Source organism: Octopus sinensis, linkage group LG1, assembly GCF_006345805.1.
Source record: "Octopus sinensis linkage group LG1, ASM634580v1, whole genome shotgun sequence".
NCBI lineage: Eukaryota > Metazoa > Mollusca > Cephalopoda > Octopoda > Octopodidae > Octopus > Octopus sinensis.
Genome location: NC_042997.1, coordinates 82254543 through 82319542, shown reverse-complemented (window position 1 = coordinate 82319542; position 65000 = coordinate 82254543). Strand labels below are relative to the sequence as shown.

General features: G+C 38.5%; 1 protein-coding gene and 1 long non-coding RNA gene across 2 annotated transcripts; one reads left to right on the top strand and one right to left on the bottom strand.

The window, feature by feature from the left end:
* Positions 1-21011: 21011 nt before the first annotated feature.
* Positions 21012-40937, bottom strand: LOC118763092. Its single transcript, XM_036502404.1, has 3 exons — positions 40554-40937; positions 24011-24290; positions 21012-21448 (listed from the first exon to the last, which is right to left on the bottom strand). The coding sequence occupies exons 1-3, from the start codon at positions 40782-40784 to the stop codon at positions 21090-21092; spliced, it is 870 nt and encodes a 289-aa protein (XP_036358297.1). The 5' UTR covers positions 40785-40937; the 3' UTR covers positions 21012-21089.
* Positions 37539-50018, top strand: LOC118763094. The gene is made up of 4 exons (XR_004998849.1): positions 37539-37552; positions 45927-45933; positions 46359-46365; positions 49801-50018. It is a non-coding gene; the product is annotated as an uncharacterized LOC118763094 (long non-coding RNA).
* The last annotated feature ends 14982 nt before the right edge of the window (positions 50019-65000 follow it).

The following is a 65000-nucleotide window of genomic DNA, read 5'->3' as shown; positions in this document are numbered from 1 at the left end:
AAGGGCATCCAGCCATAGAAACACTGCCAGATCTGACTGGGCCTGATGAAGCCTTCCAGCTTCACAGACCCCAGTTGACCCGTCCAACCCATGCTAGCATGGAGAACGGACGCTAAATGATGATGATGATGATGATATATATATATATATATATTGTATGTCAGGTGTGAGGTACAGAATTGAATATTAAGGAAAAAAAGTCAGAATTTTAGGAAAAAATCCTTTTAGTTCTTCATTGTTATTACTGCTTTCATTCCTTTCTAGAACTTATCAAATGCAATTTTCTGAATGTACAAACAGCTTGTTTATTTATATAAAACAGATGTTTTTTTTGGGTTTTGCTTAGAAGAGAACATTGTTTTTGTTTTTTTTTGGTGAGGTTCCAAGACAATGGAGATCAATAGATAGAAATATAGGTAGGTAGATAGGCTGATAGATTGATGGATGGATGGATAGACAGACAGACAGACAAACAGATAGATAGACAGATGGGTAGAGGGAAAGAGAGAGAGGAAGGGGTATCCACCTTCTATTCACCATTCATTCATTTTTTTCTTTACCATTGTATTGGAATGGGTTTAAGAATGGTGACCACTTAAAAAGAAAAAAACAGGTGTGGTTTGGTCATCACTGACAGTCTTTCTGTCTCTCTTCTTTTTTTCTTTTTCCCTTCTTTCTTTTCCCTTCTTTTCATTCTTTTTCTCCTCTTTGAGTTATATTTAGAATATACCCCTTCCAAACATTCATTTTAGGAGGGAATTTTTTGATAAAGTGTAGTTCTGCATGAAAATACATTAGACACACACACATACATATATGTATGTAAAGCTAGAACATCCCAGTGCTACACACATATATATCTGAACATTTGTAGAGATGAGCCACATTTGGAATAGAGAATTTAAATTCTCCACTTTACATTCAAACATTCAATTTTAGGGAGGATTCCTTGATGAAGTGTGTGTGTGTGGTTGGGAATATGTTCATGTTTATACTGTGTAATTTCAATCAATTCCATGATTTTGCATTAGAGAACATTAGTATAACACTTACAAAACGTACTCTCTCTGCTTTTCTTTCTAACATTCAACTTCGGAGAGAATTTTTTGATGAAGTGTAGTTTCATTGCTTTTCGGTATTGTTAATCGTCCCGTGCACATTTGTAAAAGAGAAAAATCTTGAATTTTCTGTCGCCGCATATTTCCAGATGCTTACTTAATGGAATCTTGCATAATTCTTCTTGTCGGATATGTTGACTGTGGATTCTTGCACATTGGCAGGGGGAATTATTTGTTTTCGCCAATGTATCAGATAATGTACCTTGATTTTGTTTTAGTTTACTGCTGGTATTCATTATACCAAGGGCTCTAATTATTGTGTAGCTGACACTCTACCCCAACTATATGTGGAAAAAATTGCTGTGGACCAAGAAATGGATGAAAAATTGCTGCAGCTAAAGAACTCTTGAGTCATCTTCAGAATCCGATCTTGTTCCTCTGTTTGCTCGATACTTCAACTGTTCATGCAGTATATCTGCCAAATAGATATACATTATGATTCTGAAAATTTTTTCTCCAAAATCTCAATTTTCTCTTTATTTTTGCTCTTTTTGTTTACCACAAAGTGGTGATAGCAATTCCAGAAGTTCACTAACTGAAGTACTCTGAAAGAGTATGCTTTGGTCAATGACACAACTCACTGTCCAGTAAAAGAATCGATGTTATTGTGAGCTAAAAACTCTAACCACTAGGTCATGCATCTCCACTAACACCGTGCAGCATTTCCACTAACACTGGTGATGAATCTTCATCATTCAACGATTGAGATTTTGTTGTTTGAACAACTGAATTATCTGTTCCTGATAGTGGCAGAGTAATTTACAGATATGAGCAGTAGCCTGGGAGTGAAATTTGCTCAAGGGGTGCAAATTCAGATTCAAACTTTTTTGAAGATGCTCTCGTCTAATTTTGCTATCTCGTGGTATGCCCGCCCCCTCCACCTGTACCAGAAGTCCCTATCCTCTGTCATCCTTTGGTTGTCTCCCATGAACACTTCTAAAGGCTTAACACCATCCTCACACCTACTTAAGGCTTATTTCCTATGTAATGTAGTCATCATATAGTGCATAAAAATGATGGTGTAGTGTATGCAGGTTGAAGGCTATTGATTATTTATTGTTTGTTTATGAATTCTGCTAAATGCGAGCTTTCTTTTCATGTACATGACACTGCTGTCCCACATCCCAGGGTCTCACAGGCCCACACCTCCCACACCCTCAGAGTTGGCACACTCAATGTGGGCACACTGAATGGTAGGTCTGGTGAGATTGTTGAGATGCTTGAATGGAGACGTGTAGATTTGTGCTGCCTCCAAGAAGTAAGGTAGAGAGGAGGTTTCACTAAGTTCCTCACAGGCAAAGAACACAGATACAAGATTTTCTGGGCAGGGAACACTGATGGGGTTGGGGGCGTGGGTATACTTCTTGCGGAGAAATGGGTTGATAAAGTAATCAAGGTAGTCAGAGTATGCGATAGAATACTTAAGATTAGATTAGTGCTACATCATGGGTTAGCAACCATTATCTTGGCCTATGCCCCTCAGCTGGGGCTACCTGATGGACCGAAAGATTGATTTTATGACATCCTCTTGCAGACTACCTCATTGACGAATGACAGTGACCTCCTTTGTGGCTGGTGACTTCAATGGACATGTTGAACAACATGCAGGGGTCTTCCATGGTGTACATGGAGGCTATGGTTTAGGCAGCGAGCTGGCAGAAGCATTAGCATGCTGAGGGAAATGCTTAGTGGTATTTCATTTGCCGCTACATTCTGAGTTCAAATTCCGCCGAGGTCAACTTTGCCTTTCATCCTTTCGGGGTCGATTAAATAAGTACCAGTTACACACTGGGGTCGATATAATCGACTTAATCCGTTTGTCTGTCCTTGTTTGTCCCCTCTGTGTGTAGCCCCTTGTGGACAGTAAAGAAATAGGTTCCCACAATGAGGAGGGAACCAGGTTGCTGTTTTACCAAGATCCCTTAACTTATGACAGATGATTCCATGAACAATCTTGTCACACGCTTTAGCAAAATCAAAGTATATACAGTCAGTGTCCTTTCCTCTCAAGAGATTATTAAGAATAGTGTCATGGTGCTGTAATAGTTGTGAAAGACAACTTCATCCAGTTTAAAAACCATGCTGTATGTCATCTACAAGAAGACATACAGCATGTAGATTCTATTTCAGACAATGTGTTTGATAATTTTATATGTGTGAAATATGAGAGACACAAGACTGTAATTTTTAGCTTCAGCCCTGCTACTCTTCTTTGTGTATAGGTGTTACTATTGTGGGAATTTTCCAGTATCTAGTGACTTTTGAAATAGTATCTTTAATGGTTTCATGAGACTGCATTTGCACATTTTTAGCGGTATGGCTGGGAGACCCTCTGGTCCAGATGCTGAGTTTCAATCTAGGTCATTAGCCGTAAGTATATCATCTTCCATCATATCATTAATTTTTAGATGTGTCTCCGCAGGTGAGTTCTGGGGGTCAAAGAATTCATTTAGTCTATATATTATTTTGTTAACTATAGGTTGGGAAAATGCACTGTCATAATGTCAACTCAAGAATGCATATTTGTGATGAATCATTTGTAATATGATCCATTTTTATCCAGTAGAGAGCAATCTCGTTACGCGTAGCTGATTTTTGTTTAGCGAAGTGGAAAAAAAACTTGAAAATAGATTTTATATTTTACATTGCTCCATGTTTCTTTAGTGAAGTTTCTTTTTCATGCGGTAGTTTTAGGTCCAGTTCAATGTTCTTTTTTGTTCTCTCAATCTCATCTGTTGAGAGTTTGGTTTTTTAGTTGTTTTGTTGGCTTGGTTCTGTTACAAATTAGTATTTTTCTATCTCATGGAATCAAATACTTGCAATGGCCAGTCCATTCAATTCTATTGGACCACTGTCTAATCACATCCTTTAAGGTACACACACATACATAGAAAATGTGAGGTCATGGTAGAAAATGTTTACGATAGTTGATTTATGCAAAAGATTATGTGAAATTTTTGAAATGCAAATCTGTGAATGAAAATGAAGTTCAGATGTCTTACATGGTAGGTAGACCTGGTAGAAATAGAAGCCAAATCTCCCTCAAAACACCCTACTGTATTAATCCGACAATACTGTGTATTATGTAGCTTGAATGGGAAACTGTAACTAAAGATGAAGATAATTAGCCCCACAAAGAGGTGAAAGAAGAGAGACAGCATAGGGGAAGTTTTGGCTGACTGTCATCCTGTAGTCCCCTTGTTGCTAGCGGAATGGTATATGGCGGCTGTGTGAGCAACTGGTTGTTTTAATGGAGGAACAAAGAAGGGAAGAAGCTTTAATTGATTTTCTTGGTAAGTATGGGTGCTAGGAAAAAATAGAAAAGGCATTAAGAAGTTGACATTTAGAATTGCTTTAACAGTTAGAAAATGTTTGACATTTCAGTCATCACCAAAAAATGAAACTGTAAGAATTTACGGGGAAATTGTATGTAAGAAGTAAAGCAGAAATGATTTTTAACTGTACTGCCAAAGTTCTGCAACTTAATAGCAGACGTATCCAATTTAAGAAAAGTGAAGATAAAAGGTAAGTTGAGAAGTATGGATGAAGTTATTATTATACGCTTATCGAAAAAATTGATACATACCTTTTTAGAGGACAAAATGTAACTGAGAGCTATTGTATTGGTTGCCTGTGTAATCATAGAGTAGAAATTGAAAGAAGATATATGAAATGGACGTATGTATGTGTGTGTATTTTTCTGGCTAATTTGGCGGGATTTTTGCAGTCAGCATGAGGTGGTTTGTGTTTATCCCTAGAGGGGTGGAAAGGGGATCTTTTAAAGTCATCGTGAAAGCAAAAGAGACTGATAGAGTGTGATTGTACGAGTGAAGTTCCATTGAAGTTGGCATGAAGCGGAATTGATGTGCATGCGTGTGTGTGTGTGTGTGTGTGTGTGTGTGAGAGAGTGTGTGTGTGTGTGTGTGAGAGAGAGAGAGCGAGCATGTGTGTGAGAGAGAGCGTGTGTGTGTGTGTGAGAGAGAGAGAGCGCATGTGTGTATGTGTGTATATGTTTGATGGGGTGTGCGATATGGGTGAGAGAGTTAACTGAAATTTTGTTATTCACTTGTAGTGAGAGAATGTGTGAGCGAGTGACAGAGAAAAGGAGAGAGAGGTTATGTATGTTGGCGGGGAAATTCCATTAGAAAAGTTTTAATCGATTTTCTCGGTAAGTATGAGGGCTAGGAAAAAATACAAACTGCATTTCAATCTATGCACCTGTCTCCACATGTGTGCCAGTTTTCACATGAATCCACCCAGCCATTTGGCTGTGAATCTCAAGACAAGAAAGAATACAATGCTTGCCCATGTCCAATTTATATTATAGATAATAATAATATATATATATGTGTGTGTGTGTGTGTGTGTACGTACATATGTGTATACATATATATATATATACACACACATATATAATATAAATATAATTTTAATTCTAATGTTGAGTATGTTCACTAATATATCTTTCTAAGGATTTGGGGCGGATTTTCTTTTTATTTATTTTAGTTCTTTGTTCATATTTTGTGAAGAAACCTAACTTCAGCTAACTTTTTACAGCTCAATCTTTAAACACTGTTTTCTAAGCCTGCAATATTAAAGTTTTCACCCCACAAAGTTTTAGAGGGTGCAAGTGAACCCCTTGCCAGGCCCTTGCATATGAGTACCCTTAACAATTTCTCAAGCAGATACAGTATGGGATAAGCCTATCTCTTTAAGGTACAGTTCATCCGATGGGCTTCTCTACAGTTTCTATGACCCATTTTTACTCACAATCTTTGGAAAAAACTTTAGGAAATAAGATTATTTGTCAACACAATGTGGCAGTCCTGTTTTTGGACGAATGTTACTGTTATCTAACCCCAGGAAACATCATCTCCAGCTGGCTATACGACACAATATATGTATCCTTATATTTTTGAACAAGGGAGTTTAGCATCCCCACTCAGCCAGCTGGAGCCGATGTTTCCTGGGGCTAAATAACAGCAACATTCGTCCTAAACCAAGACTGCCACGTTATGTTGGCAAATAATCTTTACTCTAGAGTACTGTTATAGAATATCTCTCGTTGAGAGATTTGCAAATAGAAATTTTCTATTTTATAGGAAATGACTTTTGATCAAAATGGATAAAACCAGGGAATTTAACCATTCGGCCGTACTGCGCCTATTAATTTTAGATTAGCCAAATCCTAATTATTTTCACAGATCTCGTTACCTTAGTATTGTTTACATATCATCATGCATTACAATGTTAAGCCTACTGCATTAAAATGTTAAGCACAAACAAACAATGTCACTCACCCCAAGTGAAATATCTTAGTAACGAAATAATTCGTTGCACAAGCAACTACTATGTGATGTGTGTCGTATCTAAGCAACGTGTCGTGAATTGCCACTGACGACATTGTTAATAAATCAGATATATCTGAAAGATCTGTGTAACTCAAAATCAGAATTGATTACGCAATCTTTGTCATCGTACTTAATAACTGGTATTAAGTACGGTGACACAAATGACTTATGGGATAGGAAGAGATTAATTTTCTATGAGCGGATACCAAACTATCTCACCCTCACTCTTTCTTAAATGTAGTACAGGCTCTGTATTCGAGATTAAACAATGGTACTGCCATGGTTATAAATCCCTGAACGTTTCTTCGTTTGTAGGGCTTCTTGAAAGTGTTAGAAGTAGTTTTCCAGGCTAAAAAACGACCGTGTTTTCATAGGGTAAAAGAGGAGGTTTTATGATTAAAAAAGGAAAAAATACAAATGATAGACTGACCTAACACCTTTAAATAATTGTCAAAACGCACTCTAATTAATTTTAGTGGACATGCTGACGTGAAATGAATTTTAAATAAAAGGTTCTGTTCATGTATCACAGTAGTTGTTCCTCCAGTTGACACAGCAGTTGTTCCTCCAGTTTTGGCATAACTACAGATGTATACTCCCACCGACTTTGTTGCCCATAACTTCAAGAAAAACGGATACTTTTTAACGAAACTTTCAACAAATAATCGTTTAGATCCGGTAGATTTAGTGTATATAAAGATTTAGTGGAAAAAAAAAATTCCGAAGGGTTGGGGAGAAGAGTTTTGGAAAATTCCCACGACTCGACATTTCCCTTTCGTAACTTTCAGGGAAATGGGTATTATTTAATGAAATTTTATACAAATGCCTTTCAAACGGTGTAGATTACGAAATTTGTAGGCAAAATGTTTTGGAAGGGGGCGAGGAAAAAGTGTGTGTGAGGTAAGGGAGATTTGGCTGTTGTTTCTAGCATTTCTTACTAAAATATGTATTGATGTTTTCAGTATTCCCTCCCCCATAAAAAAAATGCGCACTAACGAAAGTGGGTGGTGGGGAGAGGACTCGGAAAATTCACATGATCTGGTAGCACAACTTTGACACCCGGCCACCAAATAAAAAACAAAACAAGTGTAATGGGTATAAAATTATGTGTAGCAATCGAATAAAAAAAATTGCGCCGACGAACGAGGTGGGTGAAGAGAGGACTCGGAAAATTCCTCTTCCTACTCCCCAGTTCGTCTGCGCGGTTTTTCATATTCGTTTACTACACATTATTTTACACCTGTTACACTAGTTTTTTCTTTTTTGCAACCGGGTCCTAAATTAGAGATGGACCAAGTTTTTGAGGTAGCCAAAGTGTTACAAGGGAAACAACTGCTACGAGACTTAGTGATAAGAACGAATATAGAGTGCGTGTCTTTATTTGGCAAGAAAAACAAAAAAAAAAAAAAAAAAATCACGCAATATAACAATACCTGTTTCAACACACGATTTTACAAAGGAATCTTGTAAAACAAATGCATAAACGTAATAACGTGAGCCTCGACCAGGCTAGTATGACGTTGAATTTTGCTTTCTAAAAAAACATCACGAAATGGTGTCATCAAAAATGATGGAAAATCGTGCATAACAACTAGAGAAACTATTGATAAATGTTGTTATATAATCATCACAACAAACATGAACAATCAACGTCGCCCATTGTCTCCCTTGATAAAAGGACTTTCACTTTGTTTCCCGCCAAAACAATTAACTTGTACAACAACGGCAGTTGAATAAAGTATCTTGTATCGTTAACACGTTGTTTCAGTCTCTCTCATTTTCTTAATCTTTCATACTAAGTACTCACTACTTCTTTTAATACTCAATACATTATATATATATATAACAACAACATGGTGTCAGAATACTAAAAGAACCCAAAATACAGAAACCAAAGGAAAAAAGAAGTTGAAATCATACTTCAAAGACGAAATGGAAAATTTACCGCATCCAAAAGACCTAGACTTTAATCAGGAAAATCTAGCCGCAGCATGGAAAAAGTGGAAAAAAGAATTCAATCTCTTTTTGATAGCAACAGAAAGTGACATGAAGCCAGACAAAGTAAAAACTTCAATGTTTTTAACTTGCATCGGTTCTAAAGGCCGAGATATCCATTCCACACTGGATTTCGATTCACCCGACGAAGAAATGAACCTTCAGACAGTAATCGAAAAATTCGATGCATATTGTGAACCCAGGAAAAACAACTTTCCTAAGACACAAATTCTTCACATGTGGACAAGCGGAACATCAAAAATTCGATGAGTACGTAGTAGAGTTGCGCCAAAAGGCACAACAGTGCGAATTCGGTAACCTCACAGACAGTCTCACCAAAGATATTCTGATATGTGGAATCAGAGACATGAGATTAAGAGAAAGATTATTGAGAGAACCAAATTTAGACCTACAAAAAACAATTCAAGCAGGTCAGAGTGCAGAGCAAACACGACTCCAATCATGGATGCTAAATGCCACATCCGAAACAAGAGATAACGAAATCTCGAGGGTATATAGTCAACACAACAGAAAAGGCGCCAAAACTCAAATAACCCGCCATATGCAATCCAGACATCAAAACGAACAAGGCGGAAGTGACAGAAAGCCCGCGAAGTTTCAAGCGCCAAGTCAACACTACGTCACTAACTGTCACTATTGTGGTTATAATCACAAAAGAAATAAATGCCCAGCATTTCACAAGACATGTGAAAAATGCAAGAAACAAGGACACTATGCAAAAATGTGCAAATCAAGAAAATTTGTACATAAAGTAGAGATACATACCGACGATGAATCAGATGACGATACACATGCACTCAAAATGATCACTGCAAATAATTCCCGCGTGCACAAAATCGAAAAGTTCAAGACTCCAAAAGACATTTGGACGGTCGAACTAAAAGTGAACAACTCGAATGTAACATTCAAAATAGATACAGGAGCAGACGTAACCGTACTGCCATTCAGAGAATATAGAAATATAATTCCAAAACCACAACTGCAAAAAACTTCAACTCGATTATCAGCTTATAATAACACAGCTATAAAAGTGCTAGGAAAATGCACAGCAGTCATTAAATACAAAGAATTATCAAAGCAAATAAAATTCAATGTTGCAAAAACAAACTCGCACGCAGTTATAGATGCAAAGACAGCTAAAGATCTGAACCTGATTCAGAGAATTTCAAAAATAAATTCGTCGAACACAAACGACATATTAGAAAAATATGAAGACTGTTTCGGAGAAATCGGCACTTTGTCAATAACACATCATATCACAGTGGATCCACAAATAACTCCTGTAATTCATCCACCAAGATCGGTTCCTTTTTCTATAAAAGAAAAACTCAACAAAGAATTAAAAAGAATGACAGAATTAGATATCATAAAACCTGTTAGTGAACCTACAGACTGGGTAAATTCCCTAGTCATCGTTGAAAAAGCCAACGGAAAACTCCGACTCTGTTTAGACCCCAAGAATCTAAACAAAGCCATAAAAAGGCAACATTTCAAACTCCCTACAGCGGAGGACATTTTTGCACAAATGCATAACCCTAAATATTTTTCAAAACTAGATGCATCTAATGGATACTGGCAAATTCCAGTTGACGAAGAAAGCTCCCATCTTTTAACGTTCAACACACCTTTTGGAAGGTATCGCTTCACATGACTACCTTTTGGAATTCACAGCGCCAGTGAAGTTTTCCAAAAAGAAATTTCAAAAATAATAGAGGGCATAGAAGGAGCAAGAAATTCACAGGATGACATCATAATCTGGTCCAACACTTTAGAAGAACACACAAATAGACTACAACAAGTTTTCGATCGAATCCGAAAGCACGGATTAAAGTTAAATAAATCAAAGTGTATCTTCTATGAATCACAAATCAAGTACCTTGGGCATATATTAACCAGCGAAGGGATAAAACAAGATCCAACCAAGGTACAAGCAATCATTCACATGCCACTGCCAACAAGTAAAAAAGAATTACAAAGATTCCTAGGTATGACAAATTACCTATGTAAATTTTTATCTAATTACTCCGAAGTCACAGCACCATTGCGCCAGCTTCTACAGAGTGACACGTTATGGTCATTCGACAAACCACAAATCGAAGCAATAAAAAAGCTAAAAGAAATGATTACCAGAAAACCAGTGCTACAATTTTATGATCCAGATCTACCAATAAAAATAACTACAGATGCTAGTAAGCATGGGCTCGGAGCGATACTTGAGCAGAAACACAACGAAAGATGGCTACCTGTTTCGTTTGCATCTCGTGCAACAACTCAAGCGGAACAAAACTACTGTCCAATAGAGAGCGAAGCTCTCAGTATAGTTTTCGCATGCAAGAAATTTCATCAGTTATATACGGAACTCATTTCAGAATCGAAAATGACCATAAACCGTTGAAGCAAATATTCAAAAAATCGATCACTAAATGCCCCCCCCAGAATCCAAAGATTTCTACTAACATTACAAAGATATGATTTTGACCTAAACCACATACCTGGTAAAGAATCATTGTTGCAGATACCCTATCACGTGCATACCTTGAGCAAAATACTCCAGAAGTATCAGACGAAGATATGAAATCGCACATTCATGCAGTAATAAAAAATTACCCCATAACCGACACTAAATTAAAAGAGTATAAAGAAGCCACTGCAGACGACCCGTCTCTACAGACACTCGTCACATATACAAGAACAGAATGGCCCCCAAAAGACAAAATACCAATAAACATCAAACCATTCGTATCCGTTCGTGATGAAATATCAATCGTCAATGGTCTCGTTCTAAAAGGTTCAAGAATAATTGTATCTAAGTCATTACGTAGAGAAGCTCTACAGGAAATACATACCGGACACATGGGTATCGAAAAATGCATAGAGAGAGCGAAGGAATGTATATACTGGCCCGGCATTAACGCTCAAATCAAAGACATGATTAACACATGCTCATACTGCATTGACTACAAAAATCAACAAGCAGCCGAACCACTAATAAATCATGAAATACCTACTACACCATGGACCAAAGTGGGTACAGACGTATTTCACCTGTCTGGAAATTCGTATGTCACAATTATTGACTATACAACAAGATTTTTTGATCTACACGAAATAAATGATTGCCAGTCAAAAACCGTAATCAAAAAATTAAAAGAAACTTTTGCTAAATTCGGAATTCCGCAAACAGTTGTAAGTGACAACGGTCCAGAATTCAATTCGGCTGAATTCAAAAAATTTGCAAAAAATTGGCATTTTCATCACACGAAGACAAGCCCGCATTATCATCAAGCGAATGGCATGGTTGAGAGAAATATACAGACAATAAAAAAGACGCTAAAAAAGGCATTCAAAAGTGACGAAGAACCTCAGTTAGCGCTCTTAGCATTACGCACGACTAAATTACAAAATGGTGCACCATCCCCTGCAAATCAAATAATGAATAGAACATTGCGAACAAATCTCCCAAACATACTACACGACAAAATTGGTATCAGGCCTCACGAAAAGAAGAAATCAAACATTACAACAGAACTCCCAGAGTTAAAACCACACGACACGGTTAGAATTAAGTTTAACAACAATTGGTTTAGAAGGGGCAAAATAATTAAAAAACTAGAGCAACCTCGTTCATACTTAGTAATAACAGAGGAAGGAAATACAGTCAAACGAAATAGACAACATATTCTTAAAACAAACGAACACGTTCGCATAACAGAAGAATTAGATTATGAAAATATATTTCCAAAGTCAACAACACGCATGAAAAAACAAAAACAGCACAACTACAGAATTCAACACTACAAAATAATAAAACCACAAAAAGTGGACGACGAATAATTATTCCCTGTAGATACAGATGATATAAAAAAAAATTTAAAAAAAAAAAAAAAGGAAGATGTTATATAATCATCACAACAAACATGAACAATCAACGTCGCCCATTGTCTCCCTTGATAAAAGGACTTTCACTTTGTTTCCCGCCAAAACAATTAACTTGTACAACAACGGCAGTCGAATAAAGTATCTTGTATCGTTAACACGTTGTTTCAGTCTCTCTCATTTTCTTAATCTTTCATACTAAGTACTCACTACTTCTTTTAATACTCAATACATTATATATATATAACAACAACAAATGTCAGCAATCGAGTAAATATTTGTACATACACAGAACTGAACCATTTGAACAATCAGATAGTTGTAAACGTTCCGGTTGAAAATGCTCGACTATGTAGTCTCCCTCTCTTGCTCTCTCTTTCTCTGTCTGTCTCTGTCTGTCTGTCTGTCTGTCTGTCTCTGTCTCTCTCTCTCTTTCTCTCTCTCTCTCTCTCTCTCTCTCTAGATGCAGGTATGGCTCTGTGGTAAGAAGCTTGCTTCCCAACCACGTGATTCCGGATTCAGTTCCATTGCATGACACCTTAGGCAAATATCTTCTTCTATAGCCTTGGGTTGATCAAAACCCTGTGAGTGGATTTGGTAGACGGAAACTGAAAGAAGTCCATCGTATATATATATATATATATATATATATATATATATATATATATATATATATGTAACGCTAACTTTTATTTTTGGTGTAGTTACCAATTGTAACGGGTAAGATTGATTAGGTACACAATAATATGAAATGTCAGAATCAGCAGTTGTAACGATAAAAATTTGTTGTTATAATCGTATACTGTAGGATGTGAAAAATGAACAATGCATGAAGTTTTAAGAAAGTATTTATTTTCCATTACGTTACAATACTTTGCCTCGATGGGCAGGTTTTGATACATCCAAAAGCATGCGAAGTAAAGTTTGTATTTGTGTCCTCTTCATTGTTTAGTAGTAAATACAGAGAGAGATAAAATGATGTTGTAAGAGAACAGAATCAGAGCTAGTGAGTTGAAGGGTGTGGGACGTTGTCTCACAGTTGCTGACAGTAAACTTCATTTCTCCCTCTGACCAAGGTTCTAGCTGGTTAGCCAGACTTCGTTCCCACTAGTTGTCACAGAAGTGACTAACTGATTTTTGCTTGGGGTATGCTTGCTATTATAACTATCTAGAAGGATGGATATATCATTGAGAACAATAGATTTAGTTGGTGATCTTGTTATCTCTATTCTAGCTTTTGGTGAAGTAGAAGAGGTTAGGAAGGGTCAAGTGGTGAAGACATTATTTTGGCCTAGCTAAAGACATCTGGAAAATGCAAAACTGCTGTCAGAGAAAAACCATTGATCCATCGTGGAAAAAGTTCTGTTGCAGTGTTAATTTGAATTTGGCTATGGTGGATCGAATCCACTTCATGCTTGCAAGATCCACTACATCTACATCTATCTATCTATCTATCTATCTATCTATCTATCTATCTATCTATCTATCTATCTATCTATCTATCTATCTATCTATCTATCTATATATATATATATATATCTATCTATCTATATATGTATATATATATACACACACACATGTGTGAGTGTGTCTTTGTGTTTGTCCTTCTATCACCGTTTGACAACTGTTATTGGTGTGTTTACGTCCCTGTAACCTAGCAGTTCGGTAAAGGAGATCGCTAGATTAAGTACTAGACTTGAAAGAAAAAGTCCTTGGGGTCGATTTGTTCGACTAAAACCCTTCAAGGTCCTAGCATGGCCGCAGCCAAATGACTGAAACAAATAAAAGACTAGATCACACACACACACACACACACGAGATATCCACTTTTCATGCTTGCATGGAATGTGTGTATGTATGTATGTATGTCGAGGAGGGTTTACTAGAAACACAGCAGGGCTAAAAACAAGATATGTCAAAAGAATGGATGAACCTAGAGCAGGTTATGCGTCTGTCAAACAATAAGGAGTGGGGACACTCAGAAGTTCCGTGTTGGTGTCTGGCATGCTGGAAGACCACTAAGAATGAGACACTTCTTAGCTTTTGTTAAAACATGTTTCTAGGAGTAGGTCATTCTGATATGAAACAGGATATGCAAGGAATGGCACTGGACATTTTGGGTGTCTTTTGCTTGTGTTTGGGAGTCTTTTGCTTGCTTGTGGCTCATATTGGTACTAGATCCCCTGCATTAGCTTGTCACTGGATCATGTCAGTTGGGTAGAGAGGGACTATGGCGTGTTGTGAATGCCTTAATGGATATAAAATTTTGCACAGGCATTACTTTGTCAGTGATGGATCATACTCGTTACAAGTTGACAACTAATATATATATATTAATTAGTTATCGCCAAGCTAATATGGCAGTCCAGAAATATAGGACGAATGCTACCGTTGATTAGCCCCAAGAGGCCATTATAACCTTCGAACAGGGGAGGTCAGCTGCTTCCCCTTGCTGGTCAGGCATCTGCAGACTAGTTTCATGGTATTTGCCCTTTATCAATGCAGAGCAGCCAAACTCAGCAGGCGTCACTACTGTCTGTCTGTTCGAAGGATTATTTACCTAATTTCAGTGGAATACATCTATTGGTTTTCAAAAATAGAAATATTAATACTTCTAAGTGTATGTGTATATATATACACATGCACACACACCCACACCAGCTGCTCAGTGGATGTTAACATAAAGCTAAAGATCAGCAAAAAAGAAAAAACCTATACTGAACTATTGAAGAATCTACAGCTGCTCTATCCAGATTACATTCATGTGTGTGTGTGTTGTGTGTGTGTGTGTGTGTGTGTGTGTGTGTGTGTGTGTTGTGTGTGAGTGTGTGTGTGTGTGTGTGTGTGTTTGTGTTTGTGTGTGAGTGTGTGTGTGTGAGTGTGTGTGTGTGTGTGTGTGTGTGTGTGTGTTGTGTGTGTGTGTGTGTTGTGTGTGTGTGTGTGTGTGTCTGTCTGTCTTTGTAATTATTGGGGCACTGGCATATGTAACACACTGCCTAAATACCAATCTTGAGAAATTAGGCTTCTCAGAACCAGAAAGGAGAAAACTGATTTGAAGACTGCAGATCCAAGCCATCACTGGAACTGTAAAAATCTGTAAAACTTTCCAGAAGTTTAAGTATATATGAGCATGTCTAGATTTTCAAGTATATGCATGAGAAGACACATAAAACAAAACATTCAAATCTGCATAATACATACATACATACATACATACATACATACATACATACATACATACATACATACATACATACATACATACATACATACATACATACATACATACATACATCCTTTGTTGATGTTGTTGAAATTCCAATGAGAGTCTTGGTTCTAGGTTAGAAACTGGCTCTTTATTGGCAAGAAATCTTAAAATAAAACTGAATAATGGCACACACACACACACACACACACATACATACATACACACATACATACATACATACATACATACATACATACATACAGTCGAGTGTGTGTGTATGTGTGTGTGGTTGTGTGTGTGTGTGTTTGTGAAATTTGTTATAATATATAGGGTATCATTTGATAACACTTTGATATTTGGGTGAAAATATCCTTCCATTCCTTAGAGACTTAATATTTTAAAATCAATCTGTTCATGCTGTGAACAGAAGAAATTGAATATAGCAATTCGTTCACCGTTAAATGCTTAAGTGCCAGTGGTTTTCCCGTTTCCAGAGGTGAATGCTCTTAATTTATTCAAATAAGAAATTTGCTTAATCACATCAACAACAAGGAAGCAATTAAGCCTAAGATTAACTGGTATTAATAAATTGTGAATTCAAATTCTACTGAATTGACTTCACGAACAAAAGAAAGAAATATCTACCAGATTTGTATATCTTTATATATAAAAGTGAAGTTGTGTGTCTGTCTCCTACGATTTAGATTCCTAACTACTCCCACATTTTGCAGTGCAGTGTAACCAAAACCGGGTATCTTATAGTCGTGATTCATATCGAGCCCTTCTGGGTATTAGCGCGCGTCTACAATGAGTCTACGATTTAAAAAAAAATTTACCATAATTTTTTCCCATTTTTAATGCATTTTTTGCTATTATATAAGGGAAGTAACTCTCTTAAAATGTATTATTAAATCTCAGAACGTAAAAAGCTACAGTAACACCCCACTTTGTGGTTAGCCATATTGAGATGGCTATTATACTTTACATCTCTAAAAATGCTTATATAGTTATTTCCCTTACAAACCCGAGCAACGCCGGGCGATACTGCTAGTCTATATATATAAAAGTGAAGTTGTGTGAGTGTCTGTCTCCTACGATTTAGATTCCTAACTACTCCCACATTTTGCGGTGCAGTTTAACCAAATTCGGGTATCTTATAGTCGTGATTCATATCGAGCCCGTCTGGGTATTAGCGCGCGTCTACGATGAGTCTACGATTTAAAAAAAAATTTACCATCATTTTTTTCCATTTTAACGCATATCTATATATATAAAAGTGAAGTTGTGTGAGTGATGCTCACACCCGCACCTGTGTTGCTTCTCCCCCTTCTTCCCTCCCTCGTGAAGCTGTGGGGAAGGGAGTGTAAGGAAATCAACGTCGTAAAGCGTTGTCAAGGAGACCAGCGTTCTTTTAGAACAACGACTTCATGGCTTGAAGACACCAAAACAGAAATGGCTAAGAAAGCCCGAAAGCAAATTCTACAAAATCGGGAAACACAGCACACAGGGAAGGTTTCCCGTTCAAATAATTTGCACAACCAAATGTTATAGTTGTTGCACAACTTTTACTTAAAAAATATTATCCAAACAAACTTTTGAAGGCAATATTGTATGGCGATGGTACTTGTGAAATATGGTAATGGATTTAGTAGCCAAAAGGAGAGAGCAGAGGCATAGTATGGTGGTGGTGGAGGCGGTGGTAGTGGCAGCGGTGGTGGCGGTGGTGCTGGTAGTGGTGATAGTGGTCGTGGTCGTGGTGGTTGTCGTGTTTGTGGTGGTGGTGTTGTTGTTGTTGGTGGTCGTGGTGGTCGTGGTGGTGGGGGTGGTGATGATGGTGGTGGTGGTGGTCGTGGTGATGATGGTGGTGGTGGTGGTGGTCTTCGTGATGGTGGTGGTGATGGTCATGGGCGTAGTGGTGGTGGTGGTCATGGTGGTAGTGGTGATGGTGTTGGTCGTGGTGGTGGTGGTGGTGGTGGTCGGTGGGGGCGTTGTCGGTGGGGGCGTTGTCGGTGGGGGCGTTGGCGTTCGTGCTTGCACCTGCACCTGTGTAGCTCCTCCCCTTCTTCCCTCCCTCGTGAAGCTGTGGGGAAGGCAAGGTAGGGAAATCAACGTCGTAAAGCGTTGTCAAGGAGACCAGCGTTCTTTTAGAACAACGACTTCATGGCTTGAAGTCGCCAAAACAGAAATCGCTAAAAAAGCTGAAACAGATCCACAAAAACGGCAAAAACCGCCACACAGGGCAGGTTTCCTGTGCAAACAATTTGCACAACCGAATGTTTTAGTTGTTGCACAAATCTTTATATATAAAAGTGAAGTTGTGTGTCTGTCTCCTACGATTTAGATTCCTAACTACTCCCACATTTTGTGGTGCAGTTTAACCAAAACCGGGTATCTTATAGTCGTGATTCATATCGAGCCCTTCTGGGTATTAGCACGCGTCTACGATGAGTCTACGATTAAAAAAAAAATTTACCATCATATTTTCCATTTTAATGCATTTTTTCGCTATTATATAAGGGAAGTAACTCTCTAAAAATGTCTACGATGAGTCAACGATTTAAAAAAAAAATTACCATCATTTTTTATTCCATTTTTAATGCATATTTTTGCTATCCTTTTGCTATAACTCTCTAAAAATGCTTATATAGTTATTTCCCTTACAAACCCGAGCAACGCCGGGCGATACTGCTAGTCGAATATAAGAATTAATTCACCATTAAATCTTTGTTTAATGTCAGAAGTGAATGCTCTTAATTTATACAAGTAAGAAGTTTGTTTAATGATATCAACAATAATGAAGCAATAAAACAGATTAAATGGTATTAATAAATTCTCAATTCAAATCCTGCCGTATTGATATTAGGAATCAAAGAAAGAAGTATTTATGAGTTATTTCCCTTTCACTGTATATACATTGCAGTGTTTGAAGATGACTGATTTAAAATGTTTCATTTAAATTCAACATATAATTTGAAGTAAAAATTAGGCGCACTAATTATATAAAAAGTAGTATACCAGTCAAAATGATAACAGTATGACGTTCACAAGTCACACAAAGCTCGACCCCGTCTACGAGCCATATGCTCTCTCCTCTCACAAAACCTGAATTCACGTCACATTGCGATTAGTCCTGCTTTCGCCTTAGTCAACATTATTCCGTAAGAAATCAAAGAAGAAAAAGACCCCATAATTTTTTCTAAACAATATCTAGACAAATTCGTACAAGTAATTCCAAACAAATCACTGACACTTTGATTATTTCGGCTAACAACTATTCCCTATTTAAGTGAGCTATGTTGTCCTAAAAAGTGACTTAAAAGACTACTCCAGGTAGTGCTATTAACTTAGACATGGCCTGAATCAATAATAGACAAAACCTATTTCAGTTATCTAAGTTACCTATTCTATAAAAATATGACAATTTCTATGATATTTTTACGTGAATCACTATTATAATTCTAATCTGTTGACCTTTAACTGTTTTTCTGTTATGTTTGGCCTGTTTGTTCTACAGGATTTTTGTTGTTATACGGAATTGTATGAAATGTGTAGAAAAGATTACTATTTGGGCAAAAGACACCATCTAGTTGTCTCACTCCACTTGCTATATAAATATAAGATAACAATCAACACCAAGAAAATGTAATGTAATATACAATTCAATATTATCCTTATTTTCAGTAAAAGAGAGGGCTTCAGAGCTCTACATTTTTGCTTAGCAGACCAATCGGGTCCCCTGTTATATACTTTTGGGTGACTAGTGCATTAGTTCTGTCTCGGGAGTTCAATAGGCTGACACATTTGTCTGGTACTGTTTGTGTTGAGCATCAATAATACTTCTTGGTCAGGGTCCGACTTGGATTTGAAACTACAGTGCATTGATGCTAGTTATTCAGATCCTACTCCAACCAGATAAGATTCTAACTAATTGAGGACCGAGAGACCTGACTGTAGGGGTCTTGAAGTAAATTAGTCTTTAGTGTAAATTTTGGATATTTAATCACTCATCTTTGCAAATCTGGTTATGGTGGATTTATTCAATGAATTATTCCCCTCCATTATAATCACTCGTTAATAAGATGAGTTTCCTTTCAAAGTCCAGTATCTGATCTTGAATTCAAACCCAATTTTTTTTTCAGAGATGCTATAACTAAAACATTTACTCAAAAATATTGATGTAATTGATCCCCATAAAGCAATTTTTTTTTGGTCTCGGGAATTAGTTACCGAATCCTAAAGTTAGATTACAGTCAAAGGGTTAGTGCCACTTGTTTATAACCTCATTTCATTGCCCCTACGAATTCTGATGCCCTAATTTATGAGAAACTCAAAAGTTTGGTCAATGTTAAACTCATTTTGGAAACATTTACCCAAGCAGCATTTCCCAATCGATTCTTTAGATTTGGGCTAACCTTATATGTCCTTGTTTCCTTTCTTCCAGTTTTGCTTGCTCTCTTCTAGTAGGCAACATCTTCTCTATCACATCATGGACTGGCTCCCACAGGGAGGGGGATGAAAATAATAGCAGAAGGGGCTGCGGTTGTTAGTTCCAGAGCAGGCTAAATCGTCTCCAAACACTTGGGACAATTTATAATTGAAACACACTTTTCAACTCTCATCTTAAATATATGTGGTGTCACTTAAGGTGTCACTTACTTTCTGTAAGCGTTGAGTTGAACATCGATGGTTTTCTTTGCCCTAGTGAACTCCACCGTTCCAGTGCTCATAGAGTCAGAACCGAGGAGGATGAGGTGTTGGTGTTGCAAACCCCTCGATTCTGGAGGTCTTCACAGATTGCCCTTTTGTCTGAATGTGGGAGCTTTGCTTGCCCCAACGAAATAAACTTCATTATTAAATGAATTCTTGTGACAATAAATATCCCGTTAGTTCTGACAAGTGAGGGTGTTATTCTATCCATAGATTAATGGAATAACATACTGAAATATTGAAAGCTATTTGTGTCCTATCTCAGACGATGCTTATGTTGGCCGTAAGTTTGGAACAGCCTGGTAATAAATCACAGTGAAGCCTTGAGAGATTTTGGTTATCTCATAAATTTTTAGAGAAGATCAGTGTCCTTTGGTGTATGTCTCTTTATTCTGTCATTTATTTACTGATTTCTTTGTTTTTTATTCCTAATTTTGTAATAGTGCTACTATTTACTTTTGTAAACTGCATTTTTTGTTGATAAATAAAGAATACATTGAATTTAATTTTTATTTAGTTTATCTAAAATTTAATTTTATTTGATATAAATGTTTAGAAATGTTAAGCTCATAAAGTTCTCCTACTTTGAAAGAGAATTGCAATTTAAAGAAAGATATTCATAAAAGCAAACCAAATGAAATGTACTCATGTTGAGAAGAATTTCCTTGATACAGAACAATGATTAATATTAGTTTATTGAATAACTGGATTTTCATTTACATTTGAATACCGTAGAACATAAACTTATGAAGATGAATAAGTAAGTTACATAATTTTGTAAAGCTAACGACAAATAAAAGAAATTAACCTGAATTATAGGTACAATTCAATAAGGTATATTGAAAAAGATATTAAAATCAATTGCATGCTGTTGACAATAGCTGTGGAACCGCCAGTGGTGCGTGAATATTGGTAAGCCTTATTGTCATTCCCAGCATTTTGAGGAATGCATGCATCAGTAGTCTGAGACCAAACGAAATCTGGTGGGCAAGACATGATATAATATTTATAAGTATCCAAGCATTTCACAAATATCCTGGGATCTGTGTAAGGAAAATATATATCTTCTTTTTCGATAGCACTTCGACTGCAAACATTTGGCATTTTGCAATATGGCGGCCCGCTTGAGTTTACCAAATTTCCGGAACATGGCGTTTCAATATTTTCAAAACCTAAAACAGAGAAGAAATAATCTAAAACAAGGAATCTCAAATCGGGGTATGCACTCTTCTAAAGTTTACGCAAAAAGAATCACGTAGATATGCGAGGTTTGTATGTAATCATTAGAATTTTGAAGTAATCTCAACCAACTAAACGCAACTCGTGTTTCTAGAAAATGTGTGGAAAGCCTTTTGCTATTTCATCGTAAAAAATAAATTTCAAGCGAAAATGCTATCTGAGAATGATAAATGGATATGCCTCTTTGAAACTTACCAACAATTGAGTTACTTTTACAAGAACCAAACTCATTCATCTTATTGGGAATGTAAAATTAAATTGAATTAATGTCTTTTTTTTGGCACAACATCTGAAAATTTGGAGGAGGGAAACCAGTTAATAATATGTATATATATATATATATATATATGTATTCTTGGCTATTGAATAATTGTCACATATTAATTTACAGATAAATTTTCTCTATTTACATAATATTGAGGTCTCTTTCTTTCTTTTGTTATCTTACCGTTTTTACCAATATATATATATATATATCTGGTATATTATATGGTATTCAACCATTTTACACTATATTCTTCACACAGGGTACTCTAATACTGCTAAGTATGAGGAAGAGTACGCTGGAGAGAGTCCCTGAACTAAAGTGATATTTGACAATACTTTCATTTTCCATCAGGAGTTTATGACTCTTGAATTGGGTTTGCCATCAGTACTCAAGTAGTCTGAGTAAAATTATTCATAGATAATATGATATTTTTTAGCTTTCATGTTTGTTTCAGTCAATAGACTGTGGCCATACTGGGGTGCCGCCTTGAAGGGTTTAGTCGAACAAATCAACTCCCAGGATTTTTTAAAGTCTTGTAGAATTTAATCTAGTGATCTCTTCTGTCGAATCGCTAAGTTACGGGGACATATAGTATGCAGAGAGAACTACGGATGAAAAAACCGTCAGGCCTGTAAAGATATGTCCACATTATTGATTAGGCAGCCGTCCAACATGCAAATATTGTTTCTGTATATAGGTTGTCAACCTGACAGGATACCAAGTCATCGTCAATTTCGCATGATGGCCATAGTTGTTTCCCTTCACCTCTGTAACTAAAAAAGTATTCATCTACGTCATTATCATCAGTATAACTAATGGCAGTGGTTGGTAGACTCAACCGTACAAAGCACTTTGGCATATTTGGTTGAATTCATATGTAGGCAAATGCAAATGTTTTAGTTATGAATTGGTGTCAATTAAATTGACAGTGCTCTTCTTTTCCACCTCAAAAAATTTATCTGCAGTGGAAATTTGGTAGAATTGGAAAGTGATTATATAAGATGTGCAGAGTGAGTTGTGTTATTGAATTAAGCATTCGTACATTTGTTTTTACATTGAGGAAAGGTTTTGACAAGATCCCATGCTACCTAGTTTTATAATCACAAAAACAAGTAAATGTAGATGAATAACATCTGAAAGCTGTTCAAGCCACGTGCAAGGGTGTTGTTTGCAAGGTTAGAAGCTTAAGCGAATTAAATGAAAAATTAAGTACACTTTTTCTATTCATTATGATTATTTTTCGTTACACTGCAAATGGTTAGCATAAATTATTTTTGGGAACTTTATATGCTGAGCAAAATCTATCAAAATGTTGCAGAAAAAGTTCTAAACAGACTGCATGCATCATGTTAGAAGTGACAGCAGGAGAAATTTGGAATTCGATAGTGAATAATGTATACACAATAATGGGTCACAAAATAGGCAGATAGTCTCAGGTAAATCGACAGAGTTATAGTCTTAACATGCAGTAAACAGATGTACAAAGGTAGCTAGCATTACATATACACATGGAATGGAATTCATGAACTGCTTGGAACCCCATTGGCTAGGTAAGCTAATCAGTGGATGAGGTTGTAATAAAAGTTTAGCTGAAGTAATAAATGGGCGGAAGCAGTTAAAAAATCTATGGCTTCTGAGATGGTAAAAGTTTGCTCTCTCTGCGCAAAAGCAAACATCAGGTACGTGTAAGAAATGTGAAACTCCTTCATAACGAGTCATGTGCACTGCCACTAAAAGAATTAAAATGGGTATGGTTTGACTTATATAACATTAACTTGTATAAAAATTTTGAGTTAAGAAAACTTGTAAGAAAAGTTTTTATAAAATCTTTGAGTTCAAATGTTTGAGAGTGAATCAGAAAATCTTAAATAATACCTACAACTAAAAGTATATAACGTAGGGGAGGCAACTCTCAAATTATATTTCATGTACAGCGTCTGTGTAACATAGGGGAGACAACTTCATTGATATGGCTTGAATGGCGCATGTTAGACGGGTAAAAAGGTAAAGGATTCTCGAGAGGAAAACGTAGGAAGAAATGATGACATCAGAATTTAGGGCGCCATACTTCATAGAGGAATATAAATAAATAAGTAAATGAATAAATCACAGAACGAGTGACAACATGCGCTATGTCGACCTTAAACATCTATCCTGAAAATGAATTTTTAGATAAAAATAATGTAAAAATATAAAAAGAGCCAAGAATGCTTTCCCTGTCACTCACCGAGAATTTGATCAGAGTGTGTTAAATAGTCGCCCAATTTACCATCTAAATTAACGTGTTTTCTCCAGTATATTGCTTGTTCTCTACGGTTCTCTGGTATAGGTTCATCCAGTGATAAGATATATAGAAATATCATCAAGCCAGAATATAACGGTTTATCCATATCGTTGATGGTGGCGGATGAAATATCATAGTGAAATATTTCTTTGTATAGATCGCAAGTCGAAGACAAAGCCTTCTTGCACGCTTCCTGGATCCTTTTCAACATGCGTTCGTTAATCTTTAATGATAAAAGAAATCATTTAGAATTATACTTCAATAAATGATGATGACGGCGACGACGACGATGACGACGATAATGATGAAGAGGAGGAGAACAACGACGATGACGTTAAGCCGAATATACGGTAAAAAATAAAGTATATAAAATTGATATATGTTTCTTTTTATTCTAAGTTCAACACCAGCTTGTTCGATTTCGCTTTTCACCCAACGAAGAAGTCATGTAATATGTACAAGTACTTATTCGACAGAACCGATTCTATCCCTTCCCTTTAGATTTATGGCTTAGTGCCAAAGTTAAAGAAATTATTATTGCTATTATTGCGAGTTATATCAAATAAACTGTTCGCAAGCAGAGAAAGCGACATGAATTTTATTCCTTTTTTTTGCTGACATTTCAGCTCATAAACATCGCTAGTGTGCTTTAAAAAATCCATTAACGTCGAGCTTCCGATTTCTTCTTTTCTGAAATATACAGCTATGGTAACTTAACAGGCACCAAATGTTTGAGAGTGAATCAGAAAATCTTAAATAATACCTACAACTAAAAGTATATAACGCAGGGGAGGCAACTCTCAAATTAATATTTCATGTAGAGCCTATGAGGAAACCCCGAAGTGGTTGCTCAAATGACAAACTAAATTTCTCTTGTGTCACACCTTATCATCTTAAAACGGAACAAAAGCACATTGAATAATATAGGCCTATATTGCACCGTTGTTAAGGAAAATATACAGGATGATTGATCAGAGGTCCTGGGATTAAATAACAAAAACAATAAGCATTAATGACGTCTATGATATCTGAGGAGGAAAAGATATTCCATGTAGAAATTTCGATTCACGGTGAACTCCAAATTCTGAAAAAGCTGGCGAGAGTGGAATTAATCTAATTATACTTCTACCAGCATCTTCGTTTGTGTGTGGATGCTAGAACTGACCATAATGATAATTTCTCACATAGGTATAAGGACACACAAATTACATAGTCGATTATATCGACCTGAAAACATTACTGAAAACATAACGACCAGTAAAGGATGAAAGGCATACTAACAACAGTGGGATTTGAGCTCAGAATACAGAACGACGAACAAAACACCATAAGGCACTTTATTTCACGCTCTATGATGATGATAATAATGATGATGATGATGATGATGATGATGATAATAACAATAACAACAACAACAACAACAACAAAATAAAATAATAATAATAATGAAAATAAAATAATGATAATAACGAAAATAATAAAAAATAATATCAGTGATGATAATAATAATAATGAAAGAAGCGGCTAGAGTCTCCTAATGCTCTGATTGATGATACATCTAGTGATGATGTCACAATAAAAACACTGGTAATTGCGCAACCTGATAATCGCTACCTCATATGAGTGACAATGAAAAAACAAAATATTGTGAATAACGGTGGTAAGGAAACTGAAGTCCTTGATGGTGACAATGCTGCACGCAGCAGGCTCAGAGATACTGGTCCGACTCTAGCCTGTCGTTATCCAGTAAGTGATCCGGCGTAGATGGAACAAATAAGTCAATGCTGTGGTCATGGAGTGTTACTACCTGAGCAACCCAGTAGACAAAAATGGTGTTCATCTTAGGGGATACCATCAATGTACGTATGATCAATGGAGAGAAAGAGAACAGTGATCATGTGATCAAGCCGGAGCAATAAGAAAAAATCGCTGGTTCACAGAAGTAGAGCTCGAAGCTTTCAAAAGACGGGTATTGGAAAACAGCAGCAGAGGAAACGATGAAAATATGAAAATACAGTTCCTACTGATAAAAGTAATCTCATAGCAGAAAACAGAGGTGAAATCTCTAATAAACTACAGGAAAGGAACAGTGATAGCTTGCTCGTTGAGAGACATATAGATAGTTTGGAAGAAGACAATAAAACTAATAGTGACATGACAGATGAGCAAAAGGCAATCTACAACAAAACAAAGGCAGGCAACATGAGAACAATAGCAACATTATTTGCAACCTTAAAAAGGTTCATCGATGGAAATTGAACCAAGAAACGAAAAATGTGAATGAAATTCTGAAATATATCAGAACAATAACACCACAGAAACAAACAATTTGATCAAGGTAGTAAGTGTTGTAGCAGAAAATGTAGGTGTTGATGTCAAGAAAAAGAGATATAATGAGAGTGACAGAAGAAAAGATCCACGGTGGAAAAGAAGAATACATGCGGGGTTAGATATGCTCTCGAAGGATATTTCTGTGTTAAACCGAAAAGAGAAGGGGGAGCTTAAAAGCGAACAAAATAAAGGGCACTGAACAGGAAGTATGATATTGAAAGAAAGGACCTGAAAGTGGTAATGGAGGAACTGAAACAGCGCCTCGTTGCAAAGAAAGTAAAGATGGTAAGATACGACCACAAATGAAGAGATACCAGCAGAATAGGCTATTCAAAGAAGATCAGAAGAGATTCTACAAAGAAATAAATGGAAAGTGTACAGATGAAAAGTTGATACCAGATAATATTGAAAGTCAAAGGTTTTGGAGTGACATCTGGAGCAAAGACAAGGAGCACAAGAAGGATGCTGAATTGTTGCCAGAACTGAAACTAACAGGAGTCTGTCCAAAACATGCAGAACTAGTCATTTCAGTTAAGGAAGTGAAGAAAATCAGCAAAAAATGGACAACTGGAAGGCCCCGGGACTAGATGGAGTTCAAAACTACTGGATCAAAAGATTAGGTGAATATCATGCACGAATAGTTGCACAATTCAACACCTTGTTAAATGCCGACCAAGTAACATCAGAGTTGTTGACAATGGATAGGACAGTGCTGTGCTTGAAAGACATCGAAAAAGGCAATATAGTAGACAATTACAGGCCGATATCCTGCTTACCTCTTATGTGGAAATTATTGATTGGAATAGTCGCAGAGTCAATGTACGGACATATGGAAAAATATAGTTCTACCACATGAGCAGAAGGGTTGCAAACTTGAGTGCAGAAGTACCACGGATCAACCCCTGGTAAGCAAAACTGTACTTAGAGACTGCGAGAGGAGGAAAACTAACTTAGCCATGTCATGGATCGATTATTGTAAGGCGTACGATATGATCCCATATTCTTGGATTATGGAATGTATGAACCTATTTGGTATTGCATCGAATGTTGAGTGATTGCTTGCGAAAAGTATGAAGTGGAGGACAGAACTGACAGTATATGTAAGAAGTTTAGGGACAATAGAAATCAGGAGGAGCATCTTCCAAGGAGACTGCCTGTCCTCACTGATCTTTGTACTGTGCATGATGCCACTAACACTGATTCTGAGGAAAGCAAAGGCTGAGCATGTATTCAAAAGACGCCAACAAAAAGTCAACCACTTGTTATTCATAGATGACCTCAAACTTTATGGTAAAGATGAATCCCTAGTCAGTTCCCTCGTTGATACAGTGTATAGTTTCAGTGCTGATATCAGAATGGAGTTCAGATTGAAAAAGTGTGGTGTGTTGGTCTTGAAGAGAGGCAAAATCAAATGTATGGACAGGTTAGCAAATATACATGAATCCAAACGCAGCTAAAATCCGAAGAGCCTGATGTGAGATCAGAGGGTAAACAGGAAAGTACTTGATCCAGAACATTTCAAGATCCAGTTCTTTGAAGTCTTCCTTAGCTGGGGCGTTGAACTTTAGCTCAAGAAACTCCTTTTGCACTTCATCCAAAACATCAATCACTTCACACTGAAATGCATTCCTGATGAATTTCCTATCTTCAAGCTGCTCATCGATATCTGGAAAGTATCTGATGAATTCTGTTTTCAAGTCAGTTGGATGAGTGATTATTTGTTTCTTTAACTCAGAATCAAGGTTACCGTGAATGAGAGCAGAATCCAAGCAACTAAAACCAGAGGTCGAGTTTAGCCATGAATTTTCGAATGGTGTCGTGATGCGTGAGAATGTTGATGTTTTTCCATTGTAGTTTCAGGTCAAGAGCATTCAACGCTTCGAAGATATCCAGTTTGAAGAAGCCTTCAGACTGGAAGTTGTCATGGAGATCTGCCTTCTGCTGCAAATCTAGAAATATTGCTAATTCTCGTAGTTCATAAAGCCGTCCAAGTGTGCTCCCCTTTGATAGCTATCGTACGTTTGTGTGAAAAAGCAATGCTTCATGTTCAGATTCTATATCTTTACACAACAATTTAAAAAGACGACTGTTTAACAAAGTTGACAACCTTGATAGCCACGATCAGGGTATTTTTCATTTTAGTAGGTAAAGTTCTGGATGTTAAGGCTTCAATATGAAGTATGCAGTGTGTACCTACAACAGATAATTTTTTTTCACTTTAGTAATGAATCCAGACTGCAGACCAAGCATGGCTGGAGCTCCATCAGTGCAGATCCTTACCAGCGAATTCCACGAAAGTTGGTTTTCCTGAAAGAAGTTTGATAAATCACGAAAAATAACTGCTGCTGTTGTGCAAATATACATGGAGTGACAGAACAACATTCCTCTTTTACACAAAACGAGCATACACCAGTAACTGAGAACACTGAGCGATGTCACACTGGATGGCAAAAACGAGAATCTCTTGGTCGAGAATTTTATCTTTGATGTCTGGAGAAAAGTCGTCGATCCTTCTCTTGACTGTATCGTCTGATAGTGAAATCTGATTAAGTTTGTTTGCACTATCTTTCCGCAGAACGAATTCTACTGCACGGAGTAGACTTGGTTTTATGTGATACTCTCCGATGTTATGGTTCTTCCTGCTCTTTGCATCAACATGGCGATCTCATAGGAAGCTTCAACAGCCATTGAAGTTTACTGCCGGTGTTTATGTTTCAAAAATGTCTGCAAGAACAGGATGTGTTGTTCTCAAGTGGCGTTCCAAGCGTGAGGGTCGCATTCCATCACTGCTCAAAGTTTTGTAACATATCACAATACTGGGGGGCTTCTGTGTCACCCTTTTGGAGGGACACGAATCCAAATCGAATATATTCGTGAAGATGTTTCCGTTTCTTTGCATTCATTGCGAATTAATTGATGTGCTATTATTTTCGGAACAACACAACAATATCTAAGCTTTATACCAGTGGTTCTTCACTTGAGTCTTGTAACAAAAAAAAAAAGACAAAATAAAGGCAATTCAGAATTAGCGAGAGTTTTTTTTTGGTGGGGGATCAATAAGTACAGAAAATGGTAAGCAGCGCTAAGATAGAATAAGAAAACTAAAGATATAATGCGATACATTTGCATTTTTCATGAACTTCTCATTGATTCACCATGCTCTTGTTAAGAGAATAACAAATACAATTAGAGAAATTCCTGCTTTTCTTCAAGGGATCGCACCCTCCTTGGTAATTACTAAAGCCACCCCCCAGGGGGATGCGCCCCCAGGTTTAGAACCACTGCTGTAAAGGGCGACAGATTTCTGGAAATTATCCGTGGGTTCTGACCAAAATGTCTTATGGAACAGACCAGCCAATTGATTCTTATCGACCCTTAGAGTTTTCTCGAGAATAGCGTCGCTCTTTCGCGCCACACCTTCTGTAGGACGCCAAAGTGGATCTTCCACCGACTGCATTGCGCGACTGGCAGATAGCTGTGAACGCCTGACGACACTCTAAGTGCCAGGCACCCTGCCTGGGTCAACGCTTGATCCAGAACTGCTGCTCGGTCAAAAAGTTGACCCGCAGGAAAATATTTGTTTGATTAGAACGTGTAAAGAGAAACAGCTGTCAAGAAGTAATAATTTTATTCGGTTAAAATGTTCGATTTCAGTATGGTAAGCAAAAATGGTATATATCCATATTTATTGCAAGTTGCTCTCTACAAGTTGCTCAGCTAATGAATGGGCAGGAAATAGCAATTCGTGACATTCATCGACGCTTTCAAGATGTAGCCTTTCCGGTGCTTTCCGATGAGGAATTTTGAAGGGGTTGTGATTTCCTCTTCAATTACAGGATCGAGGCTAAACCTCCCCACCTTCTCATTCCTACTGAGTTCGGCCAGTTTGCATAGTATTCATGGATGGAACATCTAGGATCCGATTCTTCAAGAAATCAAGATCGTAGCAATTACCAATAGAAGTTTATCTAGCAGAAACAGGATCCGTTTGAATTTCTGTGGAGCTTAGTCTTCTAGATGGTGTAATTTTTAGTGAATACTATCGATTCGACCATCTGGATATTTGATACAAGTATCCATAGAGTTGCATTTAGATGTTCCACTTAACTGTTTTCTGTAAGATGGTATGGAGTTGTTTTAGTTTGAGCAAAATTATTATTTAAAAAAAAAGTAAACATCTCTAGACATAAACGGATAGAAGCTAGAGCATTAAGCAATGAAAATACTTTGAAGGCATCAAGTTACTGTAACTGCTATATCTGAACACTGAAATGAAAAAGATCTTGAGTAGTCATCTCTGACTATAAACAAGTAGAAGTAAGATCTATAAAATGGTACAGGACATTTGAAGTCGATACTGAAATATTCAAATTGTAATGTGAGGTTGTAGCATCGTGATTTCAATCCTGAATATGTGACATGTGATGCTTCGTCACGAGTTTTATTTTTTGACATATTAAAAAAAGAAATGGCAAGTCCTCAGATGGAACTCTTAATATTAAATAAAAACTTATGTGAACGTGCGATTTTATGAAATGTTTTAGAGAAGCATCTGGTAAGAGTATCAGAAGCTGTTTTATATTCGCTAGTTCTGTGTCCGATGTCAGAATTATGAAGCAATAACTTCTGTATCAACGAAGAATCATAATCGTTCTTCGTTTTCCTCGTTCTTTGAATGAGATTGCTTCTTTATGAATGTGTTGTGTAAAATAACCTTTAAGTAAAATCTTCATTTCTGATCACTTTATGATAGGGTAGCCACCTTTTTATCCAATTTTGCCAGAGCGAGAAAGATTTGTGAAGATGAAAGTAACAGCTTTATTAGATTGGGAAAAGAAACCTGAGATTGTTGTTCTAAAAGCTTCAGTATCAAAATGTAATGGAAATTCAAGTAAAATAGGTTAGTGTGAGATTTTAAAACATTGAGATTTTAAGCAGATGAATTGTATCTAGATCTTTGCTTTTGCAATGGGAAAGTAGGATTCAGTAGGGGTTGGATTAGTTCAGAGAAAGGAAATACAAATTTAGAGTAATAACTAAATAAACCTGATTGTCCTAGTTTTTTTTTAGTATTATCAGGTGTCAGGTAATCAACGAGGAGTCTAAATCTTTCCGTGTCAGCTTTCAACGAAATACTCTGTTTTGTATTCTAAATTACAAATGAATGTTTAACGGAATCAACACTTGTAAATGTTTAAAAATATTTAGTGGGTGGAATAAATTTGACCAAATTCTCATCGTGCTCTTCAACTGTTTTACAAACAAGATCATCGTGAAAGGCGATATATTTTTGTCTGTTATCTTATTCATTACCTTTTTGAAAGCTCTTAAGAGTCAGGGTAACCTCGAAATGGTGTGTCAGTTTGAAAAGCAGAGCTTTATTTATTCTGGTGGTAAGCTGTTTTCAGGTCCAGTTTGTCGTAGAATTTATTGTAGGAAATCAGACATACGGGATCTTCACTGTTAAGTGGTGAATAGACATCTAGAAAGTAATAACGGTTTGTCGTTTATGAATAGTCAATAGCAATACCTTAAGAAGCCATTTGGTCTCTGTCTTAAACATATCATCAACTGGAGAAAAGGATCGTGATTTAGTAGTAATTGGTTTCAAATTATTGAATGATTGTGAAAAGTACGAAGTGGAGGATCCTCAACATAGGAATAAATCGAGCAACAAGAAGTTTTAATGAATATAAGACAATTATAACTTAGAATGATCAAGAACACATGCTAGGCAAAACATAGAACCATCTACCGCAACAGAAAAAGATGCTTAAAATACAAAAAAGAGAAAGTCTATTTGGATTGAGTTGCGAGGTCAATCCGATGCCATTTCCGAGGTATTGGGCATTGAGAGTACAAACATACATACATGCATGCATACATACATACATACATACATACATACATACATACATACATACATACATACATACATAGGCACATATATACATATAAAATGTTGAAAAATTAGAACACAGTTTAAAGGAGCTATTACACGAATAACTGAAGCGAGCAGGCAACATTCAATTTGCTGTCAGAACACGTTGCTGGTCGTTTTAGAGAAATATAGTTACTGATAGAAGCAAGGAAATACACGTACGTACGTACATATATACATACATACATACGTACATACATACATATATCTCAAGTTCCAAATGTAAATTTGTCTGTGTTAACTACATCCCAAAGATGTAGCCTTGTAGCTTTGTTGGAAACCGGCTCCCTCCGCAATGGAAGAGTTATAATAATTAAAAAATAGAAGAGACATACATATATACATACATGCATACATACATACATACATACATACATACATACATACATACATACATACACACATACATATGCAGGGTGTACCCCAAAGCGTATAACGACTTAATTTTTCATTACTTTTTCCTCATTTTTAGATTTAATAATGAAGGGAGCCAGATTAAACTTTGAACAAGAAATTTATTCTAAAATACTTCTGGAATTTCGAGAACGAAGTCAAAGTGCAAAAACAGCTTAGACGGGTGTTTCAAAGAGATCTATGCGACTTACCATCACTCGAATTAACGATAAGATTGTGGGATGACGTCAGCAGCTGGGTGAGTTGACCGGAAGTTGGGGCTGGCCGGAAGGGGGCATCCGGCAGGCGCGTACAGACCGGTCATTTCGGCCTTTCCAACGAGGGTCGTCGAGGTGTGAAAACGTGGGAAGACGTCGCTAAGGTCTGGGTGCAGCAGCTGCTATCTTTAGTGTTCGGGTTGGGGCTGTGTCGAAGGATCCGTTACCGTTGAAGGGTCTCCATCACGAGGAAGAGAAGGTAGGTGCCTTTATATTTGAATCGCGCACACACTACAAGCTATTTCGGCAATTCTTAAATATTTACATTTCAACACGATTCGTCGCCACGATGTCTGCAAAAATTAGGATCGCCAGCGACATCATCAGACCCTTCAATGGCGAAGGCGATGTAGTGGCCTGGATGCGGAAAATCAGGCTGGTGGCAAGACTGCAAGGTGTAAGCGATGTGGCAAGTCTTATGGCGCTGTATTTAGAAGGGAGCGCGTTAACGCTATACCTTGAGATGGACGAGAAAGAACGTCTGAGCGAGGAAAAAATAGAGCAACGATTGCGGGATGCCTACACAGAATGTGAATACACAGCTTTTGCTAAGCTGGGTACGATTCGGTGGACGGGGGGGGACAAGTGGACGAGTATGCGGCAGAAGTTAGAAGGTTAGCGACGCTGGCTGGGTTTACGGGAGAAGGGCTGGAGCGAGCGGCGCGGCTGGCGTTCGTAAATGGGTTCCCCGACGATGTAGGGATTCACCTACAACGATTGCCCGGGATTAAAAAGATGGCGCTGAGCGAACTGGTGATTCAAGCCCGCGTGTTGACGCGACACTCTGGACGGAAGGCGATACCGATGGCGGTGACGGAGGTGCGTAAAGACGGACGACGACCGGAGAAAGACGTACAGAAGCGGCCGTTCACAGGTCGGTGTTTTAGATGCCAGGGGTCGCACATGTCGCGGGACTGTACGCAACCGGGGCCCGTTTGCTATCGATGCAGGGAGACAGGGCACATTGCCCGTGACTGCGACCAGGGAAACGACCGCGGGGAAGTTGCTGCCTCTCGAACTTTCCCCGCAAACGAGTAGAGGCGCTATTGGAGACGCTGCCATTGATTGACGTGGAGGCCGAGGGGAAGACGTTCAAGGCCCTCGTGGATACGGGCTGTACGACCACCCTTGTGACTTCGATCGAGGGTGACGAAGGAATGGAACGGGGCGAGTAGCGTCCGGTCGGTCGACGGCAGCGAAATCCGTTGCAGAGGCAGCAGCAAGGTAGAGATAGTGGTGCGCGACGCGACGCTAAGGCTGCAGGTAATTGTGGCCGAACGCGTGATAGATGGGGTTGATGTGGTGATGGGGATGGACGCCATCAACTGCCTCGGTGGCGCCAGTGTTGTGGGAAATGAGGTCAAGTTCGGAAGCGTGGGGGCGTCGTGCACTGCGAGTCAGGATCGCCAGAGAGAGCAGAGCCCCGCGAGGGACTGCGCCGCTTACACCATCGAGGACAAAGACTTTCAGGCGGCGTTCGATGGTCAGCGGTGGACGATAGAGTGGCGATGGAAGGACGATCCCCCGACGCTGGAAAACAGGGTGAGCTGTTACCAGCATACCCTGAAAGGCCACGCCAGGGTCGAGTTTGAAGACGAGGTGGAGAGGTGGATCGAGGAAGGGGTCCTTGTTCCCTGGAAGGAGGAGGCAGCGGGCGGGGTGCTACCCCTGATGGCGGTGGTGCAGCCTACGAAGGGAAAAGTCAGACCGGTGCTGGACTTCAGGGAGCTAAACCAGCATATATCGTGTCACACGGGAGGTGAGGCGACAGACGTTTGTGGCGAGATCTTACGTGCGTGGAGACAGTCGACCGAGGCAGCGACGATCGTCGACTTGAAATCGGCATACTTGCAGCTCCATGTGAGCGACAAACTGTGGTGATATCAGCTGGTGCGGTACAAGGGCCGGACGTACTGTTTAACCAGGCTGGGTTTCGGGCTGAATTCCGGTCCGAAGATCATGGCGGCAGTGCTTAGGTCCGTCCTAGGGAAAGACGGCAAGATTAGAAAGGCCACCACCTACATTGACGACATTTTGGTGGACGAAACCGTAGTGCCAGCCAGCGAGGTAGTTAGACATCTGGAGAAGTTCGGACTGATTGCGAAGCCACCGGAATCGATGGAAGGGGGAGCCGCGCTGGGGCTGAAACTGCGAAGAGATAGATCGGGTGAATTGGTGTTCCGGAGAGGGAATGAAATCCCAGAGCTGAGTTCCAGTGTCAGCAGGAGAGAGCTGTTCTCGGTGTGTGGGAAGTTGGTCGATCACTACCCGATCGCTGGATGGCTGCGTACGGCGTGTAGTTACACCAAGAGACGAGCTGAGGGGGAGAGTTGGGGCGACAAGGTGGGAGAAGGGACGGTGGCGATGATGCAGGAAATCCTAGAGAGAACGAGAGCAGAAGACCTGATCAGGGGGAACTGTTACGTGCCCAAGACGGAATGCGGGACCGTCTGGTGTGATGCTAGCAGTATAGCGATAGGGGTTGTGTTGGCAATCGAAGGCGCTGCGGTGGAGGACGCGGCCTGGCTTCGGAAAGCAGATGATTTCAACCACATCAATGTCGCCGAATTAGACGCGGTGCTGAAAGGGGTGAACTTGGCCTTTAAATTGGGGCTGCGTATAATTGAAATCCGGACGGATTCCGCCACTGTGCTTGGCTGGGTAGGATCGGTGATCACCGGTGAAAGGAGAGTGCGGACGAAAGGTGCTGTGGAGATGTTAGTGAAGCGCCGTCTAGGAGTTCTAGGTGAATTGATCGCCGAGTTCAGACTGAAGCTGAATGTGGTTTTCGTGCCTTCGGAGAAAAACAGGGCGGACGTACTGACCAGGGTGAAAAGAGCGTGGCTGGAAGAACCGGAGGAGGCACAGAAAGGGATAGCTGCGGCGTGTCGGTTGGATGACTCTGAACTGAAGAGACTGCATGCTATGCATCACCTGGGTGTGGACAGGACCCTGTATCTGGCGAAGAAAATTGATGCTGACGTCACTAGGGGAAGCATCCGGAAGGTGGTCGGGAGCTGCGACAGGTGTCAGTCCATCGACCCTGCTCCGTGTGGGCATGAACAGGGAAGCCTTTCCGTGGAGCAGAACTGGAAAAGGCTAGCTGTGGATGTGACGCACTACCGTCAGCGAATGTACCTCTCCATGGTCGACTGCGGGCCAGGCCGGCTGGCCATTTGGAGGGAGTTGAGAACGGGCATTGCTGACGAGATCGCACAGATCCTGAACGGGATATTTTTAGAAAGAGGTCCCGTGGAAGAACTACTGATGGACAACGGGGCGGCGTTTCGTTCGGAAGCATTGAGGGTTATGCTTGATCGGTGGAAGGTGCGTTGCTTGTTCAGAGCAGCGTATAGGCCGAGCGGTAACGGGATCGTGGAGAGGCACCATCGGACAGTCAAGGCCATAGCGGAAAGAGGGCACATTTCGCCGCTTGAAGCAGTTTTTTGGTACAACTTGTCTCCCCGATCCGGACAAGCTGAGGAATCTGTGCCGCAGAGAGCTGTGTTCAAGTATGAATGGAGGCACCCAAACAAAGTACCGGAGGGCCACGAGGAAGAGAAGGGACCCGTTTGCGTGAAAATAGGGGAGGAAGTCTGGGTTAAGCCACCAAAGGCGCGCTGTCAATGGAGCAGAGGAACGGTGACGGCGGTCAATTCCAGAAACAACGTGTCCGTGGATGGAATGCCGCGACACGTCTTGGACCTTCGCAGGATTGTCGCTTTGACGGACGACGATTCTGGAGAGGGGGAGAACGAGGTGCCCAGCTTGAGAAGATCTCGACGCGCAAGGCGCTCTCCCGGTTGGATGGTGGACTACGACATGGAGCGGAGAGATTGTGATCTTTAATATCAGGGTGGCGTGTGGGATGACGTCAGCAGCTGGGTGAGTTGATCGGAAGTTGGGGCTGACCGGAAGGGGGCAGCCGGCAGGCGCGCGCAGACAGGTTACTTCGGCCTTTCCAACGAGGGTTGTCGAGGTGTGAAGACGTGGGAAGACGTCGCTAAGATCTGGGTGCAGCAGCTGCTATCTTTAGTGTTCGGGTCGGGGCTGTGTCGAAGGATCCGTTACCGCTGAAGGGTATCCATCACGAGGAAGAGAAGGTAGGTGCCTTTATATTCGAATCGCGCACACACTACAAAGATTAAAGTAGGTGGAACTTTTCAGAATGTCCACAAGAAACGTTACGGAAGACCGTGGAAATCGATGAACCTTTAAAAGCAAGAAATTAGAAACGTATTGCCAGAGTTCAAGAAAATCTTGGCGAGAAGCATGTCTTGAGATATGAATTTCAAAATCAAGCTTTTATTGCATTTTGAAGCGTTGCCATTCGAAAAGTCATATTCCAAGAATAGACCATGCTCGAATGAAGATTATTCGGACCGAAGAGTGAAGTTTTGCGAGTGGTATTTGGCGAGATGTGTAGAAGACGCACACTTTCCAACAAAGATTATTTGGTTGGTGAGGCTCAATGGATCAGTTAACGGCCACAGTTGCACTTACTGGGGGCCTGAGAATCCACATTTTACTGAAAAATATCATGTTGAGTTACCGTACAAATTGTTGCAACAATTTGTAAAGCCAAGGATTCAAGAGAGCATACAAACATACAAACACACACACATACATTTACACGCACACACACGCACACACACGCACATATGTACACGCACATACGTACACGCACATATATACACGCACGCACACACACACACACACACACACATATATATGTATATACACACATACATACATATATATATGTATACATATACACACACACATAATACATACATACATACATACATACATACATACATACATACATACATACATATATGTTTGCAGATTTTGCAGCAGAGCTTGCTCATCAAACAGGAAGGACCAGCTATGAGGGAAGCTGAAGGAAGAAGACTACGACTACCTTCGCTGTTTAGACCCTCTGTCAAGACGTAAAGAGCCATATATATCTACAATAATAAATGCGAAAGCGAATGTCAGTGTGTCAGCGTGTCACACTTTTTCAACTTTACTCCTTCGACCCGCCTCTCTCACTATTTAATGACACTGCTACTACTCCTCATGCTTTACCCCTCTCTCACTATTCAATGACTCTTCTACCATTCTTCATTCTTGTTTTTTTTCTTAATCCTAACATTTTGAAAAAATATTTCTCTAAATATTATAACTATTTCTAAAAGTAATTTCCAAAATAAACATTTTGAAAAAAATCCTTCCCTAAATATTATATCTGTATTAAGTAATTTAACCATAAAACGGGCTTCATAGCATTCAGAGCTGAAATACTTGTTGAACTCACTTTCTCATACAATATTACCTCTCATAACTCTCTATCATAAAAATGTCGGAAACTTAGTACTTTTTCAGATATTAATGAAATTTATCGGACCTGTTTTCATACCGTCGGAGCTATGGAAACTAAGCGCACTCCAACTGCATGAAAACAGATTCAACTAATTTTATTATTACCTTAAAAAAGTACTAAATTTCAAACATCTTTATGGTCAAATATGTTCAGAGCAATTCCAAACCATAAAAATTGCACTTTAAAATAGTGTTTAGCGACAGTGGTGTAATTTTCCTTCAAACTACGAACAGGAGTTTATATACGTACCAGCTACAACAAATAATTGTACCAAAAGTAAGGTCCTATGTACATCAAATTGTCTTTAAATTAAGTGGCGGCAGAAGAATTATCGTTGAATTTTTAAAAAGTAAGTTTATTGTTGCCTGAGGCCAGCTATATGTTGGTTGTTCAAGAGTAAAGAACGGAAACAGGCTATTTGTACTGACCCCGAATGGGAAGACAAAAAATGTTGTTTATCATGCAGCTTTGCAATAAGTTCCAAGTCGACAAAATATATCAGTGTTTTGATGAAAATAGTTCATTGCTTGCAAAATATTGTTAAGTTTAATAAAATTCAATATGTACTCAATGCATGAAGTGTCATTGTTGGGCTCAAGGCCAAATGAAGAGCCCTCAACTGGAGCTAGCTTAAAAGCCGCCCGATAGGCGGCTAGTGTGTGTGTGTATATATATAAAGAGGACAACATATATATATGTACCAAGAAAAAGGGTGGTAGTCAGAATTTTGGATAATTATTCAACGCTTTCATCTTGTTTGATTACGAGACTCATCAGTTATGATCTTTACTGAAGATTTATCTTTTATATCAATCTGTAACAGAACATTCTTTTGTTATCTATATGTGCGTATATCTATGTGAGCGTATGCTTGACTGTGCAAGCATGCATATGTGCGGAATTTTCGGTGGTTTGGTTAGAAGAAGAAAGAGAGAAACAGAGATGAGATCCAAAGATTTTCAGTATAGAAGACACTTAGTAGTGCTCAAAAGATTCAAACTTAGAGTCCGATATCTTTATAAGGGATCTTTCCACAAGCTAAAGAAAGACTACAAGAGGGTTCAAACTGAACGGGTATAGAGGCAATTATGCAGATAAACAAATTAGATACATCAAATATATTAAATATATTAAATTCATCAAATACAAAATATGCATATAGGTATACAAGCCAAACGAGAGAAAGCAAAAAGTGGAAACTGTCAGGTGATGAAATTTTATGTATAAATATAATGATATTTATATTAATAGGTCCAACTTACACAGAGTACAAGCGACAGAGAAAATTAAGGGGTGGAAGAAAGGTGTAATAAATGCAACAGCTGTTTTTGGGAGCTCGGCGATCTGATGTGTCTAATTTGTTTATATACTTATATATATATATATCATACATACTCAACGAAGTTTATTATAGACGGTATATAGTAGGAAAATACAAGGTAGAGCTATGATCTCAGAGTCATTTCGGTTTTGACCGTTCTGTCATTTTAGGGATATATAGGATTGCAATATCTAATATGTGCTTTATTATTTTTTTTTTATGACTGCGGAATGTGATTTAATGGAAATTTACCTGCTATTTATAGCTGGTCAGGCGGCTACATAGTTGATCTCTCGTTGGTTTGGCGTACAATACTGACTTCAACTTCTCGGAGCCGCAATGGTGACCCTTAACCAGATGTGTCACGACACCCATCTTTGTACATCACACATTGTTAGAATTGACTTACATGGGACACAAGACGATAGCCACTGTCGGAAATGTGCATAGTTTGTATACCTCTATACCAACCGTGTTCTTCCTAAGATCAAGATATCTAACTGTCCATAACCGAATCAATCCGTTTGTATACATGTTCTATGCTGGTTGGAATCAGTTCACCACTGTAGACATTGGGGATATTTTTAAGCGATAAGTCTTTTATACAGGCAAGTTTATGACAGAGAAGTTAGGAACATAAATCTCAACTTGTGGCTGAAGGAAGCAACGGGGTAAGTTAGCTAAGAATATCCTAATTTGGGTGAATAAGCAAAAACTAAAACATTCGGGATGTCCCAAGAACATTTAATAACGACTCATGTTATTTTTGTAATTTAGTAAAATAATAAGAAAATGCAGAATTAATATGAAGCATGAAATAAGTTAAAATATCTCACCCGCCAAATACCGCCGTTTTCTGAAACAAAAGGCACACCATAATCGCTTTGTACTGAAGCCAGGGTTTGGAAAAAGGTTTTATGATTTGGAAGTAGGCCGTTTGCTTGCATTCGGTCGATTACTTCATTGGTTATATCTTTCCCAGCAGCGCCAACAATTAATAAATCTGCTGAAGACATGCATTGACAGAGCGGCATCCACACCAAAGAGAGGCCAAAAATGAAAAGCATTATTCCAGTTAATTTGGATGCTAAACACTTTGAAGAAACTCAATGCGGGTTACACTCCTACCGTCTCTCATGCGTCGTTCAGTCGTTGAATGTCGAGAAATTGTAGCTGACTGCAATATTTAAGCTGTCACAGGTCGAATATATATCTGTGATTATCAACCTGTTGAAATCAGGAAATAATTTCTCCTTCATAAATAATTCAATAAAATTAGAATGTTTTCCTTCTATTAAAGGCAAAACGATATAACTCATCAGCTAACATAGCTGACTTGCGATATAGTCAAATTCTTTGCAAGGACATTTTTTTGAGTCAATATTTATTTTTATACTCTTCCTTCCAGTACCGAATCATATATTCAAAAACTGACAACGTGACGGTATTATAAAAGAATATCTTGTATTGAGGACATGAACATTTCTGTATAAAAATAAGTAAATAAATATGTAACTAATAAAGCTAAGTAATTATAGATAACCTCGTAAGCAGAACATATATTTTGTGAGATGACCAAGCGGATAATGAATGCAAATTCTATTTAATAAGGTCAGAGGAAACATGAGAAATATATCATTATGTGGTCTGGTCATAAAAATATGTTTTGGTTTTGGTCTGGATATTTCTGGAGATCTTCGATTAAAAGGTTTTGGATTATGTAGTTCTGTTTTAAATTAAGATCAAAATATGCGTGTGATATTAGAATATGGTAGCTATTAACTATATAATATATATATATATATATACATATACATACGTACGTACGTACGCACACACAGACCCGCACATATTTATGTGTGTGAGTGTGTGTGTATGCGTGCGCTTACACACACACACACACACACACACACACCACACACACACACACACACACACACACAGACTGCTCACATAAATGCATACATACATGCATGCATACTTCCATACCTGAGATTATTGGAACAATTGTCGACCATTTGCCGTCATCACTTTTCATTAACATTAGTCGATAAGCCTATGTTTCCATCTCATCACTGAAAGTAATTTCAATTAACTGTCATGTTTTGGTTCACTACATTAAATATATTGGCGCTTATTCAACCATTGTACTTCATGTGGCCCGCATCTTGAGGTAATTTTTATTCAGTCATTATAGAAGCTTGGATAATGACGGTTGTTACTGTTGATTCACTAATTTTGTACTTAAATTACAGATCTTGTTATCCTATATTTATAGGCTCCAGCGATGAGGGAGAGATACAACGGTATAGCAAGACCAAAACAACCACCTCATAGACACCGACAGCACTCTGATGGAAGAAAACAGCCTCGTGGGAGACTGAAGAGTCGCAGCTACTCGAGTCTATGTAACATCTTTTCGTATCCTCACGAGCAAGGAAACTACTGATGCGGTGGTAGTTCATTTCTGATGAGGTGCGGAATGACCTCGACTGCTACAACGAAAGGTCTGCCGTCTGTTTGTGGTTCCAAATTTTATGCTGATAACGCCTATGCAACACGAGTGCCACTCTCTAAATATTCGAAACCGCTAAAGTAGCATTGAGCATAGATATATAAATAGATAAATAAATAAATATATAAATAATAGAAATGAAAAATGAAAATAAAAAGATAGTCAGAGACTAACAAACACCGCAGATTCTAATCGAGAGTATTCTTTTCCCATGTGCACTTACAAGCACATGTAAATACACATATATATGTATACATGCACACACATGCACACACACACACGCACACACATACGCACACACACATACACACATACATAATTGGATAACTTTTGACTCTTAAAATCTCTTAGACAGGACTTGTTTTAGTCTCCGTCGTCCAGACTACGCACAGATTGTACTAGTTACACATAGCCCGGTCTGAGATTCGAACTCGCGATCCCTCGACCGCGAGTCCGCTGCTCTAACCACTAAGCCATGATATATTTTAAGTTTACAAGAACGAGAATTGGATCTTTTCATTTCCATGGCCTGTTTTGTCAGATTTTTCTAGTTAACTAAATAGTTTGAAACTTCGTATACTGGTAGAGTGTCTCAAAAGAAAACACTAGTTTCAACTTGTTTATTTGAGAAAAATGTATTTTATAACTTTAAGGGTAGATTAAATCTGCGAATTTTAACCAATCGTATTGTTTGTTTTCATTTGAAATAATTAACTGCATTATCTTAGTGTGACGTAGAAAGCTATTTTGTGACGTAGACAGCTGTGTGTAGGTCTGTGTTTTGTGTGCGTGTGTGTGTGTTTGATGGGGTGTGGGAGACAGAAAGTATGTTGTGTAAGTGAAGTACTTCTGTTAGTGTGTGTGAAGAGACAGAGAGAGTAATGTGTGAAAGAGAGAGATAACTGAAAATTTTTACTCGGTGTATGTGTATATGTATGTATGCATGTATGTGTGTGTGTATGTGTATGTATCTATGTATGTGTGTGTGTGTATGTATGTGTGTGTATGTATGTGTGTGTATGTATGTGTGTGTGTGTATGTATGTATGGCCGATTCAGTGTTTACATTATTTCGAGTTAAAACGAAAGATTACCAAACAAATTTTGTCTATATCTTCGATCACTGTCATTATTCCATTGAGTCAACCTCATTATTTTCTACATAGCAAAGGTAATCTTTCGTTTTAACTCGAAATAATGTAAACACTGAATCGGCCATACATACATACACACACATACGAAAGATTGCCAAAGATAAAAAGTTACAGAAATAAAAGTTACACGAATAAAGTAAGGAATAAAAATCACAAAAAATATACGAAAATTTACAAAAACTAAGTTAGTTATATAATATATAAGTTAGTTAATAATATATTAAAAAAATGTGAATAGAAACTGAAGGAATACGGTAACCAAGTGTTTACATTTCACGTATGTTAAATACGTCAGCAAAATAGCCGTTTACGTCTATTGAGACGGAATAAATAATATGAAGCCGAAAGACCGAATACCATTGGTTAAAATTCTAATTATTAAACAACGTTAAACTTTGAAATTACAATTCCGTTTTCATTCTGGTTTACAATTATGTTTTCTTTTGACACATTCTACCAGTATACGAAGTTTCAAATTGTTTGGTTAAGTAGGAAAAATCTGAAAAAACAGGCCTTGGAAATGAAAAGATCCCGAGAGTTTGTTAATTCAAAAGTGAGTTGAGATTCTTGTTGTTCTTTAACCCCAGGTCAGATAGAGCCGAGACGAATGATCAAAGGTGTTCCATACACGACCAGCCTGAGTTAATTTGAGGTGTAGGACTAAATTATTCGTGTCAGGACAATTACGCTCCCTTAGAACAATTCCCCTGACGGCAACTACCCCCTAGGACAATTACCCCCACCCCTTGGTTAATTATTCCCTTTCCAATATATTAAGAAGTTTTAAATCATCATCTGTTGTCCTCAGGGGTAATTGTCCTGGGGTGGGGGTAAAATGTCCTAGATTCAAATGATCAAACGTGCCTTTCTATTTTGTAAAGACGGCAGAGTGTTATTTGAGGGAGACTTAGCTGTTATTTATAGCATGTCAAGCGATTGCATAGAGGATACCACATTTGGATCAAGAGGACAATGATTTAATTGTCCTGGTAGTGATGGTCTGCTCTAATGATGTCTTACCTTGTTTCTGTAGTTTTCTAAAATAACAAGGGAGATAACTGCTATAAAATAAATTTAAAAAAAATAAGGCGAAACAGATTGGTCTGCACCTCTTTACAACCACTTGGGGAAAGTTACGGATATATTTCGATCTCTTAGATTTTCTTAGTGAAGCATATTCTACTATCTGCAGTGTATATAAAATGAAATAGAGGGAATATAGTAACGTTGATCATTACACAAACATCGGAGCTCGAAGCGCTCCTCATGACCGCAGGTCCGCAAGATGGTTGTAACTTATAAACAATTTTGAGTTGGAACCAGAAAGAGAAGTATGAACACGCAATGCTCATGTGCACACTGGATTCGTAAAACGGACGAGAAGAATAAAAACGCAATGTGTATGTCATATCTAACTTTATCTCGCTGTTTTAATTATGCAGATAACACCATGTTCCTACACCAGCCATGTTAACCTTTCTCCGCATTAGTGGAGAGAAATTAAGAAAAGCAGAAAAACGAACGAACTTTTTACATTGATAAAGGAAATTCTCGTTTCTATGCAACTACTCTGCCACCTACCGCAAATGTCAAAATGACGCCAGAAAATAACCCGAAAATTAAAAGCTATACAAGATGATAATACTATTCTTATGATTAGAAATAAGGGTTATCATTAAAGATTTAGGGAGAAAAGACTCGATCGTCCTGTGAACTTCAGAAGCAACTTCTTAATCAGTAAATGTATATCAGTTAAAAAGTTCTGTAAAATAATATATTTGTTTATATTTCACGCATATACTATCCTATTACTGTCCTGACAAAATATTGGGCACCTAGCACTTACTGACTGCTGTTCCTGCAGTTTCTGCCTTTTTGGTGAGCCACTCCGGTTTCCTATAATTCTCTGAAAATAGCAGACGAATTTTCACAGACTCCCAAATGCAGAACCTGTGTGTTTTTGTGGGGGAACACGAGGTGCAATAATTTTAACAACTACAAGCAACCAGAGGATACTAATATATTTTATATTATCAAGTGGGGTGCCACAATTGACACATTAACTCAAAAAAATGTAATATTCTCAATTCTTTGCCTGTCCATAAACAATTATTCATTAAGATTGCAGCAAGTATAAATGATATACTAACTAAAACTTCATCTGGTGTTGTCCGTTTGTCGTCCATCACAACTGAGGATATTGTTCATAAATTGAAAAAAATTCAATTCGTCTATTAAATCTGTCAGTTGTTGGATTTGTTACAATTTCCACTGCAATTTATGTCACATTAAGGACACTTTTGTCATATATGGTATTCTTACAATAACTGAACTTGAACAACAAAAATTAAACAGTTTATGGGCTCATAGACAGTTTCCTGGCACCAATGTATTACTAAAGACCATAAAAAAGGAGCAGGGAAGGTGCAGCATTGAGACATCACATAAGATATATGTTTAACAAGTTATATGATGGTCTGTATGCCACGTCTGATAACGAAGTATATTAGTTTACCCAATTATTAATTACTTTTCGTGCAGAAATCAAGTATACGTTATCCGAAAGACAGTCACAGAGCGTAACAGATCATATGGTCAATGAGAGGTAAGACTTTTAGTTTTTTTTCTACGAAAATGTTTTCACGCAACTTTACTGTAATTTTCTCGTGAATATTAGCATGGCCTAAAGGAAGTGCCTCAGCGTACTAAACTCATAACAGTGCAGAGTCACATTTTCCAGACTTTTCTATTCGTTTATTTTACTGCCGATAATTCGCTTGCTTGTTGCTTTTAAATTATGAACACCTCTACCGTCATCTAACTGAATCAATAATCTCAGTTCATCGAAGATTTTCAACTCGCTATATATTCTTTCTTTCTAATTTTGGCACAAGCCAGCAATTTTAGGGAAGGGTTAAGATGGTAGCATCGACCCTGTGCTCAACTGGTACTTATTTTATCAACCCTGAAAAGATAAATGGTAAAGTCGACTTTGGCGGAATTTGAACTCAGAACGTTATGGAAATAGTTTTCCTTTCTTTTTACTATAGATAAAAAGTCTGAAATTTTTGGGGAAGGGGCTAGTTAGTTTCATCTACTTCAGTACTTGACTGCTACTTATTTTATCCACTCCGAAAGGATAAAAGGAAAAGTTGATCTGGGCGGGATTTTGAACTCAGAACGTAAAGAGCCGATAGAAACGCTGCTAAGCAATTTGACGTATTAACGATTCAGTCAGTTCGCCACATTTTTCTTTTCAACCCACTGTGTTACATATGTGAGACTCTACACTATGTATATTTAGCATGCAAAACGCTTCTCTGAGTTATATTGTTGGCATTTATAATCAGTGTCTTTCCATCCCCTCTATTTCTCAATACACTGATCATCTCTCAGTATTGCCGAGTAAAATATATTTTGCTGATGAGATGGAATGTAACCAAATCATTTGCGTTATTTTCACAAGTTGGCCTTAAAGACAAAATTCATTCCCATCTGCCTCGTCTTATTTTCCAAGAAATTTCAATGGGCTGATTTTATTAGAGTTATCTCCCTTGCTTGTTCCTTTTAAATTTTGAATAAAGCTAGAGCAGTGGTTCCCAAAGTGGGCGGTGGAAAGATCTAGGATGGCTTTGAAAAAAAAAATGGGGCGATAATGGGGTGACCAAAATGGGGTAATGGATGTAAAAAAAAGCCCCAAATATAACAACGAGTTCATTAGGTTAAGATTTATTTGTGAAATACTGTTGTTTTGAACTTGCTTCAAAAAATGGTCTATATCTGTGATGGTGAGCGGTGGGGGCACTAGGAATGTGACAAAGATCCAAGGTGGCGGCAGCCTGAAAAAGTTTGGGAACCACTGAGCTAAAGGGAAACTCCAAGGTATATGCATTTAGTCTGTGGAACATTTCCCTGAATTCTTTCCCTTAGCTATGTTGTTAATATATATGCCCAAAATAGCTTTTGTATCCTGTATTGACAACTAACGAAATTATACTTCATTGATGCCGTTGTTTAGAGTTATAAGTTGTACTTACTTTTGTTACCTGTTGATTGAGTTAGTTAAGAGCTAAGTATTGTTATTGTTAAATCCTAGGTTCACCCTTATTGAGCGGGAACTCATCTTCTTGCAAACACAGTGTAGCTAAGACTACATTTTCCTTGGATGAGAAACAGAATCTGAAACAACGTAGTTGTGAAGCCAGTTTCTTAACCATAATCATGCCTGCTACATGCCTTATTCGAAAATCACCTGGTTAGAATAAAAGAAGGCTTCGTGTAAAATGGGATTTCCAAGCTGTGTAAATACGTTCATCTAGAAAATATACTCAGTTAAGGTGAATCATCACCTGATAGTTTGATAACTGTCAGTATTTTTGACGACACGAGTATGCTATTTCATTTAGAATGTACTAAAGAGCTTCAACTGGTTTAACAAGTGATGACTGTTTGACTAGTGTAAAAATTTTCTATACATTCCAGCTAAAATATCTCCATGAAAACCACTGATATAATAGATTAGAGAATTAATTCAACGAAGCATAACGATGTGGAATTCTATTAATATGCAGTAGGATTGTGGATATATTTGCAAAAATATATTTTCTTTGCTATTCTTATTTACATTTACATTTACATTATGGAAGGATAAATGTCTGTACTCTATAAAAAAGTACTTTTAATGACAATTACGAATACACTGTTGTTGTGTGGCAATATTATAGTCTAATACAGAACAAAATATACTGCAACAGCACAGTTAAATTTTTAACTGCAACAATACCTCACGTCACTAGCACCTGTGAAAAAGAAATATACAGTAAGCAACATTATTAGTTTCAAATTTTGGCTCGAGGTCAGTAATTTTAGGGGAGGAGTAATCGATTACATCGACCCCAGTGTTCAACTGGTACTTATTTTATCGACCCCGAAAGGCAAAGTCAACCTCGGCGGAATAAGCACTTAGAATGTAAAGACGGACGAAATGTTGCTAATCATTTCGTCCGGTGTGCTAACGATTCTGCCAGCTCGCCGCCTACTAAGCAATATTATTGATGGAATGGATAGATATCTGTTGGAGTATATCATAAATGGCGACACTTTCATAAGATAATATAACACTTGATAATAAGGTCATTGATGAGGAGGTGAAAGAGCGCATCTTAGAATTGGCTTTCATTGTAATGTATGGGCTTTCAAAAGTTTCGTGTTTTTTATATATTGCTTTGGTTTCAACGAAGGAGATGTGCCATCTTAGGCCCTCCGAGACTTGTGAAGATGACGATCCAAGGTAACAGAGTTCTTTAGGATGTCCAGATACTCTTTTGTGCCGATCGTCAAGCCAGATTCAATGAAGTGTGGATCCATGACACTTCCATGATACTTGTCGCAGCTCAAACGCCATCACAGAAGCAGGATACTTAGTCTGAAACACAGGGGTGGCGTGGGCCGTCAGAAGGGTTGCATGTGTAAGAAATATGAACGCATGTGGTCGCATTGTGTAGGGAATACGATCGCACGTGGTCATATTCTTAACGAATTATTATAAGCCATAAATACAATGCAGTACCAAAAGAACATAGGTGAATTGACGACAAGCCTTCGGTTGAGAGATAAATATTATTTTATTTACAATCGTGCTGATGTTAGAGGTTTGTAAGTGTTAGCACGTATGTGCGTATGCAACACGTTTTTGTGTCTGTGTGTCCGTGTGTGTGACAGATACAATCAGGGTGAATGCGTGTAGCATAGAAAGGTACAAAGCATTGAGTTAATAATGGAAATTGGTTTACAGTTTGTATGGCGAAGATGTTAGGAGGCGACTCGAAGTTGGTACATGATGGTGGCGACGGCGAAGATAGTAGGCTTTCTGTGGTGAGTGTACATTAGCGTCGTCGCTAGTTGTAGCAGGAGCAATCGTATATCGCTGGGTTGAGTAGCACTGTGGTCTGAAGTTAGTTTTACAAGGACTGGAACCAAAGACCTTGGTGAAGGGATTCACTCCCTTATATACAAGTAAGGTGGCTCAAACGAGCCTAAGAAATGGGACCTTAACCAAAGGCCGTGATTGGTTGGCTTGGGACAGTGGCGCGAAATGAGTAGAGACAAATCGCGTCACATGTCAACCAATCAGGTTAGTGGTTACAACAGGAACAACTCGGCCAAAGATGGCTGTAACCTCAAACGAGATAATTCCTGTCGTGTCTTTCAAAAAGTGAGGATATCAGAAACCGCTACAGTCATATTTCAAAATGGCTGAAACTGCCATGCTACACAGAGAAAGTTACCTACATTAATTATTTTCAATCTTATTCTACCTTTAGTAATAGAGACATGAAATCTAGTTGTAACGACATGAACGAATTTAGGTATAATTCAGACGCCAATACCAATCAAAGGAATGTTTTTTTTACAGCGTAAGGGAGGTAACCGTTATTTAACTCCCTTTTTTTCATTCTAAAGGTAAATCGATGTCTTTTAAAGATAGTTACACTAAAAATAAGGCAACTACCAGTAAAACTATTTGGTTGATTATTCCTTATGGGAGGCAAATTAAATTTAATCTTCCGTTCCAGTTCCAGGAAGCTATTATTAGGAATTTTCCAAAGAATTCTATGTATTATTCGATTATCAACTCGCACACAGGATTAGTTTTTCGAACACAAAAAACCTTTCACAAATTATCTCTTCATATAATATTAGTCTGTTAAATAAGAATCCAATTACTAAAAATAATAACATTAATTTAGCTAATACTAACCATCTCCCTAGAAATATTAACAACAAGGTTATTGTCTCTGAAGTCAATTCCAACAAAATTAAGTTTATGTCCAGTAATTCTGAGATGAAAAAATTCTATATACCACTGTAAAATTACTTCCGGTACTGATGTTTTATATATATATATATATATATATATATATATATATATATATATGTGTGTGTGTGTGTGTGTGTGTGTGTGTGTGTGTGTGTAGTTCTTCTTAGTTATCTAAAAGAATTTCTAGTCATTACTCTACATTTAGGAATAGCAATAAACGCAACAGCACAGGGCTTAGTAATTTAATTTGGTATCTAAAAGACCATAATAAGCAATTTAATTTAGATGGTTGATTCTCTCCATTTCATTCCCATATGATAAAGGCAAAGAATTCTGCCAACTCTGTAAAAGTGAACTATTTTCTATTCTTTTTTTCTAAGAGTCCTCTTGTAACCACGTTTATAGAGCGTGCTTATCGATGTAAACATTGGCAGAAACATACCTTTAGTTCATATAAGTGATATCTACCATTCTATATATTTTGAACATTGATTTTCTTCTAACATTGACTTCCACTTGATATATCTATTTCCAAGCCTTTAAGCGTTTATTTTAATTCACATATCGCTCTATATTTCTCCTTTATTAGTTTTCTGCTTATTTCTTTTCGTTTCCCCTTCTCTTTCTATAGACTACATTTGACGTTATATCTTCTAACAGTTTAAAAAAAAACTTAATAGCGTTCCGTTCATCATTATACACATCCAATGCATTCTGTTAGAATGTTTTATTGATGAGTTTGGTTCCTTTCTTTCTTTCCCTAATGAGAAGATTACATTGTTTCACTCCATTTTATTCCTTTGGAATAATGCCAATTTTGTCTTCGAAACATATGTCGGAAGTAAAAGAATTTGAATAAGACCTGCGTTTAAATTCATTTATTTATTTATTTATATATATTATACAAAACATTTCACATCAACCTGGAGTTTCTACCTTTACAAACAGGGTGTTACGTCCTTATTACTTGTGTGATTTGTTGCTGTCCTGGTAACTGTTTATTTTTCCGTGTTAAATTGTAAACAAGAGAAAAATACACACATCCATTTACATATGTATACATATATATAGTCACAATAAGGATATCCTGTACAGCTTGAAATTTTGCCGGAAGCTCCAATACGAACATTTCAGTGAGTTTGGGTGTCAATCTGAGAACAGTGCATGTACCGAGAGTAATAAAAATCAAACATCCGGTCAACATCAAGGTGTTTGGAGTGATCACTAGTGATGGCGACACTATGCCTTCATTTATCTTCCCACGCGGTCTCAGACTCAACACTGAGGCCTACATCAAGTGCCTGGGAGAGGTAGTTCTGTCCTGAGTCAAGAAGGTCGCTGCTAGAAAACCCTATATCTGGCAACAGGATTCTGCACCGTGCCACACAAGTAGGAAAACCTAGTCATGGCTGTCAGACAATTTCTTCGACCAGAGCCACCTATCTCTCCAGACTGTAACCCCTTTGATTATAATGTATGGGGCGCAGTTGAACGAGAGACCAAGAAAAGTTTTCTACCAACAAAGATGAACTGAATGCAAGGATTATTGCAGCATTTAACAACTTCAACAGAAGAGTTGCAGGAGATTCCGAAGTCGTCTGGAAGCCGTGGTTGAAGCCAATGGCAATTTTATTGAATAAATTTACTCTTTAGTATTTCAAGATATGTTTATGTAATTTTGGTGAATATATTTGTCAAAATGAGATATTAGTGTTATTATTTTTGCTTGTATATATATGTGTGTGTGTGTGAGTGTGTATGTGTGTGTATAGACATAATGAGGACAATAGTAACATTCATCTGCCACTTTGATGTGGTTACTCGCTTTAATGTTTATATATATTTAAAAAAGGAGATGTGGAACACGAGTTGTGATATATAAAAAAAGGAAATGAAGAAAATGCTGACAAATTAATTTAAGTAAGGGAGAGTGTATTTAATTAGGTGAAGTTCTTTTTACCGGTTGCACATTTGTTATGCTTATCAAAAGATATTTTTTAAGAGAGATAGAGTTCCATTCTGATAGATTTTTTTCTCTTATCCAGATAAGAGAAAAAAATCTATCAGAAAGGAACTCTATCGCTCTTAAAAAAATATCTTTTGATAAGCATAACAAATGCGCAACCGGTAAAAAGAACTTTCACCTAATTAAATACACTCTCCCTTACTTAAATTATTTTGTCAGCATTTTCTTCATTTCCTTTATATATATATATATATATATATATATATATATATAAATCTGTAATGGTGTCTGTCTGTTAGTGTTAACCGGGTAAAATCTCTGCCGAGCCAGATATAACATCTTAATGGGTAATTGTTAGCACGGGGAACGTAGAAGATTTCAATGCAAGATCAGAAGTGGACTTAACTCCAACACGGAAAACACGAGCAACGCCGGGTTCAGCAGCAAGTACATACATACGTACATACATACATACATACATACCTATCTACCTACCTACTTATCTACCTACCTACGACAGATTTCTTCCAGTTTCCGTCTACCAATTCTATTCACAAGATTTTGGTCGGCCCGAGGCTATAGTAGAAGACACTTGCCTAAGGTGCCACGCAGTGGGACTGAATCCAGAACCATGTGGTTGGGAAGCAAGCTTCTTACCACGATAAATACAATATAAGAGAGTAAAATTAAAGTAAAATAAGGAAATTGCATCAGTAGAATTTTAGATATTGCTTTTACCAAACAACAAAAATTAGCATTTTAGATTGTGGTTGCATCTAATAACTATTTCGGAGTACTTTTTCACGAGTTTATCTGCACACATTAAAATGCATAGCACCTCTTCGGAAGGGATTAAAAGATCTTGAAAATATATGTATGTATACGGGAGTTTACCAACTGACATATTTTTCTAATTGTTTCAAAAAGGATATAAAAGCTAAACAGTCTTAAATTAACTTGATATAGAAATTGATTCGGGTTTAGAAAAGAACCAGATGTTTGGGTGTGAAGGGCAGGAAGTGACTTAGATCCTTCAAGGAAACAGAGATGGTCAGTCTTCAACAGTTCATCGCATTATCTCTAAACACTTAGTTTTATTCTTCATTCTATTTTGTCTTTTCTTCTTTATAATCTGACGATGAAGATAGAATTGTAATATATAGTCAACTTGACAATGGTCTTTCTTTTGTTTCTGTATTTTGTAATTCGATTATAATTGTGTTTTGTCTTTCACTAAATCTATGGGTTTATTTTTTGTATGCAAATTGCTGAAAATGGCACACTGCGGAAGGTCGAGGCAGGGGGGCTGTGATTGCAATCATGGTGGGGCGCGCAGGTACGATAGATTGTAATTCCTTTCATACGGGCAAGGATTAAATACCTCACTCCTGCTATTCAGCTACATATCCGGGTGTTGGGTACCTTTTAAGATTACTCTCTTCTCAGCGAGGCATAATCTGCACATCCTGCTGCTATTGAAATACGGTTTACCTCTTTCTAGGATCTTCCACTCTATGCTGTATTCCGTGGAGCTTTCTTTCAAAGTCCAGACATGCTTCGCTAAAGCTGTGACGTTACGTCTCTCTGGAATGTTTAATGAGGACTTGTGGTTATTAAAGCGGGTTCTGAAGAGGCCTTCCGTTGCCCCACCACATACTTCCGCACGGTTGTCCATTGGGTCTTGTTGCTGTTACTTCTGCCTCGTAAACAACTGTTTCCGTATTGTAGTGGCCGTTTAGTGGGCAAGTTGTGTTACCCCTGCATGAGCATCCTGCCTCAGCCTCGGGTCTTGGTCTACCTGCTTCGACCTTCCGCAAACAACCTTCCACCAATGCCCTTGAGTCTGGCAAAAATAGTTTGACCAAAGTACACACCAAGGCACCCATACACACACACACACACACCTATAAGGCGGATACCTCACAGAATAAACTGTTTACCACGCCACCCACCCCATTTCAGATAATGCACACACACACACACAAGTAAGCTCATAGGTGCAAAACAAGACAGAGAAAATAGTACCCGGATACCCAAGATGGTGTAAAGTACTATCGCATTAGGACCTTTTCTGTTTGGTTTCACTTTTTGAAATTTTAAAATTAAGTTAGCCTTTTCAAATTTGGTAGATTGATGCAATTTTTCACGCTGAATCTGATGTTGTTATTCACTTGATCAAAAAAAAAAAAATTGTCGAGAAATGTTAGAGGTTTAAAGTGTGATATTTTTTACCCAATCGGAAAAGCTGGCATTTTCTGCGTGATGACATTAATACGATGACTGATGACAATATTACAACGACAAAACATTCAACGATGGCAGTTTTAATAAGTTTTAATGAATAAAGTGATGTGAAATGTGGGAACAGACATTACGAAAAAAACAAACTGCAGTTCAGTCCGTGTACGCCAGTGATTCCCAACGTGGGGGTATATGCCCCACCGGTGGGGCCGAGGAAAATTGTAGTGGGTAAGGGATCCAATGTTTTTTTTAAATAAGACATGGAATTGTGAAAATCTTTTTCTTTTTTTTTTCTTAGTCAATAATGTACTTTCAGTTTTGTACTCAGTACTTAATAAAAAGAGTTACTGGTAGATTTTTTCTTATTAAACGATTATTTACAAAAATATTAAAAATACAGTTGTGTTTTTTTCCCAGCCACCAGCGGGGCATACATTTTTCTGGAGAGTTATAGTAGGGCCTAGGGGAAATTAGGTTGGGAAACATTGATGTAAATGATACATATTTTGTAGCGAGAACGTTAAATTACGAAAACAAAACAAAAAAACTATAGTTCAGAAAACACGAGACGGGTAAAAGCAGGGAAAGACAATGTGAACAATGCGTGATGGGGTAGGACAGCAAAAGGACCAACAAGCAGACTAAAAGAACAGCTTGATTTGTTACTATGGAAACAGGCACTAATATGTCTGTGGCTTTCGATAGGCTAAAATTAACCAAAATTTACAAACTTTAAAAGCTATTAACTTTTTATTCATTAATTTATAGCAAAAATGGATTTCATTTCCATAATTAGAATACAAAACTACAACAATACTGCAAATTTAAAATCAATTAAAACAAAATTGAAGGAAAATGAAAACCAAGCAGAAAAGATACAAAATTAAAATTGATGATTAAACGTTATAATCGAGATTAAAATAAGTAAACAAATAAAAATGCACTAATATTAAAAAGGAAAGAAAGGCGGCGAATTGGCAAACTCGTTAGTACGCCCAGCAAAATGCTTACCGACATTTCATCCATCTTTATGTTCTAAGTTCAAATACCACCAAGGTTGACTTCCCCTTTTATCTTGTTGGCCTCAATAAGATAATTTGAAATCAATATTAAAACACGAAAAGAGAGAAAGAAAATTAGAGAAAAATATAACGAGGAAATAACTATTACAGTGATAGGGTAGACAGAGGGGTGAAGAGACGACTTAATGCTCCATGTACATTAAATATTACTTTTAAATTTTGGCAAAAGACCAACAAATCCGGGGGTGGGGTAAATCAATTATATCGACCTCAGTGCTCAACCGGCACTTATTTTAGCAATTCCGAAAGAATGGAAGGCAAAGTCGACGCCAGCGGAATTTGAACTCAGAACGTAAAGGCGGACGAAATGCCGTTATGCATTTTGTCCAACACGCTAACGATTCTGCCAGCTTGCCACCCTACATGTATATGATGTGATGTATCATATAAAGCTTTCAGTGAAATAGTAGGGGACTGAATTCAAAGGCTTGATAATAAAGCGCGGCAAAAATGGGTGCAAGAAAGAGTAAGGGTATGAATAACAAGAAACAAGAAATATTGAAAAAAAAAACAAGCTCCAACACACAGACACAGTAAAAGGTGTGAGTGGGCAAAACATTCAGTATAAATTGTATACGTAAAAATATAAACACATAAGTAATGTTTGTCGCCACTTCAACTTTCCTTTTGCTGGTTAATGATGCAGCCTGCATCCGATATATTGCGGGTAGGGGAGCAAACCCCGATCATCTTTAGTGACGGGGACAACAGACCAACCTGGTTTCGAGCTATTTCCGCCCTTCCTCAGTGCTGGACACTTCGTCTGCTAGAGATATATTCTTTATTATAATATTTATCGGACATAGAGAGGACATTACAGGACATCACAAAGAAAACGTGTTCATGAGTTCATAAATAGGTTTTAAAAATATGATGATGTATTTAAATATAATTTTTAAAATTTTAAACCTTAGCCGTGAAGTCCACCAGCTTCACCGTACTACTTTACATGTTTAGCTTGGGGAGGGACTACACGAATTCAGCTTCCTCCCCATCCTTTTTCTTCTGTGGTGTAGTCGCTGGACTAACCATAAAACTTTGGCCGCACATCTCTTTGCTAACATCATTGATGTCGTCTTGAGACCTGTTTTCTTTTTAATTCCGTGAATAAGTCCACCTCCATTCTAGCATGTCTTTTCTAGTTTTATGCACTTGAGCTTTATGGTGAGCTCGAATTACTGTGGCAAGCACCTTATTATTCTCATTAAAAGAAATAATTTTGTTCTGCGTCTTGAGGTAGGAATGGGAAATGGGTTTTAACAAGGGGTGATCTGTGGGATTTTTTCGTGTGTGTCTGCTTTTGCTTTTGATGTTTTCTTTGTATGGGTGGGGAGTCTGGGGCTGGAGCCTTTTTTCTTTTGGGGTATTTAACAGTGGTAAACTCCATTTCGTCACGTTCTTCTGTGGTTTGTATCGTTGCCGCTATGGTTTTGTCTGGTCTTGTTTCTTTGGGTTCTTGTGTAACTTTTATTTGTCTTGCTGGTTTTTTTCTCATCCACGCTCTGTAGTTCTTGTTGTGGAGGGTCTTTGTTCTTTGCTTCGCGGTCTAAGCGAACGTGACCTTTCTCGCCGCATTTGAAGCAACGCTACCTAGGTCCTTCTAGTCCGACCCCTCGCCAATAAAAAATCTATCCGGCAGCCTTTCAAGGATTTCAGAAGTTGCTTGAACCACCATCTCAAGGGACTGACCTTCCCAATTTTCTGCTTCCTTTTTCTGCATTTGCAGAATACTTATTTTCTCTTCCAGATCATAAGTAATGGCTGCTGCTAACCATATCACGTCGATATCTGCCGAAATTTCTCCCACTTTAATTTTAGCGGTTCGTCTGTCCAAGTACGTCGGCGGTAATATCACCTCTTCATTTTTTAAGGATATTGTAGATAATTCCTTTGCTTTTTTCATCAGCGAATTGATCTTCGACCGTGGCATGCTTTCTTTCACCACCGATGTAAATTATTCCGTTCCAGACTGGCAACAAACATTTTTCTATCGCCTCACTTTTAATGTCGTAGTTCTCTTTTCTTTCATACTGTACGTTTTGTATACCACAGTTTTTGCCGTAATATTCTGTAAAACCTCTTGAGGAGAGAGTAGTTTTGTATCATTACCTATTTTTTGACAAGGTTCCTATATTTAAAAGGTTCTGCTATTGTAATTTCCATTGCTATCATGTTGGCGCCTACCGCGGCCGAAAATCTTTGCTTTTGCTTTTGCACTTACATTAAATTTTCATTATTTTTAACCTTTTCCATCTCCGGGAAATCTTTCGACAACAGATTGTACTCCATAACGTGAAAAATTTTCACAGTAAACAAATTCCTTTAAAAAGGAATAAAATTAGATGAAAAATACATTTCGCCAAAAATATTTTTGACACAAAATACTTTTTATCCTGCAAAGGGTAAAAATCGCAGTTCTAATCACAGTTGTCGCTTTCACAACAATATTTCAAAATCTTAGAATTTTCTACCCCAAAAGGCAAAAATAACAGTTCAATTCCAACAAGTGCAACAATAAGAATAAAACATTAAATATATGATAAATTTGAACTCACGAACACAAGTAAGCAACAACCAAAAACGCCTGACACGACTGGAGAGATGTGTTGTTTTTATTATGATAATATTTATCGTACATAGAGAGGACACTACAGGACATCACCAACAAAAAGTGTTCACGGGTTCATAAATGAGTTTTAAAAATATGATGATGTATTTAAATCTGATTAAAAATTTCTGAACCTTGGCCGTCAAGTCCACCGGCTACACAGTACTACTTTACTATAGTGGGGATTATAAGCAGGGTCATTCATCCACAACTTCCTTTCGACATCCTTCCATATTTTCCCTTCCCGCCTCATTTAAAGCAACGCGGTCTACGTCCTTCTACACAGACCCTTACGCTTAGCCCCTCGCCTATAAATACTCTAACGGGCAGCCCCTCAAGGACTTCCGGTGTGGCTAAAACCACCATCTCAAGGGACTGACCATCCCAATTTTCTACTTCCTTTTTTGCATTTGCAGAATTCTTATTTCCTCTTCTAGGTCATAAGTAAAGGCCGCCGCTATCCATATCACGTCGATACCTGCCGGAACTTCTTCCACTTTAATTTTGGCCTTTCTTCTGCTCAAGTACGTTGGCAATAATATCACGTCTTCATTTTTTTAAGGTCATTGTAGACAAATCCTTGCCGTATTTTCATCGGCGAATTGAGCTTCGACCGTGGCATGTCCTCTTCCACAGTCGACGTAAATTATTCTGTTCCAGATAGGCCTCACTTTTATATGTCGTAATTCTCTTTTCTTTCATATTGAACGTTTTGTATACAACAGTTTTTGCCGTAATATTCTGTAAAACCTCTTGAGGAGGGAATAGTTTTATATCACTATCTGTTTTTTTTATTTTTTTTTTGTTATAGTCGGTTTCAATATTTGGAGTTCTGCCATTGTAACTTCCATTGTTATCATCCTGCCGCCCACCGCGGCCGGAAAACTTTGCTTTTCCTTTTGCACATGTGTTGATTGTTCATTATCCTTTTCCAACTCCGAGAAATCTTCATTCGAAAACAAATTGTACTCCATGACGGGAAACATTTTCACAGTAAACAACTTCCTTCAAAAAGGAATAACATTAGACAAAAATAATTTTTGACAAAAATAATTTTTACCCTGCAAAGTTAGCGATTTCACAACAATATTTCATAGTTTAAGAATTTTCTGCCCCGAAGGGCGAAAATAATTGTTACCAAATTAACAACAGTTCAATTCCAACAAGTGCAACAATAACAATAAAGCATTAAATACATAACAAATTTGAACTCACGAACACAAATAAGCAACAACCAAAAAACCCCGACACGAGTGTGGTAGAGATATATTCTTCATTATGATAATAATTATCGGACATACAGTGGACAGGTCAGGACATCACAAACGAAAAGTGTTCATGGGTTCATAAATGAGTTTTAATGATGATATATATAATTTAAAAAATTTTTAAAACTTTGCCTGTGAAGTTCATCGGCTACACCGTACTACTATGGTTGAAATTTAGCAGGGTCAGACACCCCCAACTTCCTTTCTACATCCTTCGATATTTTCCCGTATACACTTCGCGACAGGAGTCTTTTCTCCAGTCCTATCTTGCTCTTCAGATGGTATCTGAATTAGTATATCAAACCAGGGCCGCAGATGAATGTTCCCATCGCGACACCTTTCATCCTAGTTTTCCATATACACTCTCTCAGTACTGCACCTGCGCATAAGAAACACGTCTTACCTTCCTTTGATAGTCCGGGTGGCGATGCAACCTTAATAATGGACTCAGCTGATAGCTGTACTATTCTCAGATGCGATAGCACGTGTTCTGCGTGAATTATCAAGCCCAAAAGCTTCCGACACTGAACAAGGGCGTGCAAAACGGTTTCATCATCCTGCCCGCACCTTGGGCATGCCGGTGACACAGATATTCCATGCCTAGACAGTTTATCCCGAACGGGTAAAGCACTCCTATAGCACTGTCAGGTCAGGGATTTCTAATAGTTATCCAGGTACCCCGGGCCGAAAGTTCATTGGAACTGGTTGGCTAGATGGCGCTCATCGAGCTCCAGAGCTTCTCCTAGGACGTCATCCCTCTTGAACTCTTCCAGCCCGCTATAGAGTATCAATGTAGTACCCCCGCTGCCGGCCTTTCCCGCCTTTTGGTTTAGCACGGGGGCTTGTCGGCGATATTTTTGCCATTCCGTCAGGTTACGCCTTTTATGAAACTGGATGTAAACTCCTCCAAGGAGGCTCGTCGCGGAAAGAACGTCTCTGCCAGCGGATTCCATACCTGGTCACCCTCCAGGTAGAGACAGAGGTGCCTCAGTCTCGGCGCATGCCTGCGCATCATCAGCCACGGCATCCCTAATCCACCTTTAGACGGTGATAACAGATGCAATATGCACCTGCACCACCTCCACCCTTCCTTTCAGGGATAGCACCCTTCCAGAAAAAGTCCGGGTTAGGGCAGCCTCACTGTTTGCCACCTCACTCCAATTCTTCTCCTTCTGGGAATCCGGTCCAAACCACACTCCAAACAACTTAACAAGACCATCCGTCTAGTGTCCCACGACACTAGACGGTATCGCCTTGCCACTCCAAGTGCCGAGCCGCAAGCCGATGGACTTGTGCGTGTTAATTTTTGCCCCTGCCACCGACTTGTATCCTTTGCTTGCATCCTTTACACAAGTTAGCTGAGCTTCATTAGACACGGTGATGTTGACGTCATCCGCATATGCAGAAACAGACTTACCACATCCTAGTTCATTGGGGATACACCCCAAACTCTCCAACCTCTGCAGCAATGGCTCAAGAGCCAGTACGTACAGAAGCGGAGACAGGGGGCCCTGACAAACCGAGAGCTCGATACTAAACGGCTCCGACAGGTAACTATTTATCTGGACTGTAGATTTAATGCCGCCATAAATTGCAGTGATCCAACCACGGAAATCTGGGCCTAGCCCAGTCGCCTCGAGGTCTGCTGCCAGATACTGGTGATCTACCCTATCAAAAGCTTTACTCTGGTCTAAATGGACCAGTGCCCCACCTTTACCGGATGACTTACCCACCCTCTCTAAGATGTAGCGAAGGAGATGGGGATTATCCTGGATCGACCTGCCTGGGATGGCGTATGTCTGCACCTTCTCAATAAATTCCTCCGCGACACGCGCCAACCCCTTAGCTAGTACGTTGGCCAAACTCTTTAACCCTATATTAAGTAGAATTATGGGCCTAAAATTACTAATATGGTTCCCCTTGTACATTATTTACATTTGACGGCTATTTGTCCTCATCTTGTTTGTTGTTAACACAACGTTTCGGTTGATGTACCCTCCAGCCTTCATCAGGTATCTTGGGGAAATTTCGAACCTGGGTTCTCATTCTTAAGGTATTTTTCGATGTTGTTATTATTATTATTGTTGTTGTTGTTGTTGTTGTTGTTCAGGTCACTGCTTATAATCGAACTCGGAATCTTGGGGTTAGTAGCCCGCGCTCTTAACCACTACGCCATATTCCCGTGGGCTTTTTTCTCACGGACGAGGGCATGTCCTGCTCTTTCCGTAGTGGTTAAGAGCGCGGGCTACTAACCCCAAGATTCTGAGTTCGATTCCAAGCAGTGATCTGAGCAATAATAATAATAATAATAATAATAATAATAATAATAATAATAATAATAACATCGAAAAATACCTTAGGAATGAGAACCCAAGTTCGAAATTTCCCCAAGACACCTGAAGAAGGCTGAAGAGTATATCAGCTGAAACGTTGTGTTAACAACAAAAAAGATGAGGACAAATATCGGTCGAATGTAAATAATGTACATAATGTACATAATTCCTCATCTCTTAAATATAGAACTGTATGATTCCCTTTGCTCGAGTCTTTTCTGATCAGTGTCACCACTCCCCGACTCATAAAGCTGGGGATCGTTCCATTCTCATGCCAGTTTGTGGAGGCGCAGGCCAGCAAGTGCTCGAACAAGTCCGACATGCTACAATAAATTCATAGGGCAGACCATCCAGCACCGATTATTTGTCCCTGGCGCACTCAGCCAGCATCTCTTCAACCTCCGTAGCCGTAATCGATCCTTCACAACATTCCGCCTTCCGTGCCGAGAGTCGCGGCCCACCAGCGAGGAAGTCTCTTAGGGGCTCCCCACGGTCCAGCCTGTCGCTCTCCCCGAACAACCGAGCGAAATGTTGGTGAAAAACCTTTTGCATCTCCTCCTGTACTTCCATCGAATGCCCCTGTTCGTCCGTTAGAGACTTGATAGAGGCTTCTCTGCCTCTCCGACTCTCCCCACGACATGCCTATCCGACAATGTTAATACTTTTTCTCCTCACCGCACGAAGTTTAGCTCTGACCCTACACCCTTCGTGCTTGGCTTTGAGATGTCGGTACAAAACCGATTTCGCCGCCACTCTGGATGCAGAGCCAGACACCATGGCATCATTTAATTCCTTAGTTAAAGCCCCTTCTATTCTAGTCTTATCTAAATTTAACTGTTTGCTAAATCTAATAGACTCAGAACTCATGAACACAAATAATCGACAACCAGAAGAACCTAACACGAGTGTGGGAGAGATTAATTCTTTATTATGGTAATAATATATCACAACATAGAGGGAACAACACAGGACATTACAAGCACAGGACATTACAGTGTAGTCATGAAGTCCACTGGCTACACTGTACGCCTTTACTGCGGATGAATTAAGCAGGGTCATTCATCCCCAACTTCCTTTCAACTTCCTTCCATCTTTTTCCGTATACACTTCGCGACAGGCTCTTTTCCCCAGCCCTATCTTGCTCTTCAGATGATATCTGAAGTAATATAGGAAATATGTGCCGAAGATGAATATTCCCGTCGCGACTCCTTTCATCCAAGTTTTCAATACTGCAACTGTGCATAAAAATATGCCTCACCTTCCTTTGATAGTCCGGGTGGCGGTGCAACCTTAATCATGCACTCAGCCGATAGCTATACTCTTCCTAGATGCGATAGCACGTGTTCTGCATAAACTATCAAGCCCGAAAGCTCCGGGCACTGTACAAGGGCGTACAGAACGGTTTCATCATCCTGCCCGCACCTTGAGCATGCCGGTGGCACAGATATTCCATGCCTAGACAGTTTATCCCGAACGGGTAAAGCACTCATATAGCACTGTCAGGCCAGGGATTTCTGGTAGTTATCCAGGTACCCCGGCCCGAAAGTTCTTTGAAACAGGTTGGCTAGCTAGCCTCATCGAGCTCCAGAGCTTCTCCTAGGACGTCGCCCCTCTTGAACTCTACCAGCCCGCTATAGTGTATCGAGACGGTACACACAACTCGACGCCTACCTTGTGTCGCGGATAGATGAACTGGTTGAGAAACTATCTTGCTACGAGATATTCACTACTTTAGATCTCAAGGGTGCTTATCATCAGATCCCTATATGCGAAAATGAGAAAAAAAATTACAGCATTCGAAGCATGTGGTAACTTATATCAATTCCGTCGTATACCGTTCGGAATCACAAATGATATGGTTTGTTTTCAATGTATTGTTGATGATCTTATCATACAAACAAAATTAGAGGATACTTTCGCCTATGCTGACAGCGTTACCCTGCTTCCTGAAGAAAATGTGATGAGAATTCTGAAAGATTTCTACAAGTCACGAAGACATACGGACTTACCTTCAACGATAAGAAAACCAGTCGTTGCCCCAGGACTATCATGCTCATGCGTTACGAAGTGTCCAAAGGGGTAATCAGGCCAGATCTAGAACGATTCCGCTGCTCCCGTCTCCTCAAGATACCAAAGCACAAGAGACATTCTTTGTTTGCTTTTTATTCTCACAGGATCTCCCATTTTCTGTTAAAATCGCACTCTTGATACATAATAAAATATTTCCCTTCCCTATTGTTGTCGAACAATCGTATCGGAAAAGTACCTTAGGTTGTGGAGACAGATTCTTCTGAAATTGCTATCGCCGCAACCTTGAACCAGAATGGATGACCCGTATCTTTCTCCAGCATGCTCACTCGTAGCGAACGGAACCCTTCCTCGGTAGAAAAGGAAGACAACATCTTCATTGAAGCTCTTCGTAAATGGAAGCACTACCTTATCGGTGTTCATTTTCTGTTAGTGACCGACTAACAGTTCGTGGCTTTCATGTTAAACAACGAACACAAAGGTAAAGTCAAGAACGACAAGACGTTACTATGGAGGATTGAGCTCTCTTGTTTCAAATACGACGCCGTTTATCGACCGGGTAAGGAGAACAAAGCTGTAGATGCCTTTTCGCGAGGTTATTGCGCATCTTCTACCCCCAATGGACCTTACACAGCTCCAAAATTCCTTGTGCCATCCAGACTAACGACATCAGCAAAGTCGTTGATTGTCCTCCGACGATTTCCATGCACAAGCTGGTGAGTTTTCTCCACATTTTCGGAGGTGATGCTTGTGGCAGATCATCCAGATCGCTCACCATCTTCCAGGGACGTTCTGCTTTTGAAGCGCCTTGTTCCAACTTCCTATCCATGAGAAAATCGCTGACTACAATATACATGTGATCACAAAATCACAAATTTCACAACTTGCCAAGTAAACACAGCGATGTCACTAGGTACGCTGCCTCACTGCTAGCTTTCACTGCGCACACAACCGCGTGCTGCCGTCTGTTGGCGCACTACAGAACTAGTCTGGGAACTTTCTGATACCACCTCGTAGCAGGAACTATAACACAATAAATAATAGGAATAGGGAACTAGGTTTCTGTATGCTAGGAATAAAGTATGCCCCTTAAACTCTAATCGTTTGACGAAGAACCTAGTGCATAAATGCAAAATCACTTCTGAGAGAAGGACGTACTTCTATATAGGGACCAGCTAAATTAAAAAAAATAATAGCTAATTATTTAAATTCATTTAGGGATAGAAATAAGATGAACAGCATAAGCCTTAGCAAATTAATCTGGTCCAT

Excerpts from the sequence above, each read along its gene's own strand:
- LOC118763092 (XM_036502404.1), bottom strand. The coding sequence starts at position 40,784 with ATGCTTTTCATTTTTGGCCTCTCTTTGGTGTGGATGCCGCTCTGTCAA. Across the intron at positions 24,291-40,553 it reads AAAACGGCGGTATTTGGCGG|ATTAACGAACGCATGTTGAA; the intron begins GTGAGATATTTT and ends TTATCATTAAAG. Across the intron at positions 21,449-24,010 it reads ACACTCTGATCAAATTCTCG|GTTTTGAAAATATTGAAACG; the intron begins GTGAGTGACAGG and ends TCTCTGTTTTAG.